This window comes from Macaca fascicularis, chromosome 4 (genome assembly GCF_037993035.2).
Source record: "Macaca fascicularis isolate 582-1 chromosome 4, T2T-MFA8v1.1".
Classification (NCBI taxonomy): Eukaryota; Metazoa; Chordata; class Mammalia; order Primates; family Cercopithecidae; genus Macaca; species Macaca fascicularis.
This window is the reverse complement of record NC_088378.1, coordinates 171658104-171730192: the sequence shown is the minus strand read 5'-3', so window position 1 is coordinate 171730192 and position 72089 is coordinate 171658104. Positions and strand designations below refer to the sequence as shown.

General features: G+C 44.6%; 1 protein-coding gene and 1 long non-coding RNA gene across 2 annotated transcripts; both read right to left on the bottom strand.

The window, feature by feature from the left end:
* Nucleotides 1-47248: 47248 nt before the first annotated feature.
* Nucleotides 47249-49980, bottom strand: LOC141410185 (uncharacterized). The gene is made up of 2 exons (XR_012434339.1): nt 49151-49980; nt 47249-47904 (listed from the first exon to the last, which is right to left on the bottom strand). It is a non-coding gene; the product is annotated as an uncharacterized lncRNA (long non-coding RNA).
* Nucleotides 49981-60683: 10703 nt separating this feature from the next.
* LOC135970721 (uncharacterized) lies at nt 60684-66093 on the bottom strand. Its single transcript, XM_074038948.1, is given in 6 exon segments — nt 60684-62421; nt 62424-62456; nt 62459-62604; nt 62607-62680; nt 62682-62794; nt 63643-66093. Coding segments are annotated over 6 exon segments (744 nt in total). The 5' UTR covers nt 63973-66093; the 3' UTR covers nt 60684-62373.
* Between the last annotated feature and the right edge of the window lie 5996 nt (nt 66094-72089).

The following is a 72089-nucleotide window of genomic DNA, read 5'->3' as shown; positions in this document are numbered from 1 at the left end:
CTCACGCCTGTAATCCTAGCACTTCGGGAGGCCAAGGCGGGCAGACCACCTGAGGCCAAGGCGGGCAGACCACCTGAGGCCAATCCTAGCACTTCGGGAGGCCAAGGCGGGCAGACCACCTGAGTTTGAGACCAGCCTGACCAACATGGAGAAACCCCGTCGCTACTAAAAATACAAAATTAGCCGGGCATGGTGGCCCATGCCTGTAATCTCAGCTATTCAGGAGGCTGAGGCAGGAGAATCACTTGAACCCGGGAGGCAGAGGTTGCGGTAAGCTGATCGTGCCATTGCACTCCAGCCTGGGCAACAAGAGGGAAACTCTGTCTAAGGGAAGGGAAGGAAAAGGAAGGGAAGGGGAAGGGGAAGTGGAAGTGGAAGTGGAAGTGGAAGGGGAAGGGGAAGGGGAAGGGGAAAGGAGAGAGAGAGAGAGAGAGAGAGAGAGAGAGAGAGAGAAAAGAAAGAAAGAAAGAAAGAAAGAAAGAAAGAAAGAAAGAAAGAAAGAAAGAAAGAAAGAAAGAAAGAAAGAAAGAAAGGGGTCTGCAGTGAAACAGGGATGGCCCAGCAGTTCCTGCTCTCTGGTGACACACACTTACAAGTGGGGACTTCTCATCAAACAACCCTCCTGTTTTCCTACAACAGGCCCCAAACAACAAAAATGGCCTTTTCCCCATATTGACAAGAAAGGAGAACTTCTTAGAATAATTCACTTTCCTTTTTTAGCTTAAAAAAATGCAAATTCAATGCATTCACATGACTGATAACTTCCTAGGTATTAGGAGACTTGGTTGGCAACCAATGTACAAAGATTCTGCTTTCCTCTTTACTAATTTTTTTTTAATTCTTTTAACTACAATAGTTGAGTTGCCTCAGTTCTAGAAAGGAGACCAGGAAGAGTCCTTCAATAATTCTTTCCTGCTTTTAAACAGCACAATAGTCTCCTCTTTTTTTTTTTTTTTTTTTTTTTTTTTTTTGAGACGGAGTCTTGCTCTGTCGCCGAGACTGGAGTGCAGTGGCCGGATCTCGGCTCACTGCAAGCTCCGCCTCCCGGGTTTACGCCATTCTCCTGCCTCAGCCTCCCGAGTAGCTGGGACTACAGGCACCCGCCACCTCGCCCGGCTAGTTTTTTGTATTTTTTACTAGAGACGGGGTTTCACCGGGTTAGCCAGGATGGTCTCGATCTCCTGACCTCGTGATCCGCCCGTCTCGGCCTCCCAAAGTGCTGGGATTACAGGCTTGAGCCACCGCGCCCGGCCTTAGTCTCCTCTTAAATAACAGACTTTATAGTTCTCTAATGAAATGATTCAATTTTTGTTATACTTTAAGAAGACAATTTGTTAATTCTTAATGTTGTCATCAACAAATGGCCCTAATAAGTAGCTTCCAAGAGGATCATGATCAAAAACATAAAGATGTAACTCTCCCCGGATACAAGGACCTCTTTCAAATTGGCAAGGATTCTGATGTCATGAAATGCTGGTGGTTGTGCAATAGTTTCTGCACTGTATCTGTTCGACATTATTAAGATGGATGGGTGATTAGAAGCAAATGTTGTTCCTGTCATTTGCCAACTTATACACAGCCTGGAAAAGAGAATTGTATCAACCTTCGTTTTTGGTGAACTGCAGCCAAACATAAACATTAACATAATACCACATTTCCCTTACCATTCCTGGACCCTCTTTGTCACTGTTTTCAGGAACAGTTTAACTTTGAAGGCTTGCCATAATTGAACCTTTTTATCATATCTGTTTGAAACCCAAAATGCTATACAATTAAACATCTTTGACATGTATTTGTTATTTCTGATCACCAATTTCTAGCCATGAAGGAAGAAGTAGAAAAGTTTTGCAAACTTTGGCTGGCTCTGCCCACTGCAGTTAAATGTCTGGTCATGCTCAAAATCACAGAAGTTGCCCATTCAAGAAAGAACTCAGAATGAAGACACTAAAGAGACCCTAGTCTAAATTCCAGCTGTGTCTCACAGCTGGGTGACCTTAGGGAAGCGGGTCATCCCTGCAAGCCTCCTAAGGACAAGGGTTGGGCTGGAATATGTCTCACACACCTCCCTACAGTTCACATCAATGAAAACCCTCATATAATGTCAAAAATAACATGCTAATGTGTTTTTTGTTTCTTTTCCCTAAACTCAGTCAACTTGAGATCAAGTGTGAGTCTCAAGGACAAGTTTCAGTATGCCATTCTTCAACATGATTAAAGTACTTACAGACACTTTAATATATTGGATGCCTTGGGGTACAATGGACATACACAACGCGTCATCCTAATGGGTTGTAGCATGTATTTCCAATTGTCTTTCCCCCACTGTGCTCCTGACAACTTAAGTTTCTCACAAAATCCCAGCTTTGGGAATTAGAGGAGCAAGCTGACTTCACAGGCAGGAGACAGAAGCTGGGCTATTTTCAAGCGATTTCATCATAAGCAAGACATTCGGGGCTGGGTCCCACGGTGGCTCCAGGCCGCTGCTCTGGGTTGACAGGATCAGCTCAGTCCTTTGTTTATTTAAGAACAAAGTCCAAAAGCAATTCTCAGGGTAGCAGAGTTGATATAACCTAAAAATGCAATCGCCTGGGTGCTCCCAGCACTTTGGGAGGCCAAGGTAGGAAGATCATTTGAGACCAGCAGTTCGAGACCAGCCTGGGCAACAGAGTGAGATGCCTTCTCTACAAAAAAATAACAAGAACAACAAAAGAGTAGCCAGGCATGGTGGCTTGTGCCTGTAGTCCTAGCTACTTGAGAGGCTGAGGTGGGAGGATCGTTTGAGCCTAGGAGTTCAAGGTGCAGTGAGCTATGGTGGTGCCACTGCACTCCAGCCTGCGTGACGGAGAAAAAAATCCTGCCTCTAAAAAAATTAATAAAGGAAAATAGAACATAAAAATAACAATGTAATTAGCACCAAGGGCCTCAAGTCATGGGAACACATGTATATGTGTTCGTACAAATATAACATGAGAATACTAAATCTAAATGTGGAAACATTGAAGGAAGATAAATATGGCAACTAGAGAAAAGCCCTGAGAAAAACAACTCAAATAAGAATAAATATTAGTATTTAACAAAGTGTATCCCAGGTAAGTTCTCAGGCCCAGGGAACGTATGAATAATAAGGGGTGACACTATCATCCCCACAAATAGACCCTCCTTTACTTAGGGGAGCTGGTACTCTCCTGGGGAAGTCAACATCTGTAGGAGGCGTACTGTAGTCCCAGCACCCTGACTCCCTCCGGGGAAGCCGCCATCCATGGCATGCGGTGTGGGGGTTGCCCTCAATTCTCCAGGACTCTGAGCCTTGAGCAGGGGGATTCAGGGGCCAAACACAAGTCAGACTGATTTGCTCCAGGGGTCCTAGTGAAATGGTCCACCAGCTTCCGCTGTGGGCCCTGGAGCTTCCTCAGCTCCTCTCCATGCTGGGGAAACCCTTTCAGTCGAGTCTTCCTTTGCTTGTTCGTCTAGATCTGCTTCTGTTGTTGGTTACCTCCCCATGCCTGTGCCGTCAGCCAGACACAAGGCGAGGAAGCCAGCATGGTCAGCCCGCTCTTGCCCCTGTCCTCCATGAACGCTTCTCCTTCTACTGGCCCTTTTGGCAACCTCTGTGCCCAGCTGGGGGATGGAGGGAGGCAGAAGCCAGGGGCCATGCAAAGCAGCAGCAGCCACTCTGCAGGCAGTAGCTCTCTCCCCATCTCGGGGATAAACACCACGGGCTGCTGGTCCCCAGTATGAATACCCTCTGAAGTCTCAGGCTGGGTAAAAGGTTACCTCCTTAGGTTCCATGTACATGACACGCTGAAAAAGGCAGAAGGAACAGAAATCAGATCCGCGGTTGCTGAGGGCTATGTGGGCACAGCTCTAAAGGGCACAGGGGACCTTGGGGTGAGGGAAACACTCTACATCCTGATGTGGCTTCAGGACTGCACACACTGGCCAAACTCAGTGCCTAGAAAGTGGAAGTTTTTGCTGTATGTGAATTACGCCTCAACAGCCCTGACTCCACAAACCCATTCTCATAGAGTGAAGGGTAACACTTGCTGAGTTGCCCAAAGCAGGGCACCTTCCCAACAACAGTTTACATTAAAGGAGATACAGCTTTATTTGCAGCATTTCCACTAACTAGGGCTAGTCAGGGGCTGTGTTTTCAGAGCAAAGCTAAACTTCCCAGCACCTCTTAAATCAGGCACAGTATGTAGCAGCCCCTTCCCACTCTGGGCAAAGCCTAGAGTCTATGGCCCTGGTGCCTGCTGCGCTTCAACATGGGCATGCGTCAAGCACCAGCATCTAAAAGGGGAACCATGCCAGCATGAACCCTCCCCACATTCAGTTACGCTGTCTTCTTCAGCAGGTACATAGGCTGAGGAAGCAAAGTGGGACTCAGAGCCCACAGCACACATGGAAGAGAATGTGGCATTTCTGTAGAATCACGTGCTTCCGGAAGCCTGGATTTGTTCACAGGGTAGTTCCTGGGGGATGCTGCCAACCTTTAAGGCCTGGATGAGCACCTGCAAGGAAAAGTCCCCAGAGGGGGACTGAGATTGGACACACACAGGACTCTGTGGCCCCACCCAAGCTATCCGACACACTCACCTTCCCTGGGCCGGGTTTCCAAAAGCAGCTCCAATGTGAAACAGATCGAGCACAAGCAATTCCCTCTGCTCCATGACCCCTCCCTGCACCCTGATTCCATAACCACACGTGTAAGAATGCCGGGGAGATGTTGTGCAAACCAGGCACTTTTGACCCCTTGCGGCAGTTACACACAGTCAGCAATCTGAAAAAAGTAATTATTAGTTCTCCTATTTATTAGCTGAGCCCTTTTGAGTAATAGCCTCTGGGGACATTTATAAATGCAATAAAAGACCTCATCATGGTTAAGTGCAAAATGATGTGGCTCATTCTAGATTCTTGCTGAAACAAACCCTCAAGCCCAGGTAGTTCCTCTCCCTGGAGTTGAGAAAGGTAAAGACTTCGACAAGCACCTTCTCCACTCTTGTGTGACTTCAGCACCTACTTTAGAAATATTTGTTGAGCTCATTCAGGGGGTTGAAATCAGTAGGCTAAGTCAGCCAATTTGGATCCAGCAAAGATGAGTCTGAGCCCATGTTATCTAAAATGCAACCTCACGATGAGGTGTGACTGAAAAGAGATGTCTGGCAGCCCAAGTCCCCTCTTCCATGAGCAAAGTTGAAGTGTTTCAGCTAAAAGATTGGGGCCGAGAAGAAATCTTGCCCAGTAAGGCTCTTTCATGAGTCACAGGAAATTAAAACTACCATATCTTTTAGTCACAGTTGATTCAACAGAATCGAGACCCAGCCCACATGCAGGTCCAATAGCTGGCTGTTTGCACAGAGTGATTCATGAAGGGAGCCCAAATTCTCTCGATAAGATCTCTCTCCACACACTTTTCTGTTTGCCTCACGAATCCCAAACCCCCACCCCAGCTCACTCTCCTGCCTGAAATATCACCCTTTGAGTCATTCTGTTGTTACATAATAAAAACAGGGCATAAGTTCTACAAAAAGGAAAAAAATGGGGGAAGGGGGACTGGGCGGAGAGACACAGGGAATATTAATCCATGACAAACACAATGTCCCCTTCCTCACACCTCTGTTAATTGCAAGGTCCAAGTGAACCAGCTTGTGAGCCTTGGAGGACTCAGTGTGTGTACTGAACACAGCTGTCTGCAGACAACACAAATGGCAGTCTGCAAAAAGAAAACCCTGTTGTCAATCTTAGCCTGTATTTTCTGCACCTAACTAGCAGAGGTGTTGGGTGTGAATGAAACAATCCATGACACTTGTGGTGACCAGCAGTACATTCAATCCATACAGCAAATGTGATGTTAAGTTCTGCCACCCATAGGTCACGATCAGTTTTCCCTTCTGGGGGTCCCTCTTCCTTTGTCCCAGGATGTGAATCAATGCCAGTGTGTAGACACTCCAAAACTTACAGTGGGGTCACCACCCAATAAACCCATTGCAAAGTTGAAAAATTGTAAGTTGGATCATCATAAGTCGGGGACCATCTGTACTTAAATAAATGCGCTTTTAAATTCCTTTAACAGATCAGTTTGCTGCTGCCTACAGCTTTTTACCAAAGTGATAAACCAAACACAGGCTTAATAAAATATGCAATCTATATTCAGAACCCAGGCTCCAGGGAAACGGGAGTGATGCAGAGCAAACAGGTAGGACTGCTGAGGTCCAGGCTCCTCACTCCCTCCCCTCACTTCCTCTCTCTGCCCTACTGGAGAAGGAAAACACTTTGTTAGTGCTAAGCCTGCCCAATAGCCAAAGCCAGGCTTTAGCTCTAAGTCAGAAGGAATCTAAAGGATAAACAGGATCCATGTCCTCGAACATATCAGCTCCATTCTCTGTTCCCTGCCAGACCCAGGGAGCAGACTGGTTCAAACAGACAGCTTCCCTGACGTGTCCTACTAGAGAAGCCTTGAGTCTTGCACCTTCAGCAATGTTCACGCTGTTCTCCTGGAGGAGGCTCGGGGGACGCCTACTTAGACGCCGACAGCCCAAGCCCTCTCAGCTGTGTCAGGATGATGATAATGGGTGCACGTCACTCCTTTCCTTAAGGGGAACCCTTTTAGACTTTACATCTTCTCTGGAGAAAAGGGTTCTCCCCGGGCCTGCCATGCAGTTATCTCCAGAGAGGCAAGGAAGGCATGGTGGGCAGGCCGGGTCATGCACCATGAAAGCCAGCAGTGGGGCAGCAAAGCCACAGTATCAAGTCTTCAAAATAAGGAGCAAGAGGCGCAGGGGCAGCCCCAGCATGGGGAGAAGACAAACGGCAGTCTGTAAAAAGAAAACCCTGCTGCCATTCTTAGCATTTTATCTCTTCTTTTTTTTTTTTTTTTTTTTTTTGAGACAGAGTCCTACTCTGTCGCCCAGGCTGGAGTGCAGTGGCGCGATCTCGGCTCACTGCAACCTCCACCTCCCGGGTTCATGCCGTTCCCCTGCCTCAGCCTCCCACCTCACTAGCAGAGGTGGGAGTGGGTATGAATGAAACAATCCGTGACCCTTGTGGTAACCAGCAGGGTCATAACAAAATTGCTAAGGGAGGAGATCTTAAATGTTCTCACCACAAGCAAATGAAATTCATGCAGCAAATGTGATTTTATGGCAGCCAAGCTTCCTGGCCCTGAAGTGGAGATCAAGCCGGGCTGCACCCTCAGCTGCCAGGGGACTCCCTGCTGTGGCAAGGTGGGGGGGGACCCATCCGCTCAACCCCTCTCTCAGTAAAAGAGTTGGAACACAAGTTAACTTGGTAGGTGCCAGAAATACCAGTAGGGGAGGAGGGAGGTGAGATGGTGAACAGAAAGCAGCAAATACAGGGCGAGCTGTGTCCAGCCAGCTACTGCTGAGAGTGACTAGTGCTGAAGGCCATGAGGAAACTCTGGGAATGGTGGGATACACCTGCCTGGGAATGATTCCAGCAGAGACCAGAGAGACAAGGGGGTGACTGGTTAAGAGGTCCCCGGGTTGGTGGGGGCATGTCTCGGCTGCCATGCATTGAGCTGAGCACTTCCCGTGCCTTCAGAGAGAACCTTCTAGCAGATAGGGCAGCTGAAAGCATTTAATACTCACCCCCACCGCAGTTCAGCCCTGCAGGCTCTCTGCATCCACACCAGGCCCTTTCAGTCAAGACTGGGATCCTGCAGTAGGGACAGTGATCTAGGAGATGGCCTCTGACTTGTAGCATTTGCTAAATTCCAGGGTGAAAATGTACCCACAATGGCCCACCTCAAACCATCAGCAGCTAAACACTGGATGGGACGTTCCTGCACACGCAACCCCTGGCTGCTGTGCCATGAGCTAGTAGGAGCCTGCTCCAGCACACCACAGAGGCTGAGACGGGGATCCCCATGGTTTAGAGGCTCAGGTGTTGAGTCACTGGCCTTTGCCTGGGGACAGGGGTGGTCCCAGGGATCCTACCATGGGATCTTCAATCCAGTAATAGCTCTCGTGCCTAGAGCTGACTTCTAAAGTTAAAGATTCCAGAGTCGACAGACTGTAGTTCAGTGATTAAGAGCGTGGACTCTGAGGCCAGCCTGCCCACGTTTGAATCCCAGCTCTGCCATGTGTCATCTGTTGTAACCTTGAGCAGGTAACCTCTCTGTACCTCAGCTTCCCCTCCCATAAAATGGGGATAATAGTAGTAATGACCTCACAGCATTCTTGTAAAGGTTAATTGAGTGATTATATGCAAAGTTCTTGGAACAGTGCCTGACACATAGTTAGCACTAGTTAAATTTAGCTGTTATTATTTAGAGATGGAAATGAACAGTGGATAAACCTGAACTCTAAGAGCATAATAAAGTTGTGTGGTTCATCCTGAAGACTCTGCATTTCTATCAGCTAAAGTTACACCTAGAATTAATTCTGGGATATAGAGGAAGATAGAGCGAGATAGAGAGAGATTAATAGTCTCCTTTATGAAAGGAACTTTTTAATGCCACAATAAATGAAGCAGGGATCATGGAAGGGCAGGTCTCCCATATTTGAGGGTTTGTACAGCACCAGGCTCAGGTTAAAGACTGATTAGTTCTTTATTTTATATATGGTTGTAGACAAAGTGATGATTTGGTATGCATGCATTATGGGTGATTAAATCAAGCTAATCAGCATACCCATCAACATATACTTATTGTTTGTTTTTGGTGACAACATTTAGGATCTCCTCTGTTGGCAATTTTCCAGCACACAATGCATTATTATTTACTATAGTCATCATTCTGTATAACAGATCTCCAGTATGTATTTCTCCTAACTGAAACTTTGCACCCTTTGACCAAGATCTCTCCAACACCCCCACACACAGTCTTTGTTAACCACCATCTAGTCTCTATTTCTATGAGTTCAACTTTTTTAGATTCCACATATAAGTGAAATCAGGCAGTATTTGTCTCTGTGTCTGGCTTATTTCACTCTGCCAAATGTTCTCCAAGTTCATCCACCTTGTTGCAAATGACAGGATTCCCTTCTCTTTATGGCTGAATAGTATTCCATTGTGTATTTATACCACCTTTTCTCTCTCCATCCATCCACTGATGAACACTTAGGTTGATTCCATGTCTGGGCTATTGTGAATGGTGCTGCAATGAACATGGGCGTGCAGAGATCTCTTCAACATGCTGATTTCATATTCTTTGGATATACGCCCAGTGATGGCATTGCTGGATCCTATGATAGTACTAATTTGCATTCCTACCAACAGTATACAAGGGTTGTTGTCCTCCATATCCTCATCAGCATTTATCTTTTGTGGTTTTGATAGTAGCCATTCTAACAGGTATGAGATGATATCTTCTTGCAGTTTTAATTTGCATTTCCCTGACGATTAGTGACGTTGAGCATTTTTTTTTTTTTTTTTTTTTTTTTTTTTTTTTTTTTTGTGACGGAGTCTCGCTCTGTCTCCCGGGCTGGAGTGCAGTGGCCGGATCTCAGCTCACTGCAAGCTCCGCCTCCCGGGTTCACGCCATTCTCCTGCCTCAGCCTCCCGAGTAGCTGGGACTACAGGCGCCCACCACCTCGCCCGGCTAGTTTTTTGTATTTTTTAGTAGAGACGGGGTTTCACCGTGTTAGCCAGGATGGTCTCGATCTCCTGACCTCGTGATCCACCCGTCTCGGCCTCCCAAAGTGCTGGGATTACAGGCTTGAGCCACCACGCCCGGCCGAGCATTTTTTCATATACTTGTTGGCCATTTATAAGTATCCGTAGAAATGTCTATTCAAGTCTTTTACCCATTTTTAAATTGGGTTATTTGTTTTCTTGTTATTGAGTTGCTTGAGTTGCTTATGTATTTCAATAATGGATGTCATACTTTTCTATCTATGGCTTTTGGTTTCTCGTACGCTTTCAATACAATAAAGAGATTCTAGATGAATTATATGAGTAGGCAATCCAAGGGTAAGATGAAATTCTTCCATGGACCTTAGTGCAGTTGCAAAGTTTTATGGGCACCTCAGTACCTGCCAGGCACCATAGCACTAGAGAAAAAGCAAAGGCACAACATAGTCCCTGCACTTCGGCTCTCCCTGTAAACGTGGAGGTGAGTCCCAGATACCATGTGGGCACATACGAGGTGTATTGCGCTCAGGCTGCCAGGATTGAGAGAAGCTTCCTGGAAGCAGTGGTCTCACACTGAAACCTGAACGATGAACAAGCTGCAGTTAAAGAGCCAGGGAGCGGAAAGGAAGCCCTCGGATGGAAGGAGCAGCACGTGCACCAGCATGGAGCCAGGGTAAACAAGCCTACTCAGGGAAGGGCAAATCGTCCACATACACACACTGGAGGACCAGTGGCATGTAGCAAAGGATGTCAGGGAGTGAGGTAGACATGAGCCAGACCACGAGGACCTCACTCTGCATAGTGGGGAGTAGCCAAAATGCCTTTAGCAAGAGACTGACATCATCCTCTACAAAGATGATTATGGTTGCTCTGGGAAGAACAGAATGGAGGGGACACAACCAGCAGCAATGCTAGAGGCTACTGCCACCATCCGAGTGAGGCAAAAGCACTGAATCAGTGTGCCATGGTGGGGACGGAGAGCAGGCAGGGTCCCTGCAGGCTGGGAGACCGCAGGAGGCGGAGGTCAGGAGGAGGACCCTGGATGGGCAGTGAGGCCATCTGGGTAGCCAGGGAACTAAGGAGGAGCTGGCTTTGCACTGTGTGTGTGTGTGTGCATGCATGCAGCCATTCAGGCTCTTCATGCAATGCACACATAAAGGGGATGCCATTCATGTCACAGTCATAAAAACTTTGTATATCAATGATAATAATTTTTCACCAATGAAAAGAAGGTATTTTGAGGAAAGTGTGCATTTTTCTAACTTACCCAAAAAACACACCATAGGCACTATCCTTGGCCCAGACCACAGTGCAGAGTTGGGTTTTGGACACGCTCAGTTTGAGTCACTGATAGGACGTCTAAGGGCGGCTGACAGGGAAGCAGGTGCATACGCTTGTCTGGAGTTCAGGAATCATTTGGGCTGGAGATGTAGATAGGAAATGTCAGCATGGAGATAATTTTTACAGCCCTGGGAATAGACAATAGCATCCAGGAGAGTGTGTTCTTAATTTAGGGGCATAAGGGTCCTCTTTGGAATTCAGGTGAAAGAAGTGTGCAAAAATTAAGCATATGTGAAACTCTATTTATGTGGAGGAGTGAGACAGGGGAATGGTGCAGTTCCTGGGGTGTTGCGAAAAGTGCTCCTGAGGAGAGGGAGAGGGCAGGAGAGCCGAGGAGGTGACAGGTGTGCTGAAAACATGAGTAAAGGAATCTGCGAAGAAGAGAATTGGGGAAGGTGGAATCACGCAGGCAAAATACGTGTGTTAAGAAGAGAGGAGGTGTAGTATAGGTCCATTACAGCAGGGAAGTCGGGGATAATAAGGTCTGATGCAGCAGCTGGATCAACAGTAACCCTGGGGTGCATCACCGCAGAGAAGTGAGGGGCTGTGATAGGCAGGGATGGGCTGAGGAAATGGGGTATGGCTGGGGGACGGGAGCAGGGACTGTGACAAAGATAAACATTCCCCTCAAAAACATTGACTACGAAGGGAGAAGATAGACTGGGGAGAGCTGGAAACAAACAGAAGGCACAGAGAAGCTTACCCTGCCTTTATAAGCAAAAATGCTTGAACCTTCTTAAATGTTGCTGGGAAGAGTCAGGAGAGAGCAGGGGCTGTGGGGCTAGACCAGGGGGTGGTCACAATCAAGAAGGCAGGGCCCGACCAGGAGGATGGGCCTGTCAGTCACACTCCGCAGGAGGGTGGGGGTCTGAGAGCCTTGGCCAGGCCTCTTGTTCCCTGTCCCCTGGTCCTCTGGTCCCTTCATTTCAGCCTGAGTTGAAGGTGCCCAGGTCGGGAGAGGCTGCCCACCCTGTCCAGGGCTCTCTAGGGACTGCCTTGGGAGAGTTGGAATACAAGTTGGAAGACCAGTAAGGGGCAGGGATGGAGGCTCCTGGGACCCTCAGACAGGTGGCTTCCAGAGTAACAAGTAGACTGCAGAACTGATGGAGGAGGTGGCCGGAGGAGAACATGTGGTTGGTTTGGATTCCTTAAGCTGATGTGAAATTAAACTTCCACTGGAAACTGTCCGGCTACTCATCGCGTCTGGGCCTATCTTTGGGGCAAAGGACAGACAGTATGAAATCATGGAAAGGACAGAGTTTGAGGTCAAACGGTCTTAAATTAGGCCTCAACTGTGCACTCAATAGTTGTGTAATCCCACACTAGGTAATTCATCTATTTGAGCCTCTGTTTCTTCATCTGTAGAGTAAATTCAGTGGACTTGGGCTTGCAGGCCTTGTAGGACATTAGGATGAAATTCTAATTTATATATATCTATGTCTATATATCTATATATATACTACACACCCAAACCTATTTGTTGAGTATGGGAAATATTTAGTATATGGTACAGAGTGGATACTCAACAAATGGTAATCAGCATTAATAATAGTAAATGTGCACCTTAACCTTTAATGAGGAAGTCAAATCCTCATCAATCAACCTATAATTGTTACACAAATTACACAGTTTACCATGAGGCAGACACTTGGGGGAAAGATACCTTCAGTAACTTTTATCTAAACTACCTGGAATTTGATCTACAGGATTATACTATTTATGTTGCAAATCGAAGTCATATAGGTCTTTGCCAACATGCATATTCTATCATTCATGCCAAGAAATATAAACCTCTGATATTACTGATTAGTGCAATTAACTTACTTGGTCTTTAAAGGGAAAACACCCTACACGTTTAGAAACTATAGGAGGAACACTAAAAACCTAGGCTGTATACTGAACGAGATGTCTTGAATCTCCCATAAGAATTTTCATCTGTTGGCCAGGTATGGTGGCTCACACCTGTAATTCGAGCACTTGGGGAGGCCAAGGCGGGCGGATTGCCTGAGGTCAGGAGTTCGAAACTAGGCTGACCAATATGATGAAACACCGTCTCTACTAAAAATACAAAAATTAGCCAGGCATGGTGGCAGGCGCCTGTGGTCCCAGCTACTTGGGAGGCTGGGACAGGAGAATCGGTTGAATCTGGGAAGCAGAGGTTTCAGTGAGCTGAGATCGCGCCACTGCACTCCGGCCTGGGCAACAAGAACAAAACTCCATCTCAAAAAAAAAAAAAAAAGTCATCTGTTAAACCAAAAACATACACGGCAAAATTGTTATTGAAATGAGACTAACAAAAAAGTTTTTAATCTCCTTATTTTCTTTTCAAGCATAACCAGATGGAAAAAGATAAAGATAATTCATCTGCTCAATTGTTTTTTTCAGCTCAGTGATTCTCTGTCTTCCATGTTTATATTGTCAAAATAGAAATAGGTCCTATTAGCTCTAAGGTTTATGCACATAAGTAAGTGATTAATCCCATTTTAAGTTTGTGTTTCTCTCTTTCCTCTATAAGCCCTCAATTTTCCATTTTTCTCTCACCATCTTCTTGCTATCTTTCCCTGTACTCTGGAGACCTCCTTCAAAGGTCAGCCAGAATAAGAGCAGAATTTTTTTTTTTTTTTTTTTTTTTTTTTTTTTTTTGAGACAGAGTCTTGCTCTGTCGCCCAGGCTGGAGTGCAGTGGTGCAATCTTGGCTCACTGCAACCTCTGCCTCCTGGGTTCAAGTGATTTTCCCATCTTAGCCTCCTGAGTAGCTGGGACTACAGGTGCAGGCCACTGCACCCAGCTAATTTTTGTATTTTTAGTAGAGATGGGGTTTCACCATGTTGACCAGGCTGGTCTTGAACTCCTGACCTCGTGATTTGCCTGCTAAGCCTCCCAAAGTGCTGGGATTACAGACGTGAACCACTACGCCTGGCCCAGTAGCAGAATATTCTATCCAAGAAGAGAGTAAACTTCTGCCGGATCTTGCAAAAAAGCCTGCCCAGATCCTTTTAAATTCCAAGGAGCCACCAAACCTTCCCTCCACAGCTTGTCACTGGAGCAGCAGGTTGATTTGCAAAACCATGTGGAGTGAACAAAATCTTCTCAAACCCAGTCCCCACCTCACACCATTCACCAGAACACACGTGTAAAACAGCGGAGATTTCTGTGTGTAAAGTGAGCCCGTAAGAACTCTGGGAGAAAGCACGGAAGAGTCATAAGTCTTTTTTGTATAAGCAGGGCTCATCTGTGCACGGCACAAACCCCAAATGCTTTGGAAGAAAAGGTGGGTACTTTTGAGTCTTTAAACAATGTAAACTTCTATTTGTTTAAGCAAAAGACAAATGAGAAACATAGCTGTGGCCTATCTGACAAATAAAAGTAATGATAAAGCTTTTAAAGTGAAGTTTTAAAACTAAAAAAATAAATAAATAAATAAAAATAAACAGTAGTCAAGGTCGAATTCCAGAAAACAATGCAAATAGTCCATAAACATGTGAAAAAATGTTGTCTTCCATACTCGAAACATGAATTACAACAATAATTATTTGCCATTTATTGCCTATTGGCAGAGATTTGAGAGTTTCATAGCACATGGAGTTGGTGAGGTTTTGAGGAAATAGGCAGTTCATATAATGTTGATAGGGTTGTAAATTGGTACAACTTTTTCACAGGGCGATTTGGCAATATCTATTAAAATGCAAAATTTACATACCCTTTGACCCAGCAATTTCATTGCTAAGAATTCAGCCTAAGGGTGTGTTCTCTCGTCTGTGCAAAAAGGGCAAGTGTACCAGGGCACATGTTGCTGTATTGTCTGTAATCTCCCCAAAAGGGGGGGAGAAAACTCGCTAATATCAATTTAAGAAACTGGTTAACTTCATTAGGATACAAACCACACAATGGACTATTAAGCACGGGTGGATCCTTATGCTCTTGTGGAAAGGTTCTGAGATACGCTGCTGAGTGAGGTGAAGTGTGCCGCGGACAATACATCCAGTGTGGCCCTGTTTACAGTGAAGGTTAAATAGATACATATATCCGTCTGTGTGAACGTCTGCACATGCAGAGGAAATTTTCAGAAAGATTTTAAGAAAGACTTAAATTGCAGGTACCTCTGTGCATTCAGTAAAGCTGGAGAGGTCTTTTATCTTTGGAAAAGCATTTTATCTTTTACCTTACACTCTATTATCCTACTTGGCAGAAGTCATTTTTATCATTAATGCGCACTACTTTACTATTAAAACAAACACAGTTTACTAAAAGGGGAAGAACACAAAAGGGAAAAAGGGGGAGAAAACAAGGGAGGGAAGGAAAAGCATAAAGGCGTAAAGGAAAGAGGAGGGAAGGAGAAAGGAAAGGAAAGGAAGAGAGAAAACCTCCTCATTCTCTTGAGTAGAAGGCCGTTACCTGTTTCAATGGAGACAGCTAGCAGCACATTTTAAAACTTAAGCAATTTTACCCAACTTCACAAACACTAACTTGTTGCTTCTTTTATAAACGAAAACAAGGAAGTACTCTAGGGTTGGCTTCGTCCACACTTTTTCTTAGGCTATGCAAACCACCCTGGGATAAAGTCCTCCCTGCATGTAAGCCAAGGGTGACTCCAGGGAGCCAGACGGCATTTCCTTCCATAATACACAAATTTGTATTTTGCCTGATGTTTTTGTCTCTGAGCCCAGATCCCACAGCGATAGGCGCCACAAAAGTACACAGACGAGCAGAGGACTGGCCCTGAGTTTGCAGAGGAGACACATGCTTGGAGGTCAAGAGGCTGCATTTCTAAAGGCCACGGATTCAGACTGGAAGCTTCGGCCGTCTGAGCAGATTGGAGCATCAGGCTTTGTCGCTGGTGCACACAGGAGTTTTCACAGATAAAAATCTTTCTTTCTTCCCCTTAAGATTCTGGTAGCTGACCAGAAGCTCCATGAATTTTTTTTTATTTACTTTTAAGATCAAAATCATACATGAGGTCTCTTTTATAAGCTAATGAGTATTGCAAAGGATTAAAAAAAAAAGAAGAACTGGTTTTTAAAAATTGAGAGACTTTAGGAAGGCTTGTATGTTTTTAAACTCCTTTTCTATGGTAAAGGAGGAAAGTTTAGGCCTACCACAGGGCCAACGCTTGCAGAAAGACAAAACTGTTCTGGAAACAAATGGGATCCCCTCCTTCACCTCCTTCCCCAGCCCTCCCTTTCCTCTCTCCTTGCCCCGCACTGAACTCTGCAACCATTACTGAAGCTTACAAAATATTCTGCTACTACTCGACAGTTTAAAAATTAACAAGCATGTAAAGCTACTGGGGGTAAAAGCCTGGAGCCTGTGGCAAGAAGCAAGCCCTGGCTGGATCTGTAATTATTTCTTACGCAACCCCAGGTCGCAGTCACAGCTTTCTGAAGATTACACACTTCCAGCCGCTCGGCTCTGCTGGGGCAGCAGGGCCCGGCTCTGCCAGAGTTGCATACGCCTCTCATAGCATCCTAATTAGTCATTAAACAGCAGAACAAAGGGCCATTCTGACCAAGGTGGCACTACTGTATTCCTTTGCTTGCAGGAAAACAGAAATTTCTTGCACATTCTCCCCTGGAAGGATGTGAATGGGGTTGGGAGGGGAAGACCAAGATGTGGAGAGAGGTGGACCGAGAGTTAGTTGCAGAAGGCAGACTTCATGGCGATTTTCTGTCCCTGCTGCTGCGTTTCTTGTTGTTTTTGTTGCTGTATAAACCCTACCAGGCCAGCACGCTCTGACTGCCCCAGCCCGGGCTGAGCAATGGGAAGGGACCTCCTGGAGGGCCTCTGTGCCTACTAGGTTTCCAGCCCTAGCCCAGGCTTCTCCTTATTCCCAAGACTGCTGCCCTCATGTTCACACATTTTATTTTTTATCAGAATTTTGTGAAATCAGACTTCTAAACTTCTGAAGCCCTAGATACTTTTAATGAAGCATATACCTAGAACCTGAATCTTCAGGGTAAAGAATTAGCCTTCAGTATAAACACGGCTAGCCCGTGGATTCTGCAGATGAAGAAACTGAGGCCAGAAAGCCCAGTGGTGAGCGTTATTACAAACATTGTGGGGGCCTCATGAAGGCACTTGGCTTTACTTTATTCTTGGAACTCAGAGCTAACCTCCCATGTTTCCTTTGTCTGCCCTGTGAATTCAGTGTCTACCTGAAACCTCCACCCAACCTGTTTGTACACTTGGAAAACCCAACCTGGTGCACCGGCTGGGTGATAATCACGGCAACACTGCAGCCTGCAGGTAAGTGTGAAGATAACAGCAAGACATCTGGAGAGTGCTACCTGCCAGCACTGGGCGCACGCAGTCTCAGCCCCTAAGAGACAGCTGCACCCAAGAGAGGAGGGATGTCAGTGAAGAGTCACACCTTCGGTTTGGGCTGAAATGAGTGAGCTAAAGGAGTGGTTTGTTATTCAGAATTACATTTGCCAAAGTGTACTAGAGAAAAGACTTAATTTCCCACAGCATTAGTAAGAGGATTGGGTCTTTATGCCTGGACTTTATAGAAGAGGTCAAGAAAGATGGAAAATGACCCACGGTCATCTTTCCCGACTCTGCCCACAGCCGCCTGCCCTGCTCAAGCTGTGGCACTCAGTAACCACTAGTAGCCACTCCAAGTTGACAAGAGAAAAACAGTCTTTTCACATTAATCTCATTTCCCTGTGTGAGAGTTTCACTAGACTCCATCAGGGAAACACCACAGACTCTGACTATCCAGTTCTAATACATCTGAGAGTATCTTCAAGAACTGCATAGAGACATGTGGGCTAGATTATTAAGTTACAGAGAAATTCTGTGGATTAATCAGTTGTAACCCAAAGGTGCCAGTTAATGGATTAACATCAACCTATAGGGGCATCTCTACTGACACCGCAGAATTCTTTTCCACCATATTTTCCAATGAACTGGACAGAAACATCTTCAGATCTCAGCTCAAATGTTACCATTTCCTTTGAGGTTTTCTCTAGTCACCCTATCTAAAATTGGAAAAAAAAAAATTCCTCTCCCCTTTTATCTCTCTCCCCTGCTTTATTTTTCTACTCGGCACTTGGCATTACTGAATTTACCATACATACCTATCTTTGTTTCATGTCTGTCTTTCACACTTGAATGAAAGCTCCAGGAAAAGAGGGATTTCTTCCTGTTTTGTTCACCAATGTATGCCCAGATCCTAGAATGGTGCCTGGCGGCTAGGCGCCGTGGCTCACGCCTATAATCCCAACACTTTGGGAGGCCGAGGCGGGTGGATCACCAGAGGTCAGGAGTTCGAGACCAGCCTGGCCAACATGGTGAAACCTCATCTCTACTAAAAATACAAACATTAGCCGGGCCTGGTGGCGCGTGCCTGGAATCCCAGCTACTTGAGACGCTGAGGCAGGAGAATTGCTTGAACCCGGGAGACAGAGATTGCAGTGAGTCACGATCGCACCACTGCACTCCAGCCTGGGCAACAGAGCAAGGCTCCATCTCAGAAAGAAAAAAGAGGCCTAGCACGTCAAAGTGCACTCAATAAATTGTAACCAAATGAATCAATGGATGGCAATAACATGATTGCTGAATGTGAAGATAGCATAAACCCAGGCGGGTGGGGGAAAATATTAGATGGCAAAGTCAACAATCAAAATTATCTTGACAGGTGAGAATGATAGTCTGAAGCCAGCAAGATGGAATTTAACAGGCTATGTAAATCAATCCCACACTTAGATTTCAGAAAAACAATTGCACAAGAACAAGATGGGAAAGATAATGTGGCTAAATAATAGCACATGCAGAAGTGACAGGGGCTCGGATGACTGCCAGCTCAGTCTGAGTCAAAAATAAAACCCGCCTGTCAAAAAAGTGTGATCTTTGCTGTCATCACTAATTAAAATAATCATAGTTTCCAGTACAAAAGTGTGCTCATATGCATTCCTGCACTTGAGCTCACATCTTTTCATAGATACATGCAAATGCATGTGATCAAGTTTATTCACTCCAGCCTGGTTTGTAAGAGCAAAGATGAGAGTGCACCTAACTGTCCATCAATAAATAGGGGACTGGTGAAATAAATGAGGGAAAACGAATACAGCCTTCAAATAAGAAGGAGGAGCCAGGCGTGGTGGCTCAGGCCTATAATCTCAACACTGTGGGAGGCCAAGGTGGGAGGATCTCTTGAGCCCAGGAGTTCAAGACCAGCCTGGGCAACATGGTGAAACCCCATCTCTATAAAAAATACGAAACACAAAATATTTGCATGATGATGCATGCCTGTAGTCCCAGATACTCAAGAAGCTGAAGTGGTAGGATCACTCAAGCCCTCCCTCCCACTCGAGGGAGGTCGCGGCTGCAGTGAGCTGTGATTGCACTACTGCACGCCAGGCTGAGCAACAGAGTAAAACCCTATCTCAAAAAAATAAGAAAAAGGAGGAAATTCTTAATGCATTGGTTCAGAGCAGTCCCTAAGGTAAATAGGTAGGGGAGACAGAGATTTAACAAAAAAGAAAACAAATATCCAGCTTTATTTAGATTTCATTTGTAACCTTGCTACTCAGGGTGATCCTTGGCCATTAGTGTGGGCTGACTGAAGGCTTTTTAGAAGTGCAGAGTGGCAGGACCCATCTCAGACCTACTGAAACAGAATTTGCATGTTAATAAGATTCCTAAATGATGCCTATGCACGTTAACATTTAAAGAGTAAGTTTACTTTATCGTGGTAAACTATACATTACATAAAATTTGCCACTTTAACTATTTTTAAGCATGAATTCAGTGGCATGAAGTCCATGGACAACGGAGCACAGCTATCACTACACCATCCATCTCCAGAACTTATACAGATTTTATTGGTGGTTTTGAACTACTTGGACGAACAAATTTGTAACACTTTTAAAACGTATTTGTTCTTAAAGGCACATCTCTCATCTGTTGATTCATTCATTCATTCATTTAATGTATACCCACTGAGTGTTTGTGCTAATCCAGATATCATTCTGGACATAGAAGGCTACAGTGCTAAGTAGAAAGACATGAAGCTTACAGCCTAGTGAGTTGGCCGAAGTGATTTATTTGTCTTTTTTTCCATCTTCATTGAGGTGAGTATAATGACAAATAAAACTGGCATGACCATTATGAAAAAGAATATAGAGGTTTCTCCAAAAATTAAAAATAAAAGTATCCCATGATCTAGCAATCCCCCTAACCAAAAGAACTGAAACCAGTATGTTGAAGGACAGCTGCACTCCCATGTTTGTTGCAGCACTATTCACAATAGCCAAGATATGGAATCAACCTAAGCGTCCATCAACAATCAATGGATAAAGAAAATGTGTTACATATACATACACAATGTAACACTATTCAGCCTTTAATAAGAAGAAAATCCTGTCATCTGCGACAACAAGGATGAACCTGGAAGACATTATACTTAGGGAAATCATTTGGACAGAGAAAGACAAGTACCGTATGATCTCACTGATATTAAAGGTCTAACTCATAGAAGCAGAGAGTAGAATGTTGGCTACCAGGGGCAGTGAGGTGGAGAGACTGGGGAGATGGTAGTCAGAGGGGACAAACTTGCAATTATAAGTTATAAGTTCTGCAGATCTGTACAGTGTGGTGACTACAGTTAACAATAATGAACTGTGCACTTGAAAGCTGATAAGAGAGTCCATCTTAACTGTTCCCACCACAAAAGAAACAAAAATGCTAACTATATGAGGTGATGGATGGGTTAACTAATTGGATCATGGTAATCATTTTACAGCATATATGTACGTCAAATCATCATGCTATACACCCTAATACTGAAATGCTGCTGTGGGGAATGAATTTAACCCAGCCTGCCTCATGCCGTCCATACCCTTCACTCCAACCTCACTTCTTGTAGCCCTCCCCCATGTTCTGGAGGTCAGGGAACTTGTAACATTCCCAACAGTTCTGAGTCCATGCCCAAAAAGCTCTCTGGGATCTCAGGGAATACTGGATTTTGCAGGATCCTCCTCTGTGATTCATTCAGAAGAGTCCGTGGCTGAGCTGATACCAATGTCAGCTGATTTTGCCCCAACAAACTCTGCTGACTGAAGGGATTTCCACAGCTGTGAGTCACTCACTCTTCTTTGGTCACCCTGCTTAGGTCAGGATGCAGGCCATCCCTTCTCTCTGAGGGTAATTTTTAGTAGCTACCACCTACAAGTATTCGGCCCAGCTGGCACAATCCCAACCTTAGCTGCGCATTTTCCTCCAAGGTCAAGGGTGATGTCAAAACCAGCCCAGGAATTCTTTCCAAGTTCAAGGTCACTGTTGTTGCATCACAGTGTGACATGGGTAAGATCTTTCCCTTGGATGGTGCGGTATGGACTTTGGGTGGTATTTTGTTCATGTTTTGTAGTCACTGGACAGAAGGATGGGGTTCACATTTTGCATGAGGTTGCTGGGGGTCTTAGAGGTCACACTACTTTGGCACCATTCTACATGGTCTGCAGATGAGCGATTGAAAAGTCCCCATTCTATCCACACTTGCTGAAGCCACACATGGTGTGTGCTCTTTAGCATCACTTTGCCTTCCTTAGTACTTCAAGATGTATTTTTAAGTAAAAAAAAATTTAAAAGTGAAATGCAGAATGGCATTTCAGCATAGTACTTTTGCTTAGGGGGAAGCACCCACTATATTACAGGCACTCAGGTGTGTGTCATATGCAGAGAGCAGCCCTGAGCACACACATGCAGGTGGCCTGGCTGACTCCAGGGGTGTGGTGATGGGGACAGCAGTGCCAAGGGGACATGCCATCACTGCCTCTGTCCCTTTTGAATTTGGCACCATGTGCAACTATTACCTAGTCAAAAAATTAAATCTGAATTATGAATAAATTTAAAACAGGTTTTCTAGCTTAACAAATACAATGTTATACTCTATTTAACCAATATGTAGTGCCAGTACTAAAGAAGTGACTGCCCTATTTTTTACCATGTAGTCGTCAAGACTTTCTCATGTGTAGAATGTTCAAATTTGAGCATCATATTCCAAAAAAGTATATTTGATATTTATATAATAAAGGTACTTTCTTGTCTTTCCTTCTTCCTCAAAACAAGAAGCAAGCCAAGGGAGATCTCATCTCTAGGTTTAAATTATTTCTTTGCAATCTGTTAGCATCTCTTCAAGTCATTCTTTGTAAGCCATTCATTTCTGTGCATCGCTTCACAATGCCACATCCTCCATTCTTATAAGATCCTGTACCAGCAAATGACACACAAATTCAAGAGAATGTTCCAAGTATAAATTCAGATAGTAAAGGCATATGCTAGCCATAAATTTGGTTTATTCATGTTTTTACGACTTCAATAATAGAAACAGGTAGGTGATTTCCAGTTTCCACCCCACTATGTAGGCAGTTTGGAAGCGATCACTTCCATCCTCACAAGAAAAGAGTTGAACAAACTGAAAATCAACAACTCTTCTTAGATCCATCAGAGAACTGCAGTCCCAGGGAAAACTGCTGCCCCCCAAAATGGAGAGACAGATAGGCAAATACAGAGATTCACATTGTACTGGAGCAGAGGCCCAAGAAAGAAAACAGCTTCAGGAACCAGTACCAGGGCCTTTAACCCGGCACATCATGCCTGGCTTTTAACAAGAGATTACGAGGTATATTAAAACTCTAAAAACACAGAAGAAACAGAGCGAGTATTAGAACCAGACTTGGATATTGCAAAGATACTGGAATTATCAGACAAGGAATTTAAAATAACGTAATTAACATGCTAAGGGTGCTAATGAAAAAAGTAGGCAATATTCAAGAAAAAATAGGTAATGTAAGCATAGAGATGGAAACTCTAAGATTCCAAAGAAAATGCTGGAAATCAAAGATGCTACAACTGAAATGAATGCCTTTGATGAGCTCATCAATAAACTACATGGCCAAGGAAAAAAATCAGCAAACTTGAAGATATGTCAGTAGAAACTTCTAAAACTGAAATGCAAAGATCAAAAAGAAAATTAAAAGATAGAACAGAATACCCAAGAGCTGTAGGACAATTACAAAAGCTGTAACATACACATAATGGGAATGCGAGAAAGAGACAAAAGAGAGAAAGCAACAGAAGAAACATCTGAAACACGAATGACTGGTAATGCTTCAAATTTAATGACAGACACAAAACTGTACAGCCAAGAAGCTCAGAGAACACCACGCAAAGTAAATACCAAAAACTCTACAATTAGGTATATCCTGTTTAAGCAGAAGAAAATCATAAACAAAGAGAAAAATATTGAAAGGAGAAAGAAACACTTTATCAACAAAGGAGCAAGGATAAGAATTACGTAGGACTTCTCTTCAGAAACTGTGCAAGCAAGGAGGGTGAAGTGAAATATTTAAAGTGTTGACAGAAAAATAACAATAACAACACACTAGAATTCTGTACCCTGCAAAATTGTTCTTCAAAAGTAAAAGAACATAAAGACTTTCTCAGAAAAATAAAGATTAATTTATCTCCAGTAAGCTTGCCTTATAAGAAATGTTAAAAAGAAGTTCTTCAGAGAAAAGGAAAATGATACAGGGCAGAAAGTCATTAAGAAAGGAAGAACAGCCAGGTGCACTGGCTCACGCCTGTAATGCCAGCACTTTGGGAGACCTTGTGGATCACAAGGTCAGGAGTTCAAAACTGGCCTGGCCAAGATGGTGAAACCCCATCCCTACTAAAAATACAAAAATTAGCTGGGCTCAGTGGCAGGCGCCTGTAATCCCAGCTACTCGGGAGGCTGAGGCAGGAGAATTGCTTGAAACTGGGTGGCAGAGCTTGCAGTGAGCCAAGATCGTGCCACTGCACTCCAGCCTGGGTGACAGAGTAAGACTCCATGTCAAAAAAAGAAAAAGAAAAAAAGAAAGAAAGGAAGCACATTAGAGAACAATTAAGTGAAGGCTAGTTTTTTGAACTTTTCCTAGGTCTCACTTTTTTACCCATGCTGGAGCGCAGGCAATGACATGATCTCAAGGCTCACTGCAACCTCCCAGGCTCAAGCAATCTTTCCACCTCAGACTCCTTGGTAGCTGAGACTACAGGTGCATACAGGGACTACAGGTGCAGGCTCAAGCAATCCTCCCACCTCAGACTCCTTGGTAGCTGGGACTACAGGTACATACCACCATGAGTGCCTAATTTTGTTTACTTTTTGTAAATACGGGGTCTTACTGTGTTGCCCAGTCTGATCTCAAACTCCTGAGCTCAAGTGATTCTCCTGCCTCAGCCTCTCAAAGTGCTGGGATTACAGGCGTGAGTCACTGCACCTGGGTTAATTTTTATTATTCTTAACTGATTTAAAAGATAACAGTTTGCTCAAAAAATAATAGCAAAAAGGCATTCTGTGATTATAGTTTATGGAAAAGTGAAATGAATGACAGCAATTTTATACGAAAGGGGAGAGGAGAATTGGGAATACTCTAAGGTACTTGCACTACTCATGAAGTGGTATAGTGTTACTCAAGAATGCCTTGGAATAATTATACCTATATTTCATAAACTCAGGGCAACCACTAAAAAAAGTTGTTTTTTAAAAGTATAAGTGACATGCTAAGAGGACAGGAAAGAATAGAACTATATAAAATGATCAGTTAAAATCAGAGAAGACATAAAAAGAGTGAAAGCCAAAAAAGAAAAAGAAAAAAGAAGAAAGAAAGAATAAACAAGGGCAACAGATATAAAACAGTAATAAATATGGTGGGTATTAATCCAGCTATGTCAGTAATCATTTTAAATGTGAATGGTCTAAATGAGCCAATTAAAAGAGAGAGGCTGTCAGGACCCAACTACATATCATCTATAAGAAACCCACTTTAAATAAAAAGACACAGATGGATTAAAAGTGAAGGGATGGAGAAAGATATACCACACTAACACTAATCAAAAGAAAATTGGCATAGCTATGTTAATTTCAGTAAAAGCAGACTTCCGGACAAGGAAAATTATCAGGGATAAAGTGGGCCATTTCGGAATGATAAATGGGTCAATTCTCTAAGAAGACATAACAATCCTTAATGTGTATGCACTAACTACATAATATCAAAATACATGAGACCAAAAGTGATAGATCTGCAAGAATAAATAGGTAAATCCATTATCATAGTTGCAGATGTCAACACCCCTCTATCAGGAGTTGGAAGATCCAGCAGGCAGAGAATCAGCAAGGATATAGTTGAACTGAATAGCACCATCAATCAACTAGATAGAATTGACATTTACAGAATACTTCATCCAACAACAACAGAGAACATATTCTCTCAATTTCACATAGAGAGTTCACCAGGATGGACCACGTTCTTGGCTATAAAACACACCATAACAAATTAAAAAGAATAGAAATCATACAAAATCTGCTCTCAGACCACAATGGAATTAAACTAGAAATCAGTAACAGAAAGACAAATGAAAGCCCAAAATCATATGATTAAATCAATAACTGAAGAAAAAGCATTTGACAAAATCCAACAACCATTCATGATTTAAACTCTTAGCAAACTAAAAATAGAGGAAAAATTCCTCAACTTGATCAAAAAATTCACACACACAGAAAAATCTACAGCTATAGTCATGCTTAATAGTGAAAACTAGTTGTTTTCCCACTAAGATCAGAAAAAAGGCAAGAATGTCCACCCTTAACATCCTTATTCAGCATCATACTGGAAGTCCTAGCTAACGCAATAGACAAGAAAAGGATATAAAAAGTATGCAGATTGAGTGAGAGGAAATAAAACTGTGTTTGTTCACAGATGGCATAATTGTCTATGCAGAAAGTCCCAAAGAACTGACAAAATACTCCTGCAACTAATAAACAATTATAGCAAGGTTTCAGGATGCAAGATTAATACACAAAAATCAATTGCTTTCCTACATACCAATAAGAAACTATTGGAATTTGAAATTGAAAACACCATATGCCATTTACATTAGCACCCCCAAAAATGAAACACTCAGGTATAAATCCAACAAAATGTGTACAGGATCCATATGTGGAAAGCTATAAAACTCTGATAAAAGAAATCAAAATGGATCTAAATAAATGGAGAGATATTCCATGTACATAGATAGGTAGACTCAATATTGTGACGGTGTTAATTCTTCCAAACTTGAGCTATAGGTTCAATGGAATCCCAGACAATATCATTGCAAGTTTTTTGTGGATATAGACAAATTGATTCTAAAATTTTAAGACTGACCCATTCACACAAATTTGTCTATTCATCTTTCAGTGGACACTTGTGTAACTTCCACTGAAAGGTGGATAGACAGACAAAATCTGGTCTACACATACAATGGAATATTATTCAGCCTGAAAAAGGAAGGAAATTCTAGCATATGCTGCAACATGGATAAACCTTGAAAACATTACGTTAACTGAAATTAGCCAGTCACAAAAGCACAAATACTGTATAATTCCACTTATATGAGGTACCTAGAATAGGCAAATGGATAGCAACAGAAAGTAGAATGAGTACTGTCAGGGACTGGGAGAGGAGGAAATTAGGAATTGTTTAATGGGTACAGAGTTTCGCTTTTGCAAGATGAAAAAGTTCTGGAGATAGGTGGTCGTGATGGTTGCAAAACACTGTGAATGTACCCACACGAGTGAACTGTACCATTTAAAAAATGATTAATGCCGGGCGTGGTGGCTCACGCCTGTAATCCCAGCACTTTGGGAGGCCGAGACGGGCGGATCACGAGGTCAGGAGATCGAGACCATCCTGGCTAACACGGTGAAACCTCGTCTCTACTAAAAAATACAAAAAACTAGCCGGGCGTGGTGGCGGCGCCTGTAGTCCCAGCTACTTGGGAGGCTGAGGCAGGAGAATGGCGTGAACCCGGGAGGAGGAGCTTGCAGTGAGCTGAGATCCGGCCACCGCACTCCAGCCTGGGTGACAGAGCGAGACTCCGTCTCAAAAAAAAAAAAAAGAAAAAGAAAAAAATGATTAATATGGAGCTGGGAGTCATGGCATATGCCTGTAATCTCAGCACTTTGGGAGGCTGAAAGGGGAGGATTGCTAGAAGCCAGGAGTTCAAGACCAGCCTGAACAACATAGTAAGACCCCATCTCTACCAAAAAATAAAAATAAAAAATAGCTGGGTGTGGTGGCACATGCCTGTAGTTCCAGCTACAAGGAAGGGTAAGGTAGAAGGCTCACTGAAGCCCAGGAGGTCGAGACTGCAGTGAACCATGATCACTCCATTCCACGCCAGCCTGGGTAACAGAATAAGACCCTGTCTCTTAAAAATAGAAAAAAAATTAAAAGTTAATATGGCAACTTTTATGTGATGTGTATCTTACCACAAATAAAATTTCAAAAATTAGTAAGAGGATAAGTAGATATTTGACAAAAACTGAAACTATAGTTACTTCTGGGGAGAAGGACTGAGGGCCAGAACCAGAAAGATTTTTCACACATTTTTAACTCAGCATTTTAAAATCATATGCATTTCTCAACCTTTCAGTTTAAAAGAGTGTAAGGGGCTTGCCAACGACCCCCACATCCCTTTCAAACAGAAGGGGTAGTTAAGAGCCAGATAGTGCTTTTTTTTTCATACACGTGTCAGTCTTTAAATGGAGATCCTGTATTTAGGGCTTAATTCTCTTATTTACATCACTGTAAGTGAAATTTTCTCAAAATTTAGGAAAGCCACTTATTCTTAGGAACCCAAATGCTCGGTCTTTGGCACATGAAAAGAATAAAGCTGTCTATCCATGGTATTGTTCCTGTTGTTTTTCACAGTACTGATAGAGTTTTGCAAATTCATCTCCGCCCTGTCCACCAGGCTTGTGTCCAATAATAACAACTGATGTTTATTGAGGGCTCGCTATTTGGTAAGCACAGTTTTTAGTTTTTTCACATATCTCCTTTAATATATCTCCAGATAGATAGATAGATAGATAGATAGATAGATAGATAATCTCCAGTAATAATTAGGTAACCTGGACCTGGTAGTCCTGGTGCTACTGTGGCCTTTTACACATAAGGAAACTGGTACCTAGGAAGGTAAATAACTTCGCTGAGGCCTTGCGCATTCAGATACAATTTTGCAGCCACTCTGCTATGAATCCGATGCCTGTGTGTAAACCATCACACTGTGCTGCCTCCAGCAGCTTTTCAGGGCAGGGATGGCATGAAGCCTATTGCTGTGAAACCTGCAAGGACCGCTGGACCACAAGCCTTCCAGCTTCCTCCCTGTGGTGTCCCACAAATCACACAGCATCTGTCACTAAGTACCTGAAAGACTTAGTGAATTACCCAGGCTTGCCATAACCAAGAGCTATTTACCTAAGAGTGCAAGTAAGTGGATGGCTCTGGAGGAACTGAGTGTACAAACCCCTCTGATGTCCTGAGGAACTAAGAAAGGACTGCTGGACACCATCCATGGCACATCTACCAGTCTTTCACCCCAGCTCCTTGCACTCACTAGCAGGACATTCTAACTAGGGCAAGACTTGTGTAATCCAACTGTGTCTTTGTAGGGTGCGCTCTTAACTTCTCACCAGTGAGGAGTCATTACTAATCGCCAATCATCACATGAAGCCGAGATGCTCCTTAAAGGAGTAGCTAAGTATTTTAGCAAATGCTGTCAACTTAGCATGTTTGACAAAAGTAGAAGGACACACTTATAACTGCCTTCTTCCCTTGACCCACAGAAGGGTCCAAAGTGGAAGCCTCTCTGGAATATAAAGGCTGCAATCAATGCTCCCCACCCATAGCTTGTAAATAACACAGCACATCTACCCAGTGTTCTGAGGCAAGGATGAACACACACAATTGTACGCACACACAGCTTCTCATCTAACCACTTCCCGCTTCTGTCCCTCCACTCAACCAGTCCCCGAATGTCTTCAAGGACTCTTAACATAAAATGCTCAAAGCAGGAAGTTAAACATGTCAGACACATCATCAGCACCATGTGGGGCCAAGTATTTGCTAAAGCTGTAGCTTATAATCAAGGTGTTCTTAAAAAGTATTATTACTGGCCAGGCATGGTGGCTCATGCCTGTAATCCCAGCACTTTGGGAGGCCAAGGTGGGTGGATTGTCAGGTCAGGAGTTCGAGACCAGACTGGCCAATATGGTGAAACCCCGTCTCTATTAAAAAATACAAAAATTGGCCAGGCGTGGTGGCAGGCACCTGTCATACCAGCTACTCAGGAGGCTGAGGCGGGAGAATCGCTGGAACCCAGGAGGCAGAAGTTGCAGTGAGCCGAGATTGTGCCACTACACTTCAGCCTGGGTGACAGAGCAAGACTTCACCTCAAAAAAAAAAAAAAAACAAAATATTATTACTGATGGCAGATTACTCTGCATAATTATCCGGTTTCACTTAGGTCTTTTCTCTGATAGAGCCGTACTGAAACCCACTTCCCTAAACACACATATTCACTCATGTTCATGGAGTTCTGTTCTGATTTTTCTAGGAATATAGGTTAACTCATCATGCCCATTAACTTATGAAAGACCAGCACTGCTATACTTCCACTGCCTAATGCAAGACATCCTTATCTTTATCAGTTCTACACACACACACACACACACACACACACACACGTATACGTCTAGAAATAGATATAGATAGATATATCCAGATAGAGATATAGAGAGAGACAGAGATCATAAATCCTGAATAACAAATACATCATTTGTCTGTTACCTGCATCTTATTATTTTTGGCCTCTAGACCAGTGGTTCTCAAAATCTGGCCTCCATTCGCATCACCGGGAGGGCTTGTAAAAACACACACTGCCGGGCCGCACCCAGAGGTTCTGATTCAGTAGGTCTAGAGTGAAGCCCAAAAACTTGAATTTCAAACAAGCTCCTGGGTGATGCAAACGAGGCTGGTCCAGATCTCACACTCTGAGAACCACCGCCTGAGAGGAACGGCTTCAAAACCCATCAAAATGGATGATGATTTGGAACAACAGAGAGAATTAAAACACACTGAAGAAAATTCAAAACCATGTTCAGCTGCGGGAAGAACATGGACTTAAACAGTAAGAATTGTAAAATACTGAAGTCACTAAGACAGAAGGGCTTTGTGGTGAGCTTTCAAAATCATCACCACCACCACCATCAGCATCGCGGGAGCTCTCCGCACTCTGAGCTTTGGGTGGGCATCTGCCAACTTCAGCTTGACTTGAATGTGTGAAGCTTCACGTCTTTACAAATAAGCTGGGCAAAGCTGTGCTTCTGAACCCCATGCCCCCTTTCTTGCCCTCGTCGCTCCTCCAAATTAACTCCTTTGTCTCACTCTTGCATCTCTACCCACCTAAAGTCTGAGCACCAGAATGGGGCCTTCCTTTGGTCACACCAAAACCTGCTCTCCCAATGAAACTGGGAGATTTTAAGATTGACTCATTCACACGAAGGTCTAAAACGGTTGTTATTTTTAATACGTGACTCCTCTTAAGAATAACTGATTTGAAATGTATTGTTTTCTCACCTAATTATAAATGTTTAAAAGTTACAAGTGTTCTGGAAGATATTTAAAATTGGCATGGCTGTGGAAAAGTTGCAGCATGTGACTGTCCCATCCACAGATTCCCCAAAAACCTGAGGCAGCCCTGTTCGTAAGGTACAAGTCACGGAGTTGCCTTTCCCCACTTTATAAACGTGATTGCTGTCATGAGAGAGACAGCGCCTGGAACCACCAATAAAGGTGGTTCCCTCTCCCCTCTGCTAGGACTGCATGGGGAAGGTATCACAGACTCCACCCTCAAAGGGCTTCCAATCTGGCCATGCCTTTGGGGACCCACCAAATTCTTCCAAAGGACAGTCAGCGGCAGTGACCTGCTCACAGTCCTCTGGGTGACCACAGGCCTAAGACCACGTCCAGGTATATTTGCACCTATCCTGCAGCCTACACATAGGCGATGCTGCTTGTGCATTCTCCCAAGCAGGGCTGCATCTTCACTCATGTGGGCCTGTGGACATGAGTGGTCTTCACTCATTTCTTGTCAGTGAGAGTACTGTGCCCACCATGCCCCACAGCCCACAATGCCTCTGTGTCTTCTCACAACATCACATAGTATCAGAGATGAGGGACGAGCTCCAGGCAACATGATAAAAACATCGTTGTCCTGAATATAGCACCGTTTGCTGTGATCAAAAGGAAGAGGTAGGTGAGCTTGGATGAAAAAGAGATAAGAAAGAGTGACAAGAAAAGCAACATGCAAGAGTCATAGCTCGGAACCCCCCAAACAAAAGTGCCAGGCCACACATCTGCCCTGGAGCTTGGGAGACAGAGGGTACCCCTGTGCGTATCACGCTCCCACACACTCGCTAAGGATGAAGGTTTAGAGACAGCCATATGGTTGGGAAGTGTTGCCACTCATATTAACTGTCTAGGGAATCAGGGGGACGCAGAGAGTGTCCAAGAAGTTGACCAAAGACCACCAGCCAGGTGCAGCAGAAACCCCCTGTGTCTGTGCTAAGACTGCTGTAGGGCCCTCCAGGATCTCTCCTGAATTTGCAGGTCATTCGGCACAGGAAGGACACCGACATAGCAACAGCAAAGCATGAGTCAGATAGTACAGGGCTTTGGGCTTCTCCTTACGCCTCCACTCAAGAGTAAAGAGCTCTTCAAAGTCTTGGGTGACTAAAGATTTTAGAGTGGCCACTTGAGGCTGAATACACAGGACAATAGAATGTCTCTTAAGAATCCGAAAGGGCTTCCACAACACAGCAGTGAGCCTGCCTGCTAAGCTCTCCCTGCCCTTTCATCACATCCTGAAGGCTTGTGCTTGGCAGGAAGCAATGGCTGTAGGAGGCCCTGCCAATTGTTTCAGCCATCACCGCTTTATCATAAGCACAGCTGCATGTTTTGGCATCCACTGAACAACTCATCTCTCTTGAGTCTAAAAAATAGTCCTAGGAAACATGGAGAGCCAGTGCAACATTTAATTTGTTAAACTATGAAGTAGTTTGGTTCACATGAAAAACAATACTAATGTATCTCTGCTATGACTATGAAAGTATATTTATATGGCTGTAGAAAGCAAAGAAAAAAGAGAAAACTTTAAATGTAAAATTCTTGAGGATTGTAGAATAATGGATGGTTTTGTCCCCCATAAATATTTCTTAAGACGTCACCTTCAAAAATAACAAATGTAACACACGCTCACACAATCTCTGAAACTATGCAAAGATAATAAATAAAAAGCTGTATGCTTTTCCACACATCCTCTCCCCATGTATTCCCAAAATCTCACCACAACCAACTTGACACCCCAGGATTCGCCTTATACACCTGTCCCCATCCTCAAAGGAAAATACAGACACAGAGGAGCTTTCAGTTGTTATAAGTTTAGGAAAATTGAAGATAGATGGACAGATAGAGACATAGCTACCCACATGTATGTGCTCACTCTCTCTTTCTGTATAATTTTTCTCATTTAAAACATTGCCACACTCCTCCAGGTCAAGAGACATAACTAAAACTCATTCTTCTGAGTAGTTTCACAATATTCCACGTTATAAATGTTCTTCTTGTTATCAGGTTTTCACTGTTGAAAACAATGCAGATAGCACTGTGAATGGCAGTAATGACCTCCAAAAATTCTCCCCTTCATATAAGCAACGAGTACATTGGCAAAACTGTCATAATCAACTTTTCCTGACCTCTGGAAATTAACCAAGCCTTGCATTAATCCAAGGATCTATTGCTCATGTAAAACAACTGAATCTAGGCAAGAACAGAGAGTTTCATGACATTTTTAATTGCCTTATTCCCATCTCCTCTGCCCTTGCTCCTTGGCAGCCTTAAAAACCAAGAGCCAGCAATCATGGTGAAAACCAGAAGTCTGAAACCACTGAAGAACGAAGAAAGGGTTTGAACTTCCTTGAAAGTCCTGTTCCCAGAGAATTGTCATTATGCAACTTGTCAAGTGGGTCTTTGAAATATCCCACTTCCAAGGCTTGTCTTTATTTGACCTGATTCAAATAAAATACAAACAATGTAAATGGCCTTTTCTACGATGAAGGGGGAGGCACTTGTAGAAAACAGATCAGTAGGCCAGGCACGGTGACTCACGCCTGTAATCCCAGCACTTTGGGAGGCCGAGGCAGGTGGATCACAAGGTCAGGAGATCGAGATCATTCTGGCTAACGAGATCATTCTGGCTAATAGAAAAATTAGCCAGGCGTGGTGGCGGGCACCTGTAGTCCCAGCTACTCGGGAGGCTGAAGCAGGAGAATGGCGTGAACCCAGGAGGCAGAGCTTGCAGTGAGCCGAGATCGCCCCACTGCACTCCAGCCTGGGTGACAGAGCCAGACACCTTCTCAAAAAAAAAAAAAAAAAAAAAAAAAAAAAGAGAAAAGAAAAGAAAGCAGATCAGTAGCAATTGTTTCACATCATGACTGCCTGAAGCAGTGATAACAGGTGGAACAAAAAACAGGCTAATTTAAAAAAAACAAAAAGTAAAAGCTGAGTAATGAAATGTCCACAGAAGGCTGACATATTCCTGGGACTCTAGAAGGCCACATGCATGCGTAAGGCTATGTGCATGTCCAGGGCTGTAAGCATTCTGTGAGCATTCTCAGAAAAGACCTGAGAAGTTCTCAAATTCTTGTCCCTGGCTGATCTTGAGGCTCTGTGCAAGCAGCAAGTGATGGCAAAGGTGGACACAAAAACCATACCACTGACTAATAAAGGCATGCCTCAATACACATAGAGCCCCTTGGCAGAAACTAGAAAACTTATTGGTTCCAGATAGTTAAGGGATTTGCTATCCAATCATTAGCTGATCTCCAAACTAACTGAGCACAGATTTCAGCAGCCACATGTGACAAAGAATCTGGCCTTTACACAATTAGTTCTGAAAAGCCACTAAACAAACAAACAAACAACAACAAACCCTGAGGGGGAGAAAAGTTGATTTATATAGCTGCTACATTACATTATTTAAAATGTCCAGTTCTGAAGAAGAAAACTATGATACATGTAAAGAAACAATAAGTTATGGCCTAAACACAGGGAAAAAAGCAATCAAAATAAACTATACTTGAGGAAGCTTAGACTTTATACTTACCACAGAAAGACTTAAATCAGCGATTTTAAATATCTCCAAAAAACTAAAGGCAGCCGTATCTTAAAAAGGAAAGTCTGAAAATGATATCTTACTAAATACAGAATATCAATAAAAGATAATAAATTATTTTTTTAAAAAACAGCAAATAACAATTCTGGAATACAAAAATTATGAAAACTGAAGTGAAGATTCACTAGAGGAGCTCAACAGCAGATTTTGGCCAAATTAGAAATCAAGATTCTGAAATATATGTTAATAGCGGAGATCCAGTATGAGGAACAGAAAAGAGAAAGAATGACAAAAGAAAATGAACAGGTTATCAGAAACCTCTTGGACATAATGAGGCATATAAACACATGCATAATGGGAGTACAAAATAGAGAGGAGAGAAAGAGATAAAAAGCATATTTGATGAAATAATGACCAAAATAGCTACAAATTTGATGCAAAACATTAATCTACACATCTAAGAAAACTCAGCAAACTCCAAGGAGGATAAACACAGAGAAAGTGAGACCAAGATACATTACCAACAAACTGTCAAAAGACAAAGACCAAGAGCATCTTAAAAACAACAAGAAAGAAGCAACTCATCATTTACATGAACTCCTCAATAACATTAACAGCTGATTTCTCATCAAAAATAATGGAGGCCATAAGGCAATGGAATGACACATTCAAAATGCTGAATGGAAAAGACTGTCAACCAAGAATTCTACATCCAGCAAAACTATTATTCAAAAATGAAGGAGGCATTAAGATAAACAAAAACTGAAAGAATCTATAGCTAGCAGACCTGCCCTACAATAAAAATTGCAAGGAGCCATTTGGGCTAAAATAAAAGGACACTAGATAGGAACTCAAATCCACATGAAAAAATAAAAGTACTAGTAAAGCTCAAAACATAGAAAATTATAAAAGAGAGTATAATTACATGTTTTGTTTGTAACTCTCTTTTTTTGCCTACCTAATTTAAAATGCGCTCCATAAAGCAATAGCCATAAATCTGTGCTGATGGGCATACAACATACAAAGATGTCATTTGTATAACAATAACAGGACAAAGGAGAGGAGAGTGAATAGAGCAATATAGCAGCAAACTTTTTATGTATTACTGTATTAGTCCGTTTTCACACTGCTGATAAAGACATGCCTGGGACTGGGAAGAAAAAGAGGTTTAATTAGACTTACAGTTCCACATGGCTTGGGAGGCCTCGGAATCATGGTGGGAGGTGAAAGGCACTCCTTACATGGCAGCAGCAAGAGAAAATGAGGAAGAAGCAAAAGCAGAAACCCCTGATAAACCCATCAGATCTCATGAGACTTACTGACTATCACAAGAACAGCAGTGGAAAGACTGGACCCCATGATTCAATTGCCTCCCCCTGGGTCCCTTCCACAACATGTGGGAATTCTGGGAGATACCATTTAAGTTGAGGTTTGGATGGGAACACAGCCAAACCATGTCATTCCACCCCTGGCCCTTCCAAATTTCAGGTCCTCATACTTCAAAACCAATCATGCCTTCCCAATATTCCCCCTAAGTCTTAACTCATTTCAGCATTAACCCAAAAGTCCACAGTCCAAAGTCTCATCTGAGACAAGGCAAGTAAGCCCCTTCTGCCTATGGGCCTGTAAAATCAAAAGCAAGCTAGTTGCTTCCTAGATGCAGTGTAGATATGGGTATTGGGTAAATACAGCCATTCCAAATGGGAGAAATTCACCAAAACAAACGGGTCACAGGGCCCATGCAAGTCTGAAATCCAGCAGAGCAGTCAAATTTTGAAGTTCCAAAATGATCTCCTTTGACTTCAGATCTCACATCCAGGTCACGCTGATGCAAAAGGTGGGTTCCCATGATCTTGGGCAGCTCTGCCCCTGTGGCTTTGCAGGGTACAGCTTCCCTTCCAGCTGCTTTCATGGGCTGGCGTTCAGTGTCTGTGGCTTTTCCAGGTGCGTGGTGCAAGCTGTTGGTGGAGCTACCATTCTGGGGTCTAGAGGACAGTGACCCTCTTCTCACAGCTCCACTAGGCAACACCTCACTCAAATTAATCATCTAAACTTCCATCTTAAAGAACTATAAAAAAGGGAAACAAACTAAAAACAAAGCAAAAGGAAGGAAATAAAGACTAAAGTGGAAATTAATAAAATAAGAAGTAGAAAAACAATAGCTGAAATTAACAAAATAAAAAAGTTGTTTCTTTGAAAGATCAACAAAATTAACAAACCTTTAGCTAGACTGACCAATATAAAAGCGAGAAGACTCAAGTTATTAAAATTAGGAATGCAAGAGGGGACATTACTGCTGGACCCCTTCCTTACACCATATTTTAAAAAAATAACTCCAAAGACATCCAAATACAAGAAGCTCAAAGAACACCTGGGAAATTCATTGCAAAAAGATCATCACCTAGGCACATAGTCATCAGGTTATCTAAAGTTAAAATGAAGGAAAAAATCTTAAGAGCCACGAGACAAAAGCATCAAATGACCTATAAAGGGAAACCTATCAGAATAACAACAGATTTCTCAGCAGATTGGGGTCCCATCTTTAGCCTCCTGAAACAAAGTAATTGTCACCCAAGAATTTTGTATCCAGCAAAAACTAAGCTTCATAAATGAAGGAGACATAAAGTATTTTTCAGAAAAGCAAATGCTGAGAGAATTCATCACTATTAAGCCAGCACTATGAGAAGTGCTAAAAGGAGTTCTAAATCTTGAATCAAAACCTTGAAATACACCAAAACAGAACCTCCTTAAAACATAAATCTCACAGGACCTATAAAATAATCACACAATGGGGGAAAAAATGCTAGTGGTTAAGGCAACAACTAGCATAATTAATTGAACAGTACCTAACATCTCAATACTAATGTTGAATGTAAATGGCCTAAATGCGCTACTTAAAAGATACAAAATGGTAGAATGGATAAAAATCCACACACCAAGTATCTGCTGTCTTCAAGACACTCTCCTAACACATAAGGACTCACATAAACTTAAGGTAAAGGGGTGAAAAAAGATATTCCACGCAAATGGAAACCAAAAGTGAGCAGAAGTAGCTATTCTCATATCAGACAAAACAGACACTAAAGCAACAACAGTTAAAAAACGCAAAGAGGGATATTACATAATGATAAAAGAATTAGTCCAACAGGAAAATATCACAATTCTAAATATATATGCACCTAACACTGGAGCTCCTAAGCTCATAAGACAATTACTACTAGACCTAAGAAATGAGAAAAACAGCAACACAATAATAGTGGGGACTTCAATACTCCATTGACAGCACTAGACAGGTCATCAAGACAGAAAGTCAACAAAGAAACAATGGGATTAAACTATACCCTAGAACAAATGGACTTAACAGATATTTACAGAACATTCTACCCAATAATTACAGAATACACATACCTTTCATCAGCACATGGAACATTCTCCAAGATAGACCATATAATTGGTCACAAAACAAGTCTCAACAAATTTAAGAAAATCGAAATTATATCAAGTAGCCTCTCAGACCACAATGGAATAAAACTGGAAGTTAACTCCAAAAGGAACCCTCAAAACTATACAAATACATGAAAGTTAAATGACCTGCTCTTGAATGATCTTTGGGTCAACAATGAAATCAAAAGTTGAAAATTATTTGAGCTGAATGATAATAGTTAAACAACTTATCAAAACCTCTGGGATACAGCAAAAGTGGTGCTAAAAGGAAGGTTCACAGCATTAAATGCCTACATCAAAAAGTCTGAAAGACAAATAGACAATCTAAGGTCATACCTCAAGGAACTAGAGAAACAAGAACAAACCAAACCAAAATCCAGCAGATGAAAAGAAATAACAAAGATCAGAGCAGAACTAAATGAAATTGAAACCAACAAAAATACAAAAGACAAATGAAACAAAAAGCTAGTTCTTTGAAAAAACTAAATTGATAGACCATTAGTGAGATTAACCAAGCAAAGAAAAGAGAAGATCCAAATAAGCTCAATTAGAAATGAAATGGGAGATATTACAACCAATACCACAGAAATACAAAAGATCATTCAAAGCTACTATGAACACCTTTATGTGCACAAACTAGAAAATCTAGAGAAGAAAATCAAAATTTATCCACTGGATAAATTCCTGGAAATATGCAACCATCCTAGATAAAATCGGGAAGAAATAGAAACTCTGAACAGACCAATAATAAGCAGCGAGAGTGAAACAGTAATTTAAAAATTATCAACAAAAAAAAAAGTCCATGACCAGATGGATTCACAGCTGAATTCTATCAGGCATTCAAAGAAAAATTAGTACCCATCTTACAGAAACTATCCCAAAAGATAGAGAAAGATGGAATACTATCTAAATCATTCTATGAAGCCAGTATCCCTAATACCAAAACTAGGAAAAGATGTAACAGCAAAAAAAGAAAACTACAGACCAATATCCCTGATGAATATAGATGCAAAAATCCTCAACAAAATACTAGCTAACCAAATCCAACAGAGTATCAACAAGATAACACACCATGATCAAGTGGGTTTCATACTAGGATGCAAAAATCCTCAATAAACTACTAGCTAACCAAATCCAAGAGCATATTGAAAAGATAATACACCATGATCAAGTGGGTTTCATACCAGGGATGCAGGTATGGTTTAACATACATAGGTAAATAAATGTAATACATCACATAAGCAGACTTAAAAACAAAAATCATATGATCATCTCAATAGATGCAGAAAAAGCATTTGACAAAATCCACATTAGAAGGAAGGAAGGAAAAAAGGAAGGAGAAAGGAAAGGAAAGGAAAGGAGAGGAGAGGAGAGGAGAGAAGAGAGGAGAGGAGAGGAGAGGAGAGGAGAGGAGAGGGAAGGAGAGGGAAGGAGAGGGAAGGAGAAGGAAGGAGAGGGAAGGAGAGGGAAGGAGAGGGAAGGAGAGGGAAGGAGAGGGAAGGAGAGGGAAGGAGAGGGAGAGAAGGAAAGGAGAGGAGAGGAGAGGGGAGGAGAGGGGAGGAGAGGGGAGGAGAGGGGAGGAGAGGGAAGGAGAGGGAAGGGAACGGAGAGAGGAAAGGAAAGGAAAGGAAAGGAAAGGAAAGGAAAGGAAAGGGAAGGAAAAGGAAGGAAAGGGAAGGAAAGGAAGCCCACAAAATGGAAGAAAATGTTCAGAAATAATATACGTGATAAAGAACTTCTACCCAGAATATATAATGAAGGCTTAGAACTCAGTAATTTTAAAAAACCATTTTTAAAATAGGGAAGGTATTTGAATAGACATTTCTCCAAATATACACAAATAGTAAATAAGTACATAAAAGGATGTTCCATATTACTAGTCATTAGAGAGAGGCAAATCAAAACTACACTTTATACCCACTAGGAAGGCTAGAATAAAAAAGACAGACAATTACAAGTGTTGATAAGATATAGAGAAATGGAACACTCATACGTTGCTGGTGGGACAGCCACTTTGGAAAACAGTTTTCACAGTTCCTCAAAATGTTACACATGGAGTTACCAGGTGACTGAACAATTCTACTTCTAAGTATACACCCAAGGGAGTTGAAAACATGTGCCCAAACACTTGCACACAAGTATTGATAGTAGCATTATTTATTATAGCTAAAAGGTAGAAACAACTCAAATATCTATCAACTGATAGACAAACAAAATGTGGTACTTCCATAAAATGGAATAGTATTTGGCCATTAAAAAGAATGAAGTAGGGCCAGGCACAGTGGCTCATGCCTGTAGTCCCAGCACTTTGGGAGGCCGAAGTGGGCGGATCACCTGAGGTCAGGAGTTCGAGACCAGCCTGGCCAACATGGTGAAAACCTGTCTCTACTAAAAATACAAAAATTAGCCAGGTCTGGTGATGCACGCCTGTAATCCCAGCTACTCAGAAGGCTGAGGCATGAGAATTGCTTGAACCCGGGAGGCAGAGGTTGCAGTGAGCCGAGATCGCACCACCACACTCCAGCCTGGGTGACAGAGCGAGACTCTGTCTCAAAAAGACAAAAAACCAAAAAAACGAATGAAGTAGGGCCAGGCATGGTGGCTCACGCTTGTAATCCCAACACTTTGGGAGGCCGAGGTGGGTGGATCACCTGAGGTCAGCCTGATCAATATGGTGAAACCTTATCTCTACTAAAAATACAAAAGCTAGCCAGGTGTGCTGACCTGTGCCTGTAATCCCACCTACGTGGGAGGCTGAGGCAGGAGAATCACTTGAACCTGGGAGGTGGAGTTCGCAGTGAGCCAAGATCATGCCGCTGCGCTCCAGCCTGGGTGAGAGAAAGAGACTCCGTCTCAAAAAAAAAAAAATTAAGTACCAACACACGCTGCAACATGAACAAACCCTGAAAACATTATACCACATGAATGAAGCCAGACATAAAATGCCAAATATTGTTTAATTCCATCTAAATGAAATATCTGGTATGGGCAAATCCATAGACAGAAAGTCAGTTAGTGGCTTCCAGGGACCGCAGGCAGGGGAAATGGGAAATGACTGCTAATGGGTACAGGGTTTTTTGGGGGGTTATGGAAATGTTCTGGGCCAGGCACGGTGGCTCACACCTGTAATCCCAGCACTTTGGGAGAGCAAGGCCAGCAGATCACCTGAGGTCGGGAGTTTGAGACCAGCCTGACCAACATGGAGAAACCCCATCTCTACTGAAAATACAGAAATTAGTGGGGCGAGGTGGTGCATGTCTGTAATCCCAGCTATTCAGGAGGCTGAGACGGGAGAATCGCTTGAACCCTGGAGGTGGAACTTGCCGTGAGCCAAGATCGCACCTTTGCACTCCAGCCTGGGCAACAAGAGCAAAACTCTGCCTCAAAAAATAAAAATACAATAAAATAAAAAAGAAAATGTTCTGGAAGTGTAGAGTAATGGTAGTTGCACACCTTTGTGAATGCAGTCGGCCCGTGAACAACACAGGTTTGAACTGTGCGGGTTCACTTACTTCCAGCTCTGCCACCTCAGGACAGCAAGACCAATTCCTCCTCTTCCTCCTCCTTTTCAACCTACTCAGCATGAAGATAGTAAGAGTGACAACCTTTACAATGATCCACTTTCAGGTAATGAGTAGGAAACATATATTCTCTTCCTTACAATCTTAATAACATCTTCTTTTCTGTAGCTTACTTTATTGTAAGACTACAATATATAAATGTATATTCTAAATGGGTGAATTCTATGGAATGTGAATTCTATGGAATGGGTTCAAGCGATTCTCCTGTCTCAGCCTCCTGAATAGCTGGGATTACAGACATGCTGGGATTATAGAATTCACTTGGTCTGCTCTAGTCAAAATTCTAGAGCAGTGTTTCTCACAATTTTTTTTTATCTTTTATTTTATCTCAATAAAAGGAAAAATGCAGAAATAAACACCTTTGTACATGTATTGTTATAAATTGGAGATTTGCTTTCTCAGGGATATATTCCCAAACATGAGATGACTGTGTCAAAGTTCTAAGGAGTTTTTTCCTGAATTTTAGATATTGCCAGGTTATTTTCCAAAAGTGATATTCTAATTCACACTCACAAAAAAAGTCTATTGAAAATTTTATTTCTCTGAATTCTGTCTGTCCCACTGTATCTAATTTTTGCCAAGCAGATGGGTGAAAACAGTATCATTATTACTTAAACTGCATTTCCCTCTTTCATTGCACTTCTTTTCATATTTATGTATAATCTGGATTTCTCCAACGACAAATTCCCAAATTGTATTCTTTGCCTATTTTCCTATTGGGTTTTTGTCTTTTCCTTAACCATGTGTGAGAGCTCTTCGTACACTGGATGGATTAACCCTTTATCTAGCTTATGCATTACAGATTTTGCTCCCTTTTTGTTTACAGTATCTGTATCTTGAAATGTCCATTTAGATCATTACAATATGGGTTGAGTAATTTGAAAAAGCAAGAAATAAGACTACTTCATACCTCTTCTTTTCTTAAACCTCTATACCCAGCTCTTCACTCTCACTGTAAAATAGAAGCCTTCCAAAAAGGAAGTCCTCCTCTTGCCACTACCAACACATCGACCTGCCTGAATGTGTGCCCACATGTGCTGCCCCTGAAATGCTTAAAGTGGTCAGCTGTTCTCTCTTGAGGTCCAAGGGCCACTCTCCCTTTTTCATAGTTCCTTAAAATTTGAATTCAAACTTCCGGCTTTGTACCATCAGTTACCATGATGGGAACTTAGTAGATATCAAATACACTGGTTGAATTGAATTGACCAGTTTGAGTCAAGACAAGTTAGAGATTGCTCAAAGATAAATCAGTTTCCTGAAATTATCATGGCTAGACTTGGTCTGGTCTAGTCAAAATTCTAGAGCAGTGTTTCTCACAATTTTTTTTTAATCTCAAGACCTCTCTGCACCCTTAAAACTGAGGACACTGCCAGGTGCGGTGGCTCACAGCTGTAATCCAAGGCTGAGGCAGGTGGATCACTTGAGGTCAGGAGTTCGAGACCAGCCTGGCCAACATGGTGAAACCCTTTCTCTACTAAAAATACAAAAATTAGCCAGGCATGGTGATGTGTGCCTGTAATCCCAGCTACTCGGGAGGCTGAGGCAGGAGAATCGCTTGAACCCGGAAGGCAGAGTTTGCAGTGAGCTGAGTTCACACCACTCATCTCCAGCCTGGGTGACAGAGTGAGACTCCATCTCAAAAAAAAAAAAAAACAAACTGAGGACCTCAGAAAGCTTTTATGCGAGTGGTTTATACCTACCCATTTTTACTGTATTTGAAATTAAAACTGTTTTTAAACATGTATTAATAAGCTTATGTTAAAATAACAAAAATAAATTCATTACATATTAATATAAATGCAATATTTTATGGAAGATATATTTTCTAAAAACAAATTTGTGAGAAAGGTGGCATTGTTTGGTATGTTTGCAAATCTTTTTACCGTCTGGCTTGATGGAAGATATACTGTCACAACTGTATTGCATTTAATCTGCTGCAATATGTTGTTTTGCTTCAGGTATATATTAAAAAACCCCAACCTCACACAGATATGTATTTGGAAAGGTGATGGGGTGGGGTGTTTCTATCGCCTTTTCAGATAATTGTGGATATTCTTTGATCCTACATCAAAACTTCACAAGTGTAAATTTCTTAAAGATTAGTTACAATGTGGAATCTGAAACCATATCATGAAGTTTTTAACTCTGTTACATAAAAATTTACTTGTCAATGTTGCATGATTTTGTAACATGCATGTCTTGGAAAAATTGGTTCATCGAAGCATACAGATTTTCTACATTTAACACATTTTAATTAACACAACATTTTTTTCAATAGTATTTGTTAATATCAGCACTGATTTTGGCTGAAAATTCTTTAAGATTTTGGGAATCTGTCAAGCTCACAGTGGGAAATACAAGTTTTCTTTTTCTTTTTTTCTTTTAGAGACAGTCTCCTTCTGTTGCCCAGACACCACCATCGCTCACTGCAACATTGAATTCCCGGGCTCAAGGCATCCTCCCGCCTCAGCCTCTGGAGTAGCTAAGCCTAAAGCTGTGAATGACCACTCCTGACTAATTTCTTTTTTCTTTTTTGTAGAAATGAAGTCTCCTTAGGTTGCCTAGTCTGGTCTTGAATTCTTGGCCTCAAGTAATCCCCCACCTCAGCCTCCCAAAAGTACTGGGATTACAGGCGTGAGTCGCCACTCCTGGCCCAGGTTTTCCAGAATTCTAACTTTTACTAGAAAGCCCATATGTTACCTTGTTTCCCTTGAAGCGACAAGCTCACTTCATTTATTTTAAAGAAAAAGCCCACCAACCACCTCAGTCAGAACAACCACAGTTTTTCAGTTCTCCTTTCAAGTGAAAATGGTGTTTTATGAAACAAGCACTAAATTCAGCTGGCAATTTAAACAACCATATGCATGCTTTGTTCAAAGCAGCCACTGTAATTGAATATGCAGTGGAAGGGACTGATGTATACTTCCCACTTGATCACACAGAATACTCAAAAGACACGTAACCAAGGGCCAACATTTTACAAAATTAGTGGTTTCTACCTTTTCACCAAGACATTCTTCAAGAAAGCCGACCTTTTTTTGACTGTGAGTGTGTGACAGCAAAGAAGCAAAGAACACAGTGGTTACAAGTACGGTACCGTTTGGCACTGCCTCGATGTGTGGTGAGACAACAGCTGTTTGACCCACCACCGCACGTGCACAGTGGTGTAAATGTCAACACAGAATAAAAGACATCTAAAAAGCTCTCCATCACTTTGACTATTTCAGCACGGTGTGTGTGTTTGTTACCCATTATTCCCATCAAAGAAGCCTCCTTTGACGAATCATTTATCTGATACGAGATGAATACAAGAAAATGCATACGTATGTTTATTACAGCACTATTCACAATAGCAAAGACTTGGAACCAACCCAAACGTCCATCATTGATAGACTGGATTAAGAAAATGTGGTACATATACACCACGGAATACTATACAGCCATAAAAAAGGGTGAGTTCATGTCCTTTGTAGGGACACGGATGAAGCTGGAAACCATCATTCTGAGCAAACAATCACAAGGACAGTAAACCAAACACCGCATGTTCTCACTCATAGGTGGGAATAGAACAATGAGAACACTTGGACACAGGGCGGGGAACATCACACAATGGGGCCTGTTGTGGGGTGGGGGGAGAGGGGAGGGATAGCATTAGGAGATATACCTAATGTAAATGACTAGTTAATGGGTGCAGCACACCGACACGGCACATGTATACATATGTAACAAATGTGCACATTGTGCACCTGTACCCTAGAACTTAAAGTATAACTTTTTTAAAAAAAGGAAGGAAATTTGGCTGGGCACAGTGGCTCACACCTATAATCTCTACACTTTGGGATGCCAAAGTCGGTGGATCACCTGAGGTCAGGAGTTCGAGACCAGCCTGACCAATATGGTGAAACCCAATCTGAAAAAAAAGAAAAGCAGTAAGTCCAGCCTCCATTTATAAGCCAAAAGTACAATTGTGCAGACAAGATATTAATACAGTTCTCATGTTTGCAGCTGAGGCTTTCATTCAACAGGTCACAGTATTAATGGACAGTGGCAGCGCCACGACTTCTTTGCTGACTTTGCAACCAGTAGACATTCAGCAAAGCCAGCTCTACAGGGCCCCATTCTTCGCTCAGCTGTTGTGTTCTCACCCAGCCTATGCAATACGGTAACTTACTCCGTAACATGCTCCTGCGGTTCTGTCATGTCTAGTTTGAAAAGCCGTAACAATTTTGGGGTTTTTAAGGAGCTCATCAAGTCTGTTTAAAATACTCAATTCCCTTTTTCCTTAAACTCTGAACGTTTTGTCCAAAACTAATATCACAATTTAACTAGCACCATAATATAATTTGGAATTTTTTCTGTTGTGTAAGACACAATAAGGTAAATTCTTAATGCCTATAGAGCTGACGCCTATCACATTTTCATTGCCTATTTACAATTTCACACAGTTTATTGGGATTAGACTTCTCCTTTCATAACCCAGAGAATGCTCTGATACAGCAATTCTGTCCTTTTTGGCGTCTTTACACATGAGATGCTGCACACTGAGAAAGCAAATCTTCTGATGTCCCTTTGGAAAGTCCATGACCCATCCTTAAATATAACAAAAAATGTGTTATAAATAAATTTCATTTTATTTTAGAATAAGATATTAGATTCTAGAATTGTAACAGTTTTAGACAGAATTATAAAATTTATAAAAGGGTTCAGAAAAAATAGGAGAATGCTATTGAAACAAGACAAAAATCATACTTACTTTGTGTCATGTTTCTGCACAGTTGCAAAGAAACTGCTTGGATTTCAAAATAACAACTTATAAAGACGATGGTAGACACAGGGAAGACAGGCCGCAAGAACGCAGTGGAGGTACTAAGAACAAAATAACAACTTATAAAGATGATGGTAGACACAGGGAAGACAGGCCGCAAGAACGCAGTGGAGGTACTAAGAACAAAATAACAACTTAAAAAGATGATGGTAGACACAGGGAAGACAGGCCGCAAGAACGCAGTGGAGGTACTAAGAACAAAATAACAACTTATGAAGATGATGGTAGACACAGGGAAGACAGGCCGCAAGAACGCAGAGGAGGTACTAAGAACAAAATAACAACTTATAAAAACAATGGTAGACACAGGGAAGACAGGCCACAAGAACGCAGAGGAGGTACTAAGAACAAGCTGAGTTCATCTCTGAAAATGTGCCTGGAACACATCAACCCTACTAAGAAGGTTCTGGAGAACATAAGAACACACAAGCACATGTTTCACTAGCCATCATGCAATATCTTCACACGCCACATATCGTAGCCTCTGGAAAACCCAAGGGCACTCTCATGTGAGACTGATGGTGAAAAGGGGAAATACCGTCTTAGTATTATTATGAAATAGTTTCAACCTCACAGACCCCTGAGAGGGTCATAGAGACCCCAGGGATCCACAGACCACATCATGAGAACACTATGCTAGATGACTTCCTTTGATCTTAAAGGCAGAATCCAGGAAGAGAAAAAAAAAAGAAAAAAACAAAAAACCATCAAGACCCAGGGAGCCTGGGCTTTCCCACAGCCTTGGGGCTTCCAACCAGGGTTGGGAGGTGCATTCTTTACCAGGAAGAGCCTCCTCCACACTCAGAGGCCTTCTGCAGCTGCAGGCTTCCAAACCAGAAAGGACGTTCAAGGCAGCCACACAGCACGCTTGCTTCTCTGCAGGTTTCTCTCCGTTCCTGGGGACATGTTCCACCTCACTGTCAACCCCTCACATGTGCACGCCATTCTGGAGATGGGTCATAAACGTTTGAACTATATTGGCTCAATAATGGGGACATTTTGGCTCCAGACTGTGCTGAACTTTGCCCATTCCAGAAATATCCCGTAAGACATTCCCAAGGCACTGAATGATGCAAACCACATTTATCCACTTACCATGGACAAAAATGTGACTGCAAAGCAGAACCTCAGCTTCTTCCCAGATAAAAGAGATGCTGTGGACGGTGTTCATAACACAAAACTTCCCTTTCCCCTTACTTGAAAATAACTTCCCGTGGCTCACGACAGACTCTTCCAGTTTTAAGAATGATTTAGTTTAGAATCAGTATCAAGCGCCTCCTCTACCCTCTGCCCTTACGCACGGGAGCAGGATACGGTCCAGCAGATGGCGTCATCCCCATGCTTCAGGAGTTTTGCAAATAATAACATTAACAAGCGTAGCAGAAGAGCAGCAGTAACATGTCTGCGTCACTTACTGTAGGCACAGTCATCGAGCATTAGCATTTATTCTGCACATACTTTTTAAAAATTCCACAATTTATTGGCACAGGACAGTGAGCCGTCATTCAACCCAGTCTCCTTAAGCAGTATTCCTCTTTCTATTTAATTAGCCAGCTCTCTATCTGGATTAGTGTGCTCTGGCTTCCATAACAAATGCCACACACTGGGGCTTAGACAACAAGCATTCATCCTCTCACAGTCCCGGAGGCTGGAAGTCTGATACCAACATGTGGGCAGGCTTGGTTTCTCCTGGGGCTCCTCTCCTTGGCTTGCAGATGGCATCTTCTCTCTGTGTCTTCAGATGACCTTCCCTCTTTGTGTGTCTGTGTCCTCATTTCTTCTCCTTATAAGGACAGCATCTAAATTGGATTAGGGCTCACCAAAAGGCCTCATTTTAACTTCATTGCCTCTTTTAAGACTCTATCTCTAAATACAGTCACATCCTGAGGTCCTGAAGGTTAGGGCTTCAACGTATGAGCTCCGGGAGGCCAAATCTAACCCCTAACATCATATCTCCTGTATCCTTCAGCGTTCTCGTACATTTTCTCAGGAAAGGCTGGGCAGCAAACGTCATCAGCCTTGTTCACCCGTGAATCAACAGCCTTGGTAAAGATTTCTGGCATGTAGCCATGGTTCCATAAATATTTGCTGAAAAGATGAAAGTTTTATGAATGTTCACTTGTAGATCCATCAGCATCACAAACATAAAAATATTAAAACCTCAGAATCCTATTCAAGTGACTCCATTCTATATTTTATGGTAAGAAACAATCCTCTATTCTCATATAAAGCATCCCAAATAATTGGATCCGAAAGATTGTTACACGATGCAATTATTAAGTTTTAAATTATTTTCTGAGTGGTAACTCAAAACAATTCTATGAATTTACTTAATGTCTTTACCTTTGTTAAGGCAAGAGAACTAAATAAACTTTTAAAGTGTGATTTTCAGAATGAATAATAATTTACCAAGTTGCTAACTGAAGTCAAGTTTATTTGAAACTGTGCCATCCATGGACTAAAGCCTTCCATATTGATAAGTAATCCTGCATGTGAACACACACTTTCACAAACCACGGCATGTGCAGATTAAAGGAAAAGAGTTTTGGGTCAAAATTTCCCCACATATGCTCTCAAGCAATATAATTTATTATGTAAATGAGCTCCTTTAAAGCGTAAATGTTTAAAGCAGGAAATTAAGCAAATCTGGGTTGTTGGGTTTTTTTCTCTGCCTCTCTAAATTTTCTCAAGGCATACAGCAAAGTCAGGACATTTATATCTTTCATTCCATGAACTCATAAACATCTGCATTTGCATCTGGAATTATACGGCCTGCGTATCCAAACCGAAATTCATCCGCACGCTGTATCTGGAAAATTATTCATCACAAAGAAAAGTATTGCAAAATGTAGCTGGCTTCTTGAATGTCATGGAAAAAATTCTTTTAAAAAAATAAATAAATAAAAGTGGTTCTGAACTCTGCAGAATTGGCAGGAAACTGAAGAAGTCCAGGATTTTTCCCTGCTGATTTTAGTCTTCTTAAATACCAGGGAGCCTTAAAATACCTTCATTGGGGGCAACAGAGAGAAACAGAAATAGCAGCATTGTGTCGGCCACAGTGGGCCGTCCCATTCTCACAGCAGCCTGCAAACAATCTCTCGTGCCACGTTTAGGGAAAAACACAATTTTAGGAAATCCAAACAACCTGTAAACCCACTGACCTGCAGATAACCTATTCAGCAACAATGAAACTTGAAAAAAGTAAAAGGGAAAAGAAGCTTACAGAGGAAAAAGAAGGCTTTCCTATCTCAGGAACCAAGTCAAAACCTCAGATATTTCACATCCCTGACTTCACGGGTCTGCTCGGGTTCTGAAGTCCCATTGGGTAATTTACCTGCGCTATGGAAGCCACTGTGGAGGACAGCTCAGCACCGTGGCTCTGAAGTGCTGGGAATGCCACACACACAGTTAACGCAGAGCATCAGGTCTCCAGGACACAGACGAATCTCGAGTTGAATTTCACCTCGAAAGCATAGAGGAGCATCGAGGTGGTTGTTTGCTAAATGCTCAAGCACTGCAGGAAATCATGCAAAGAAAATTATGGAGCTTGTGGGCCCTTCCCCAGTAAGAAGACACCTCAGAGAAAGAAGATTGTCATGGCTCTTAGTGCAGACCACAGGAGGCAAAGATCCAGATACAAACAGGGGCAAAAATCAAGTATGTGTGGACTTTTCCTGGAACCCTCCGTCGGCTGTATGGAAAGGCAGATGCCAGATGCCCCTCCATTCTGAATTTCATTCAAAACAAAAAGTATTTCAGAGTTTTGTTTCCACATTCAAATCATGACGACCTAGAAAAGCACAGAAACTTTGACTTGTTTGTTTGTTTTACTTCTCTCTTTGCTCCAGGGACACAGGCATTTTTTTAAAATAAGGAAAACAGCAAAGCATGGTGGCTCACGCCTGTAACCCTAGCGCTTTCAGAGGCCAAGGCAGAGGGATCACTTGAGGCCAGGAATTCAAGACCAGCCTGGGCAACATAGTGAGGTCCCCATCTCTACAAAAGAAAATTGAAAATTATCTGGGCAGGGTTGTGCACACTGGGAGTCCCAGTTACTCATGAGGTTGAGGCAGGAGGATCACTTGAGCCTAGGAGGTTGAGGCTGAGGTGAGCTAGGATCGTGCCACTGCACTCCAGCCGGGATGACACAGATACCATCTCTAAAGATAAATAAAACAAAATAAGGAAATTAGTAAACTTTCGTCAAGGTATTAATATCCATACCAAAGTAAAGAGGTCAGCTCTAGGCCTTGGAATAACAAGCCTAAAGAAGCAGTGTTCACTCAAAATCAAAACAGGAAAACCTAAGATTTTTTTAAAGAAGCTTTTTACATGAGAGAGATTTGAAGCAAAAATGAGGGTGTCCAGAGAACAGAGAAGACTCTAGAGGAAAAAGCACCGGTTGTGTCATCAGTTGCCAAATACTAAAGACCTAAAGAGGGAGCAGACCCTCCAGGCTGTCCCTTGGGTGGTGGAAGCCCAACGCCAGTGACCCCTCACCCTGGAATGTGTTCATCTCTGAGAAAACCAGGTGCACAAGACATGGCCCAGCCCAGGCCAACCCACAGATGGCTCAGTCCACTGGGGTAAGAGAGCGTCCCGAGGTTCCAATGCCCATCCCCACCCCTTCCACTTCTGATGAAAGTGAGCCCTGAGCTAGCCCACCACCCATCCACACCTCACCGACGTCTCCTTAAAGGATGATCCTCCACTCACAGCAGTCTCCTTAAAGGATGGTCCCTAGGGAAGACATCTTCCATTTTATTTATCTTTTATTTATTTATTTATTTATTTATTTTTGAGACAGGGGCTCTGCCACCCAGCCTGGAGTGCAGTGGCACAACCTTGGCTCACTGCAGCCTCAACTGCCCAGGCTCAAGTGATCTTCTTACCTCAGCCTCCCAAGTAGCTGGGACTACAGACACATGCCATCACGCCCAGCTAACTTTTTAAAATTCTCTGTAGAGATGGGATGTGGCTATGTTACCCAGGCTTGTCTCAAACTCCTGGACTCAAGTGATCCTCCCCGCTCAGCCTCGCAAAGTGCCGGGATTTACAGGCACGAGCTACCATGCCCAGCCACATCTTCTAGTTTAAGAGGAAGATAGTACAATCTTGGAATTGTAAAACACAGACCTTCTGGATAATATGTTAAATGAGAAGCACTCTCAAGTTGGAAAAGAGAAACAAGGAGAATTTATGTTCACTCCCCAATAAACCAATGTTTATATTCTAAGCAGTTTACTGGTAATTGTTAGACATTTTGTGACCGATGGTCCACCCCATGCAGTGGAACCATAAAACGATTCCCCTGATCCCCCTTAAGTTATAATAATTAAGCCAGATGGATCGTGAATGCCTCGTAGATACCAATAAGACCCAGTGTCATAAACTGTAACCCGTCATCAGGCCTCTCCATCCATGTGCCAGAGACCCTCAGGGACAGGAAGCCGAAGCTCCAAGGTAAAAATCACCAGCCCTCTCTGTGCCTTCCTTACCATTGCTTCTAAAATGAAGCTTCCTCCACTCATAGGAAAAGTATCACTTTTCTGTCTTAGTTTCTTTGAAATCTTTTCAACTTGACCAAAGGAGACACATTAAGAACTAATACTTCATCCCCAATTTCCAGCCCCCTCTCCCTCACCTATTTTTCAATATATTTGCTTCACTCACTCAAATGAAATTGCCAAAACTTCACAGGTTCCAGGTCAGGACGAATGGCAAGAAAGAAGGTAGAAGTCGCCAGGCGTTGCCACAGAGACCTGAGAAACCTGCTCATATTCTGTCACCCTCTGTAGATGAGGATTACCCAGATCTCCTGAAAACCCGTTTTGCACCCACAGTCAGCAAACTGAGGATGACCCCGGCTTTGCGTAATCCGACTGCATTGCATTCTGACAGTCCTCAAGGAGAGGGGAGAGGAAATTACTTGGACCCTGAAAAAGCATCTTTGCTGAGACAGGGAAGGCCAGGGGAGGTTTTATAGGAAGGTCTATAATAGAACGCTGGACGGGCTAGGGCAGTTTTCCGCCTCAGGCTGCACTGCTAATAAAAGCGCAGGCCAGCCCGCTGTTTGTAAGTGCCATGGACTATGATGTCAGCATTCATTATGCACACAGGGGCTATTTACTGCCTCATAAACTTGTAGACAGGGAAATTGTTGGAGGAAAAATGGTTCCCAAAGCTTCAATGCAATCATTCATTGGGCAGTTCCCCCCAAGGACCACCAAGTCCATCTTCAAGGACTTTTTTGGCCGAAAGCAAAGTCCTGTGTCCAGAGTAGTAAAAACTCCCAGGCCGGTTCTATTTTGAGTACTTATGCCATATCTAGGCCAGGGTTGGGCCAGGTTGAAGGGTACATCTTTGAGGGAAAGATGCTTGTCCAGAGCCCCACGGCTGTGCCCAGCAGACACTCAACATGGCTAAGGTGAGAAGGGGAGGAGGAGAGAGAAGGGTAAGAAAGGAAGGGAGCAGAGGCCGAACATCCCCCACATTATTAGTCCTCTTGGTATGGGGACAGGCAAATAGCCCCTCATCAAGGCCAACTCTTTCAAAGTCGGTTTCAACTGACAATATCTATTAGGCACCACCATGTAGTGTGTTAGAGACACAGCACCCAAAACTGGGCCTGGCACCTGGTAGGCACTCAAAACATATTTGCTGAATGAATGGTGAACAAAGAAATGCCACCCCCGGATGCCTGTAGTCCCAGCTACTCAGGAGGCTGAGGCAGGAGAATGGTGTGAACCCGGAAGGCAGAGCTTGCAGTAAGCAGAGATCACACCACTGCACTCCAGCCTGGGTGACAGAGCAAGACTCCAGCTCAAAAAAAGAAAAAAAAAAGAAAAAAGAAAAAGAAAAAGAAATGCCACCCCATTCTCTAGCCTAAAGTAAAGGTGACTGTATTAGTCCATTTTCATGCTGCTGAAAAAGACATACCCAAGACTGGACAATTTGCAAAAGAAAGAGGTTTACAGTTCCACATGGTGGGGGAAGCCTTGCAATCATGGCAAACGACAAGGAGGAGCAAGTCACGTCTTACATGGATAGCAACAGGCAAAGAGAGCGCACTTGTGCAGGGAAACTCTCCCTTATAAAGCCATCAGATCTCGTGAGACTTACTCTCAGGAGAACAGCACAAGAAGGACCTGCCCCCACAATTCATTTACCTCGCACTGGGTCCCTCCCACAACATGCGGGAATTCAAGATGAGATTTGGGTGGGGACATAGCCAAACCATATCAGTGACAAATATATCCAAATACCACCCTTCTAAGACAGGCATAGTTACACACACCTGTAATCTCAGCGACTTAAGAGACTGAGGCAGGAGGATCACTTGAGCCCAGGATTTTGAGGTTGCAGTGATTTATGATTATGTGGCTGCACTCCAACCTGGTGTGCAGAGTGAGACCCCATCTTTAATAAAAAAACACTACGTTTCTGGGAGAAAATGCAAGTGCTTTTCCCCAGCCATCAGTGTTTTTGAAGGAGCATTGGAAATTATCCCTAGTCCATCAAAAATACTGTCCATTTACTGAAGAATTTTCAGTAATAAAATCCACTGGATTTTCCCCTTGTCTGATAAGCTGATTCCTTCATATTCACTATCCATTTCTGCCTCTTTAAGCAAGAAAATAAGAAACAAAGTATTCTTATTTGAGACAATAAATAATATCTGTGTCTATCTTAAACTTACAGGCAACATAATACTTAATGATGAAGTACTAGGAACATTCTCATCAAATCAAGGGACAATAAAATACTCACTGTCACCAATATCATTTACCACTGTCTAGGCCAATGCAATAAAACATGAAACAAAAATAAGAGGCACAATGCTTGGCAGAACCTCCCAAAACATGCTCTTTGGAACACTACTTCTCTGGAATGTTAAATAGAGTCAAACAGTTTCTTTGCTGTAAGACTTCTCAAGGCCTTAACTATCCCAACTTTTGCTATGAGTCTCCAAGAGCAGAAATGTTATCCAGTGACTCCCAACTTTTTTAACATTGAATTGATTTTTGTCCCAGAGAATATTAAAAGTCTCATGTTCCTTGGAACACTCTTTGGGAAACTCCAACTACATCTGTTTTTGATCTTCAGATATTTTCATTTATGTATTTAGTCAAATATACCTATCTTCTGTGAACAAAGGCTGTAGTTAAGAACAAGGGCTTTAGAGTCACAAAAACCGGGATTTAAATCCACATCCTTTCCTGACTAAAGGACTGAGAGAAGGTAGTTTCATCTCTCTTCACCTTCGATTTTTTCATTTGTGAAATGGAGATTATGATATCTACCTTACAAAATGTGGTGACTATTAGCTTAGATTATATATAGGTGATTGCTTATCCGTGGGCATTTTTAAAAATTTAAACTAAAACAACAATGAGATACTACCTCTGTTATAAAATAATCAAAGCGGGAAAGGCAGATGGGTCCGCTCTTATCAGGGCTAGCGAGGCTAGAAATTGTTACCATTGTTGGAGAAAGAAATTGGACAGTTTAATCAAAAACCTTAAAATTATTCACATCTGCTGATCCAGTAATTTCATGTCTAAGAAACAAAAAAAATGACAAAGATGTTTATTGAAGCTTTTTAATAGTAATGAGATACTGGAAAGAACATAAATCAATGACATAACTCACTCTCTAGGTACTGGATACTTGTCACTTGTTGATGACCCCATTGAGGTATTTCCTGTTGTGTGCAGTCTTGTAGGAAGGCAGTGCCCGCTCACCCAGAAACCAGGGGAGCAGAGCCTTTCCTCTCCCCTGAACAGCCAGGGGCAGGCATCCAAGGCAGATTTGCCCAGTCACTGTCTCAATCCCAGCACTTTGAATTCTGAGTGAGTAAAGAATTCTTAGTTATAAATTATAAATCCTCTATCAATGTCCTGTGTGTGCATGTGTGTAATAACACACTTTTGTAAGTCTCACAGAGGTGTATTTAAGGATTCTTTTCAAAAAATCTTTTGGTTCTGTAAATAATTATCTCAATAATACAGAGGGAGGTTATCCTTGTCATTTATTTCTGTCCTTATCTTTATTACATTCTTCCTTCCTGAATGCAGAAGACGTTAACCGTGCACCCCTACCACCTCCCCACTGTCTTGGGAATTTTCTACATGAAGAGTTCTGTCTCCCAAAGTGGAACCCAGAAACTCACCTTCCCAGCCTCCTGCAATCAGAATTCACACATGCAACCCAGACTCTGCTGATCAGACCCATCTGTGTGAGACGTCTGCTCCAAAGAAAGCAGCATGAGGAGCCAGGCACCATCCCTGACATGTGGAATCTCCATGCTGGCCAGGGTGACCTTAGGGGACCCTGGCATCGACAGCCAGTGTTCACAGTGCTTGGTGGTGGCAATGACTATAGATGGATATTTCTGCAGCTGTTTTGTGGTCAAGTTTGGTGTTATTCCTGGTGATGCAGACTTGAAAACTGACTCTATCGTCCTCCCAAAGAATCAGGGCATGTGTGTCCTTTAGTAAGTGCATTTTCTGCTGAATCTAGCCAAGATGGGCTCTGTTGCTTTTAAGTAGGAACTCAGACTAACACACTGTTTCTTTGGGTTTGTTCTGCTGTCTTTGTTCTACCTTCTGGATTTAAATATTAGCTTCTTTGTTATCAATTTTTCTTAATTTCTGATCATTGGTTTCAAAGCTATAAATTTCCCTTGAAGTAAGGCTTTAGCTGCACTTTGACATGATGTGTTTTCTGTGTCAGCAGCTCTTAATTTCCCTTGTGATAAGCTTTTAAACTCAATTGTTATCTCATGATTTGGGGGTTTTTTGGCGGAGGAGGAGTGCTCCCAAACGTGTTTTTAGGCTGTTATTTTTATGTCCTTGTAATAAGCATCTAAATTTAATGCACTGTGATGAGTAAATGTAGTTCAGATGATGTTAATTCTTTGGAATTTATTGAGATTTCTTTTGTAGCCTAGTACATGGTCAATTTTTTTGAGCATTTCTTATGTGCTCAAAAAAATATGCCTAGTCTGTATTCATTACCACTGGTTTACAAAGTGAGTTCGGCTGACAGGCTACATCAGACTCATATGAATCACTGTTTAAAAACAGAGTGCCCTAGACCTCACCCGAAACTACTGCATCTCAATCTCTGAGGTAAGGCTCTAGCATCTGTGTGTAACCAGCACCACAGGGAACTCTAATGACAATTTTAGGAGACAATCTCCTTTACTCCTACTCCACTGGGCCCTCATGTTCACACAGGATCAGACTTCAGATGTATAATTTCAGACAAATAGGATCCTAACATCTTAAAGAAAGAGATTTCACATCCTCTTATGCTAAGTTTTTCTGACATTCGAGGTCATCTATATTAGATTACTCTTCCTTATCTCCACCCTAAATGCCTCAAGCTAATATATCAACCCATCACTGTCTATTTGACATGCACAGATATACATGCTCCTTCCTTCCTAAAGACTCAGATTCCATTTATTAATCCCATGAGACATGTAAGACCCTGAGACCGTGTGATGTAGGGGAGGTTAACCCCATTCCTCCCTTCGCAAGCACATTCTGAGTAGTCCAGGTCAGCCCCACCACACTTGTCTATGATTGGCACAGGTAATCTACGAGTGTCTTTTCCCAGGAGACTGTCGCTGGTCCAGGGAGAAGCATGGATCTAAACTGGCCCCAAAAAGTAAAGAGAGGAGAACCTTCATGCCACTGTTAAAAGATAGAATTTTTTTTCCTATTTTTAACCTTCTGGATATAAACAACAAAAGCACATGCTTTCACTGACACTATCTTACAACCAGAACATAAATGAGTTCTAGGATGAAATGGATTCTGTAGCGATCAAAGTAGAAAATTAGAAAGAATTTCAGTCCTTGGTGATACCATTGGGCTGCTAACACAACCCACTCCAAAACTTGCCCAACTCCAAGACTTCCTGTTCCTTGAGATAATGACTTAACGTTCCTGCCTCCATAAGCAAGGATTTCTGTTGATTGCAGCCTAAAGCATCCTACCTGATACGCTTCATTCTCTTTCACTGTGGGTTAAACATTCAACAAGCCACTTTGGATTTGGGAGGTATGAATCTTTCACCTACTCAGACAACTAAAATCTCTCTTCAGCCTTCTCAAAACCTAATGCTTCTCGACCCTGTGAGCTTTCATCATAAGTGCCCTCCTTTGTCCCTTTAATCAGTCACAGTTCTCTTCTGTGTCACGCAAGGTTCCAGGTCCTCCGCTAGGATGCTGAATTCCAGAACTGGATGCATTATCTAGCACGGTTTGGATACTGCCAAACTTTATAAGAATTTCCTCCAATCTGTCACATACGTATACTAATGCTATGGCCAGATTTCAGGGGCCACAGAGTTCAGCAATAATGTGACTCTGAAACGGAAAAAGTCAACATACCTACAAACGGGTGCCATTTACATTTGAGTGGCTCATGTGGAAATGAGTCAGTCAGGTGCTGTGGAAAGCATAGCAAGTTACTGTGGCTGTAACAGAATGGTGGGTATTTCAGAGGTGACTGCCTAGGAAAAGAAGAGTCCAAGAGTCAGACATGGTCACGGTGTATCAACACTCTCTCTGTCTGAACAACCAGCATCTAGAGTGGAGAAGGGCAATGGGGGAGGTTCCCTGGTCCTCTGATGTCCGTTGAATGTCCCAAGGGCATTTCTTAGGGCCTTTGCATGTCCTGCTCCCTCTGCCTCTGACCTTTCCATAGCTAGCTCCTCTCCATTCTCAAGTCTCAGACCAATGTCTTCCCAGAGAAGGCTTTCCTGATCACCCCCAATGCCCATTTGTCTATCACATCACCCTCATTTACCATCATCATGGACTGACTTCTTCTTTATGTACTGTCCGTCCTCATACCACTTCTTTCTATCTGAAAGCTTTTGCATATTTGCTTGTCTGTCCAGTCCCCCAAATTTAAGCTTTGAAAGTGGAGACCTTGAATGTTTTCTCTGAATGTTTGCCCTGCACTTAGACCAGTGTCTGGCCAAGTAGGCACTTAAAAATATTTGTGGAACTAAGGAATTGGATGATAAAATGAGAAATCCTGGGCCTGTGGCAGCCCCAGCCTCCAAAAATGTTGTCATCCCCCCATGTCTGTGTCCTCTGCTCCCTCCTGTGCACTGGCCCCAGTCTCTTCCACTGTAAATGGGCTTCACCTAGAAACCAGAGAAGTGATGATGTGGCCATGCAAAGTTCAAAGTATGTATCCTTAATGCTCATAATCCCAGAGAGAAAAGAGTGCGCCCCTCTCTCACTGCCTTTACTAACAATCCCGGGGAAGGACTCTATGTGACAGAGGGTGACCCTGTGCCTAGACTTGGCCAAGTACTGTGGCCAGAAGGCACGTAGAATAGACAGGCATAGGTCACATGACTCTCTACGTCTAGGTGTCATAGCAGTGTGGCTGCACTGGGACAACACTGAGTGGGAGAAGCAGAGTTCTCTCTAAGGATATGAACATGCTCTCGCCAGTAGAAGGAAGAAATGTCAGGCAAACCAAAGAACCACACATCTGCAAAATTCTCCAGGTGTAGCAAGGTATTTACATTTGTATCCTATCTTCCAGCATACTGCTCTCTTTCCAAATTCCCCATGATTAATGTCAATGTCAAACTGCATTGGCCTTAGGGCTGACTTTCAATCTTCCAATAACTCCACTTTTCTTAGTTCCAAAGAGCAAGGGTGACTTCTACCTCTTCCTCTTTAGAAGATTAATATGAAGGTTAATGGGAGATTTGCCAAGTTGTTTATGTTTTCTAGAAAAGACAGTGAATAGCAAGTAAGTGCTGTGCAGGTTATCACATAAAAAGAAAAATAAATTTAGAATCTTTAAAAATAAATTCTCAAAGTAATAGTTAAAACTTTAAAAACTAGTTAATATTTATGGCATTTTGTTACATAAGAAAAATTGGTTAAGGAAAGATGGAGAAAGAATTCTACTTTTGTAATGTGTTTATATTTATATGCAGAGAAACAAAAGATAAATCATGGCTTCCTTATGACGCTCATGGACCAAGGCACTTATGCCTTCATGGGTCACTTCATCCCCAAAATATTAAAAATTGCATATTTTTGAAGGCATTACTATAAAGACAAATATATTAATCTTACTTTTTAAAAAAAGAGCTCATTTAAATGGCAGTCTTGAAGGTAACTTGAGTGATGCAAATGAACTCCTTGGCATTATTTGAGTAACCTTATTTCCTCTATTTTCATCAATTGAAATTCCACTTTTAACTCAAGGTATAAAAGTAAATTGCACTATGTCATTGTGCTAGAAAAGTTTTAAAAAATTAGAAAAGTGAATGAAAACTTGAAGAAAAAGTGTAAATAATAAAGGCCAGAGGAAATGTCTTCAAGTGGTGTTACCGGCACTGCCAGCTCCAATTCTCACTCTATAGAAACATCCAAAGTCTAGACATCAATCAATTGGCCTCAAAATAGTATCCTAGTTAGAAGGTGTTCAGGAATACATTATAATGAATTGGAAACACCCAAAATTGCTTATCATTTTTCCATTGCTATGAAATTACACATTCTGGTGTTAGAAAATAAAAACAAAATGAAACAAACAAAAATAATAAATTTAGTCTCCAGCCATGCTTACCTACTGTATACAGCTCTATTCTTTCCCTTTTTATTAAATTCCTATTGCCATAAAATGCTTAACTCAACTGCATATTTTTTGTAACTGATTTACAAATGGAAAGGTTTCCTGTCTCGGATCTCTTCTGAGAGCCCTCCAACTGCAGAAAAGTTTTCCATAGGTAGAAACCACAAAACAAAAGAAGTTTATTAAGTTCCTTTTTAGCCGAGCTCAGTAAGGCAGATTCCCTCAGCCAACGCCAACATACGCCCTTCCACCTACACCAAGCATCTTACCAGAGATGGCGATGGATGCATAAACCTCCTTTCCAGATGGAAAATCCTCCTAAAGAGAATCTGCCACTCTCTGCCTCTTTCGCTTGCCCCTTTCTCTGACACCAGCACACAGCCCCGAGTGCATTCTGTCCCCTCACTCAGAGGGGCACCGCTGCCCACAGATTCTACACAGTTCCATGCCTCCCTCAGCCTCCATCCCCAAATCCTGTCTGCCCAACTGGCCTGCTTAGCTTTCCACACACATTTTGCTCCAAAACATAGGTTTCTGGAGGGTTCGTTTACATTTTCAGGTCCCCAAACAGCCCTCCCTTTCAAGGGAGAAAAAAAACTTTAGGAGCCCCCCTCCCTTTTTGCTGAATGAAAAGCTGACATATGGTAACCGCTCACAGCTTCTCAAATGGTTGACATGTTTTATAATAGGTCTAGAGACTTGAAGAGTAAATAGGTGAATATCTGGCTCATCAAGCAGGTCAGTCTTTTTTTATTTTTTTATTTATTTTAATTAATTTATTTATTTACTTACTTTGAGACAGAGTCTGGCTCTGTTGCCCAGGCTGGAGTGCAGTGGTGCGAACTCGGCTCACCCAACCTCCAACTTCCCGGATTCAAGCTATCCTCCTGCCTCAGCCTCAGGAGTAGCTGGGATTACAGGAGCGCGCCACCATGCTGGCGAATTTTTGTATTTTTAGTAGAGATGGGGTTTCACTATGTTGCCAGGCTGGTCTCGAACTCCTGACCTCGTGATCTGCCCGCCTCAGCTTCCCAAAGTGCTGGGATTACAGGCGTGAGCCACCGCGCCCGGCCGGTCAGTCTTTTTTAAAGCCAAAAACTAGTCACAGCTGCAACACTCGTTAGCATACAGCTGCTGAAGGCCCCACCGGCATTCTCCCTCGCTAAGAACGAGCAAGGTCCAAACGAAAGGGACGTTTGCTTCTCCCAAAAGTATACTACCCATCCAACTGGGAAAATTAAATGTTGAATCTGTTCTGTGTCCACGTTGATAGGGAAAGTTATTGCGGTAGTAAGGCACCACCGAACAGACGGCCAAGTTGAACGTAAAAACACTTTGGCCATCAGCCTGGAGGTGAAACCCAAGCTACAAAAGCCGGTAATTAAAAGAAGAGTGAAAATGATCTGAGATAAAAGCTATTTCGTGAGGATCGTGTTAAGAGTAAGAGTTTATATGAATGGTTTATTTAAATGGCTATAAAACTGCAAAGGTGTTTATATATGTAAAATATGCATATTGGAGGAAGTCGGCTGGTAGCTTCACCCTCCTGCGGGAAAATGCAAAGTCCATCACCAGTAGTCGGTCTACCGCAGAGCAGTCTGCAAATCCCAGGGGCCTGGAACTCTAAAAAGGCCATTCAAGCCTCAGGTGGACTCCACGTTTCTCCATTTCCCTGCCCTTCCGCTTTTCCTTCCTTAACAAGCTTCTTGTAACATTTGCATTTGATGAGGTTCAGAGGTCACTTCCCCTCTCCCTCTCCGCGCTCCTAGCTCGGCAGAGCGGCCGCGTCCGGACCCCTCGCGAAGGCCGTCCAAGCCCGCGGTGCCCGGCGGCGGCTGCGCTGCCTGAGGTTTCGCGCCTCGCGCCCCGCGGCCGCCGCTGCCGGGGCCGGTTTCGCCCACAGTGAGACCAGCCTGCCCTTCCCAGCCCTGCGCCGCCTCGCCAGTCCCGGAGAGGCCCGCGCCGGCCTCGAGGCAAAAGACGACCGCCGAAATGCGACCATTTGTCGCCTGCTTTTTCCAAGCAAAATTTGGAGACAAGTTCCACCCGGGGACGAACCTGGCCAAGGGTCAGACATGGAAGAGAAATTCCCTCCCCGCTTTCCACCTCCAGCTTCCGGACGCCGCCCTCGGTGACACCCCTCGCGAAGTGCGCTCTCCCACGCCGGGGTCCCCACTGCGCCCGGCCGCAGAAAGCACTCCGCACCTCCAGCAGTTCGAGGCGTGGAGCCGGCGCGGGTGGCGCCGCCGGGGCCTGGAGAAGCAGCGCTGAGTCCGACGCCGGCCACCAGGCCCCTCTTGGAGAACTAGACAGGCCACAGCACGCAGGACCCCGGCTGCGGCCAGCGCCGCGGCCACCACGCGCTCCAGCCCGCGCGCACCTGCTTCGCTCCCCCTCGCTCCGGCTTAAGCAGTCGGTCCCTGGGTCCTGCCCCGACTTTTCGTACCTTCTCCCGGCTCCGTGCCTAATTCAATTCTTAACCAAATCCTAAAAGCACAGGAGTTTGGTTGGGGCTGGGAGAGGCGCAGGGACCCAGTTCTCCCCAAGCTGTGCGTGCCGCGGCCGAAACCACCCTGAGGAAAGCCGTAGGGCCGCGCCGGCCCACGCGGGACCGAGTTCAGAGGACTCTGCACCGTCAGTTTCAGGGCCTACGTTTATAGAGCGCTTTCCACATGCCGCACGCCGTTCTACGAGCTTGGCTTGTATAAATCCGTTTAATCCTCCCAACAACACTGTTAGGTATTATAATGATCCCAATCGTAGAAATCACAAAACAGGTGCAGAAACAAAGTAACTTGTTCCAGATCACGTAGGTGGCAAGTGCAGGGTATTCTGGAGGAGGAGGGAGGGTGGAAAGCACAGGAGAAAAAAATATATATTAAATGGGAAAAAGCGTTGACGACCTTAGCATTTCACACCGCAGGTTTCATTTTCAGAGCCAAGCTGCGAGCCTACAGGGTAGAGTAGGGGTGCCGGGCGGCGGCCCCTGGTCTCCTGGCGTACTTGGGGGTGGGAGACAGTCGCCGGCCACCGGGCTCCTGCGACGCTGTGGCGCGGGTGGAACGTGAGGGTGAGGGTCCTCCGCTGTCCCGCCGCCTCCCACAGGACGGTCCAGAGCCTGTTTCTCTTGCATAGGATGGAGAGGAAGAAAGTCCCGCCTGAAACAAACGCGGGGGCGGCTGTGCGGTCGGCCACGTCAGCTAGGAACCCACGAGGCGCCCTTGCGAGCTGCGAGGGCGTTTTCTTTCCACTGCACTTTCACATTCTGCCGGATGGGATTTCGGGGGCAGAGGACTCCTCGAACGCAGACCGGCTGTCTGTGGCTGGACAGCCCCCCAGTGCTGCAAAGGAATCTGATCTACCTGGAGGAACCAACCTCAAGGTCCCACCAAGGGAAGCATCCCCTCTCCTTCTCCCTCTCCCAGAGTTCCCTCTTTGCTGTGGAGCCCTAGAGACCCAACCCGCAGGCCGAAAACACCCGGAGACCAGGGACCCCAGTCCTCATAGGCAGGCGTACACTTGTAGACAATGGACCCATCTTTTTCTTCATTAAAGACAAACCCAAATCCGCCTATGAGAGGTGAACCAGGGAAGGAGAGATCCCAAGTACTGGGAAACTTAGAGGGTGCCTTAAAACTAAAGTGTTTTTATTGGATTGAACCAAAAATAACTATAAATGTGTTTATGTCAGAATGTTAATACCCTTTTACAACCGTTATTTCACCTTTATAATAACTGTGGGAGGGGGCATCATTTTTTCTTACTTTTATTTTCCTGATCCCTATTATACCATAAAAAAGAAACAAGCCCAGCAACATTGTTAAGTGACTTCAGGTAATCAGGAGCAGGTGCACTTCTCAAACTGTACATCTAGGGCCACTCATCTCAGCAGGGTGGCGTTGGGGGTGAGGGAAATGCTAAGAGCACAACGTGGATTGTTGAGGGAGAAAAAAAACATCAAATCAATAAACAACTATTTGTGAAATACGTGTACAGAGTCCTGGGGTCAGGGGGCTGCATATAAAGCCAACCTTATCTCCCATGCTCCGTAGTCCACTACCCATGACTCCTTCACCCCTCCAGCCTAGTCCAAAATTCTCCCTCAGGCACTTTCAGATGATATGAAAAATTCTCCCACAGCTAGCCACTGTAAGGAAAAAATGATTTGGAAACTGCTGTACGCTGCACATGGACAACGCACACCTGCAGATATTTTCAAAAGACACGTGCTCTTGCGATACATTATGTTGTCACGCATACATGGAAGGCATCCTGGGGTTAACTCTGGTGACTGAAGGAAATAGCACTCCTTTTCACAGTTTACAGCCACTGGGTGCTCCCACTCTGCAGTGAGAGGGGGGGAGGGAACATTTGCCAGACTTTCTGGAGATCCAGCAGCCAGAAGAAAACCAAGAAACTCAGAGCGGAAAGTCACCTGGGGAAACGGCGAGTTCTGTTTGTAAAATACACATCCAGACAATGTCCCAGCCTTCCTCATGGGAAGGTGTGCGTATCTACGCCAAAATGTCATCTTAGGTATGAGAGCTAGAACCGGAGATGTGGAGAGGAGTTACAAAGTGCACTTTTAAAACATGATGTCTAGATTTCCTCTAAAATATTTCAGCAAGAAATGAAAACAGAAAGATAAATGAAGCAAGTGTGGCAAAACCTTGATCACTGTTACATGTAGGTGATGAGCGTATGAGAGGGCTTACGGTATACTCTCTCCACGTTGGTACACTGTGAAACTTTTTTCGTAATAACAAATACAAAAAAAGATCCCGCAGCCCCGGCTGAGCCACCCCTATCCACCTGGTGCTTCCCCTTTGTATCAAGCCGGCCCCAAAACGACCCCTCAAGCTCCTTCCTATCTTGCAGACTTCTACCAGGACGAGTTTAGACAGCTGCAAGCGTTTTCTTAAGAAGCTAAAAGAAATGAGAAATCACAATTTTTAAAAAATCGTTGTCTTTCTGTCACTGTAACCACCGAAAGACGAGGTACGTCCTCCGGGACAGAACGCTGACCTGCGCTGAGCCAGCCGAATCCAGCTTCTCCAGGGGCAGGTGCGCGGGACGATTTGTTGACTTGCTTGTTTTCCCCCAAACCGCAGGACACCTCCAGGAGCTCCAAGACAATTCACAAATGAAGGCACCCAGCCCCCGCCCCTTGCTTCGGAGAACCAAAATAACAGAACCGAATGTTCGTTTTTTCAGCAAAGCCTAAAGACGCTCGTGTCCCGTGGAGAGGTGCCCACCCGTGACTCGGCTGCCCCTTCTTCTTGGGGGTCCGGGTAGGGGAGGGCAGGAAAGCAGGACGTGCCCTAAGCGGGCCAACCGAGTGCGAGACACGACACTGCAGGAATCTGCCGCCTGCGGGTCACACGCCGGCCGGCCCCGCGCCGGGGCTGGGGCCTGGGCTGCGGGGACGCGGGGACGCGGGTCGCGGGCGTCAGGAGCCGCGAGCAGGTGGTGGCCGCGCCGGGCAGCCCCGCGGGCCGCGATTCCCGAGAGCCTGGCGCCACCCCGCGGAAGCGAGAGGAACTGCGGCGTCTTCCCGCTCCCACGCGGAGGGGAACAGGGACGCGCAGTCCGGGCCGCACAGTCCCGGGGCTCTGGCGGGAGGGAAGGTGACCTGCACGTGACGACTCCGAGAGGCCAGGCCCGGCCCTCGCAATTCACCCACGAGGAGACCGTAACCAAGCCACCAAAGCTCTCTGGCCAGACCGAGACCCCTTTCCCCCGGGCCCCAAGAGAGAAAAGCACTTTCTCCTAAAACACGAGCTCCCCACGGAGGGGCCCGGGGCTGGCTGGCACCGGGCAGGGTGTGCGGCGGCCGTGCGGGCGCGGGCGAGGGTCACGTGGAGGCAGGCGGAGAGGGCGAGGGGCCCAGTAAATCATCCTGAGGAGTGTTTGGCCCGAGTCCCTGTTTCCGAAAGGTTGCGGGACGGCTTTGACGTTGATTATATAGCTGTTCTCTTTTCAAGTGCGCGCCCCTCCCCACCGCAGCCCGTCTGGTGTGCGAGGATTGTGTTTGAAAGGGAGGAAGCATTCTTGAAGTGGTGGGTGATGGATTGTCTAAACCCTTCTGGGACGTTCTGGGCGGGGGTTCTCGAGGCAGCTCATCAATAAAGACCCCCCTGGAGAGAAGGGGCGGTCGGTGAACAGCCCCCGCCGCGCAGCCCCGAGGCCCCAGGCCTGGAACACAATCCTCGGTGTGGGGCACAGGGCGTGAGGGGAGGATGAGCTGCCCCTGGGCAGATGGAGATTTCTCCTTGCCTGGGCCCTTTGGCCCCCAAAGCCTTGCAGACTGGCCGCGTGGGTGCCATGGGGCGATTTCTTGGGAAAGGAAGGCAGCAGAAAGGCCCGTGGGCTCTCAGCGCCTTGGAGTCAGCGGAGCAGGAAGGACAGTGGAGGTGCGGACACGCCTCCAGCCGCCGTGCTCCCCTAGGAGAATGTCACCTTTACTTCAGTCCCTGTAGGACCCTACCTCTCAACCACCCTCGTGCATGTGGTTTACCTTGGCATCGATTTCCAAGCCGCTACAGAAAACCTGTCCACCGCCCCCCCCCCCAGCTGGAGGAGGGAGTTGGGAGGCGGGGGTGGCGTTTTCTGTCCACCTCCCCCGAGCTGGAGGAGGGAGTTGGGAGGCGGGGGTGGCGTTTTCTGTCCACCTCCCCCGAGCTGGAGGAGGGAGTTGGGAGGCGGGGGTGGCGTTTTCTGTCCACCTCCCCCGAGCTGGAGGAGGGAGTTGGGAGGCGGGGGTGGCAGTAAGGGTCACCTGGTTCAAGCCGTCCCCGGGTCTGGCGGGCTGAGAGCCTCAAGGGCCACGCCCCAGGCCGGCGGTGTCCTCTGAGGTCGCAAAGCCACCTGGCTTCTGGAGAAGCAGCAGCCTCGGCCTTGGCTGGGAGAAGACCCAGTCGGGCCCTCTCTGCTCCAAACTTGAACTTCTCTGGGTCCTCACGAGGCGGCGGCTGCTCTGGGGTCGGGAACTCCGACGGAAATGAAGGGGGGGCGCAGGTTCCCTGACACGATTCGGCCTGGAGAGGCAGCCTTGGGGCCCAGACTCGTCTAGGGCGCTCCCGGAGCTTCCCCGGCCTCCTCTGGCCCATCGCGAGCGAGCTCCCCTCCCCCTCTGGGTCGACTTCGGGCGCCTTTGGCCTTCCCAGGCCGCCGGGGTTCCGCGGAGGGGTTGGTCCCTCCCTCCCGCCACCGCAGCCCGCCCGAGGGTTAGGCCGCCTCCGGGGCCCGGGGCCTTTGGCCAGGCTGCGGGGAGGGGTCGAGGTGGGGGGGATCCCCAAAGCAGCTCCTCGGAGGCGGCGTCTGGGCGCCCTGAGGTCCCTAGTCGGCCTCTGGGCGCCGAGCACGTTTTATTTATCCCCACAGAGGATGCTGGAGGACAAAAGAAATATTTGGACGTCAGAGCTGATTTATATTTTTGGAAGAGCTACGTTTCCTTTTCTGAAGCGAAGTGAGCGCGCCCCATATCCTGAGCTCGGCGGGGAGGACGAGAGGGGAGTTTTGATGCGCCAGGAAGTTCATCTATCGCCCAGGCGCTCAGGACCCGGCGCCCCGCCGAGTTCGCTGCCCTCGGAAATATTTATTTATTTGGGGGAAGGGAGGGCAGCGGGGAGGAGACCAGCCAGACGGGAGAAGAAAGCCCTGCCCAGGCTGGGTTGGGACCTCCAGGGCGCTTCCCCACGCGGCCGCAGCCGGCCAGCCTCTGGTCTCGGTCGGGGGGCATCGGAGGCGCGGCCTGGCGACCTCCGGGCGCCTTTGGTTGGTGTCTTCCGTAGCCTTCGGCGCGCACCCTCCCGCGTGCAGTGCCCGGAGTGACCTCTCCAGGCCCCGCGGGCGCCTCCTGGGTGGGCCCCGAGGCCCCGCCAGCCCTGCCCAGCCGTGTGCGCGCGCGGCCTAGCCATCTTCCTCCCTAGCCTGGGAGGGCGGGCGGGAGGAGGGGATCCGAGGCCTGGGGCTGCGGAGCAAAAGGAACGCGGACCCCTAAAGGACCCCGAGCGTTGCCACAGCCGGGAGGGCGGAGGGAAGGTGTGCAGAGCTCGCGGGTCTCCCAGGACGCAGCCTGGTTCCTACCGGTTTCCAAGGCATCTGCACGCTCTGTCCTGCGACCTAAAGCATGGGGACGTCCCTTCCAGCAGCATCAGTGTGCGATAAGTTATGCTGAGGGCACCCACACTTGCTTCCAGGAATACTTGTGGTACAGGCTTCCCAACTGATTTTCTTTAGCCGCTGGGAGCCCCCCCTTCTTCCCCCGTTGGGAGACGCAGACCGACTCTGTTCCAACCTAAGCCCCTTCTCTCTGCCTTTTAGACAAAGCGGGCCGTCCCTGCTCTCCAGCCCACTCCCCCAACCCCGCAACTTTCCACCCCTAAACGCAACGGGCTGTAGGCGAAGTTGAAGAGGTGCTCCGCCTGGTACTGACGCCTCCGCACCGGGATCGGGGTCTGCAGGCCGCTGGGCTGGCTCCTGGGATCATCCCAAGGTTTTGGTCTCGCAATCGAAGGGGCCCCGCAATTTGGGAAGCGCGGAAGTGGGGTCAGGCCGGTCTTCGCTTGAGGGTCTCATAGATTGGACCCTTTTCCCCCCCTTCCAAGCACCCTCAGACCTAGCCAGTTGGTCATCGAGTCGTGCCCACCGCCGAGGCCAGGAGATCTGGGGCTACTGGGGGATCTCTCAGGAAGGTGGCTATAAAGAGCCCTGACCGGGACACAAGCCTTTGGAGAGCGGAAGACTCTATCCAAATAAACATTTGGAACTGGGTGGCTGGTATTCAAACCCGGAGGTCTGGGGGTTTCTGGACTGAGGAAGGAGAGCAGACCCCAGGAGAGGTGTAAAATTCCCACTGTGGGCCACCTTGTTCTCTCCAATCCCTGCCTCTGCGCGTCCTCCTAATGCTGTTCCCGTCCGCATTTTCTGTTGTTATTCGAAGTTTCTAAAGAGGCTTCTGCAGTGTGCAGGCTGGTGCTCTTGCAGCATTTCCTCAATCACGCTGACACCCCCAGGCCCCAGCACTGAGTTCTCGCCGTCGACATTTAGAAAGGCCTCGCAGGACTTCGGGAATCCTCTACACACCTTAACTTTGCGCCTAAATACAGAGCGAAAACAGCGGTCAGTCTCACTTTGAATTGGGAAGAGGCTTCCCTCCGCCCGGGCCCAGGCGGAAGGAAGGGAGGTGCTGCCGGCGCGAACTGCCGGGAGGAGAGTCTTAGACGGCCTCAAACAGCGCGGTGCGGATGCGTCTCTCCCGTCGGTAACTGGTTTAGTCTAAGCCATTTCATGTAAAACCCACGAAGCAGAAGAAGCATGCTAAGAACACAAAATTTAAACCGCAATAATGAGGAGATTTCCTAGAATAAAACGCCGATTACAGAACAAAATCGGAGAAACCCAAGCTTGCTGAAGTTTACATTCCCTTGCGCTGGGGCAGGGGTGGGACCTAAAGGGTTGGAGGGGAAAGGAACCCGCAGCCCAGACGGGACAGTCAACCAAAGAGGGATGGAGAGAGGACCCATCGCGGCGGAGGCTGCATAGTTTTGGTTAACCAAGGACTGCCTGGGCTAATCTAGACTCATTTATATGAACCATACCTTCCCTTCCCGTAAGAAAAAAAAAATTCAAGATTCGTGTTATTTATAGGGAGTGAAAGTGAGTGAAGAGCTCATCCTCATAAGAAGGAACCCCAGTGGGGGGTTGGGGGAGCCATCCTAAGCAAGGCTCTGTTTCAGAGACAAACACAACTTTCCTTTTAAACCGCCTGCTAACCAGAAATTAAGGTATTCCTCCCAGGGATGCAGAAATTGACATAATTTGCTATCACATACATTCTTCCTCAAGAGATTTGTATGTATCAGTGATTAAAACAAAGCTCAGAGAGGTTTTGCTGTAATGCAGTGGAAGGAACACTGACTTTGGAGTTCTAGGCCCAGGCTGCAGGCCAGCTTTGTCACTTGCCCCTGTGTGACTTGTAGCCAGTCACTCAGTCTCTGAGCCTCAGTTTCCTCATCTCAAAAGGAGGAGGATGATATCTGGGCCAGCTATTGGGTGACAAGATGGTACCTATGAGGTCTGTAACACACAGATGCAGGGCTTTAGTAATTATAGACCCAGTGGTGGTCTATGAGAGTAGTTTCCAGAGGCAGAAGTGGGGTATCCAAGAAAGAGTTTTGGAGGGGAGCCTTCCTGCTGATATAGCTGAAGAAGGCCCCAAGCTGCCTATCTTTCTGGAGTTCAGGGTCTACAGGGGCAGTATGCAGACTCCTGCAGAGAGGGAAGTCAGCAGACCGGCTCCTGGCCCTAAGTGCTCTCCAATGTCCACTGCCTTTCCACGACCTGGCCGGCCCTCGTAACACTCACCACACTCTAAGTGGGACTTCTTGCAAGTTTAGAGTTTCAGTAAAATGGATACTGCTGTTACTTGGATGGAGAAAGGAGCCTTTTAAAAATCCCTCATAATTTACCAGCTGAATTGGTAGAAACTAAAATAATCTGGGTTTTTGTTTTGTTTTGTTTTGTTTTTGTTTTGTTTTGTTGCTTGTTGGTTTGTTTTAATGCGTACCTGTGGACTTCCTAAAATCCCAGGCAAATTGGAAGTATTTTTCTGGAAACTGGCTCCATAGCGTCCATCCTATTCTCAGAGGATGACCCGAAACCTGGGAGCTACTAGTACAGAAGGTTATCACTGGTCCTGCCTGGATTTTAGGGTTAGCGTCTTTTATTCTTCAGTCTCCAGGTCCTAAAACCTTTTAAGGCCTGCTCTTAAAAGGTTGGATCTGTATTCCCTAAGATCCAAATACATATAATTTTCAGGCACAGAGAAACAGAGAGAGTCCGTGGCTAAGTGACAATGAGTGCTGAATGTTTCCAAAGCCCATTGCCCCCCAACCCCAACTACAAGTGAGATAGTTGTCCTTTTCCCCACAAGCTTCTCCCCTGGGCTGATGCGTGCACACACACACACACACACACACACACACACACTGAACTCTGTGTCAGTAGAACTCCTTTAAGATCCTATCTGTCCTCCCCATTCCAGCTTCTATTTTATGAAAATAATTATATTTTAGGCACTTAGAGCATTGGTTTAGTGAACACATTATATTTACTTTTATATTTAGTTACGTATTTTTAAGTTACTCCAGATAAAATGACAAATGAGGGCAAGAGAAAAAATATCATGAAATACATGGAGACCCACCCCCCACAAACGCTCAGCAGTCAGTCAGAAATTCTTAGAAAGTGGAAACAACTGCACAGCCCCTACCCCAACCCAATCAAAACATCCCACCCGGAAAAGAGCGACTTGTTTCTTTTTTCTATTGGAAATGAGTGGTAAACTGAGTTCGGTTTGGCGGTGTTTTCTTAGCTGACTCTCGGCTACAATCAAGCCATTTTCGGACACATTCCCATGTAGGTACCAGGGGTGCTCTGGAGGAAGCTGTCGACGCCTGTTCAGCTAATTTAGGTTTTCTTTGTCTAATTACTGTGGAGCTTAGGGAGAAGGAGCCGGCTCAGGGCAGTAAACTGACACTCGGCCTCTGTGTGTGGTATCCAGGCAGGGTCTGATGGAAAAAGCCTGCTTCCACTCAACCTCAGGTCACTGTCTGGGGCCAGCCCCGGCCCACCCCTCCCACATACCCCTCCCCTCCCCACCCGCCCTCTCTGCATCTACAGCCCCACCAGCACACTCAGCCAGGAGCAGTCCCCCAGCACTCCAGGGGCACACAGGGCTCCTGCCGCCCCAAGGGGCCTGCCTCGGCTGTGCGGCTGAAAGTTGAAGGCTATCTGCCTGGTGTCTCCCTTCTGATCACTGCACAACCTCCCTTTCTCCGGCCTCCTCCAACTCCCCAGGCTCCCCAGCAGGCACACCCGTGCACCTCCGTCCTTTCAGCCTAGACGCAGCGGGGTGCCCAGCTCTGCCTCCCATTTGGTTCCCTGGTCTGCAGCACCTTCTTTCTGGGCCTCCCCCTTCAGCCCTCGGGAGGCCCCGCCAGCTTCGGCCTCCTGCTCTCCTCCTCCCTCTTCCAGCTCCTATCCCTGGTCGGACTACATTTCCCCGCACGTGTAATCCAATAACTAACTGTCGGGTCTCATTGGAAATGATTGATCCCGAGGGCACATCTCTCTCAGAGCTCGACTCTTACTTAGGGAGGAATTAGCCACAACTGGGAAGAAGTGTTCTCGGACAGGAGTTAGCTGAGAACTGGCACAGTTTCGGGTGGGCCATGGTAAGACGGAGGACATAAATCTAGTGACAGCACACCCCTCAGGACTGCATATAAATACAGCTATCTCGCTTATCTCTGGGTCTTTCTCTTTCTTCCTTTCTTCCTTCCTTCCTTCTTTCTTTTTTTCTTTTTGCATTTTTTTCTTACAAAACACTAACTGGGGCGGGGGCGTGGGGGGAAGAAGTGGAAGCAAATGCAACCATGAGTTCCATGAGATCCAGGTTTCCAGTCTTTAAAACTTGGCTTAGGTTTCTCAGTCTAAATCCCTCTGCTCAAAGTTCTGAAAACGTCCACGGTCGCCAGCGGCCCGCAACCCTGCGGCGCCCCGCAGTCGCCCTAACAATTGTCGGGGAGCCTAGTGGCCCTGCCAGAAAGAGAGAGGATTGGCACGTTACCTTTGGGCGTCTGG